This window comes from Rissa tridactyla, chromosome 3, assembly GCF_028500815.1.
Source record: "Rissa tridactyla isolate bRisTri1 chromosome 3, bRisTri1.patW.cur.20221130, whole genome shotgun sequence".
NCBI classification, from domain to species: domain Eukaryota; kingdom Metazoa; phylum Chordata; class Aves; order Charadriiformes; family Laridae; genus Rissa; species Rissa tridactyla.
Genome location: NC_071468.1, coordinates 89,695,068 through 89,767,156, shown reverse-complemented (window position 1 = coordinate 89,767,156; position 72,089 = coordinate 89,695,068). Strand labels below are relative to the sequence as shown.

Genomic DNA, 72,089 nt, shown 5'->3' with positions numbered 1-72,089 from the left:
TTCAAATCTTATGCAATATAGAAATAAGCTTAAGGCAAGATTGCTTTTGATGCCTTAGCCAGTCATTCCCATAGTGTGACTTGTCATAAATCTTCCTTGCAGAAAACTATGATAAAGAAGTAGAAGCAAAGGGAACATGCAAGTAATGGCTACATATGAGAGTGCTCACACCATGTGAAAATCAAACATAGGAAAATTTAATAACTCATATACTAAAATATACACCTGCTACATTAAGATTTTTCGTATTATCCTCAAGTTCTTGCCATTCAAACTTTTTTCTTTAATACAAAATATCTGCTTAAGGGCATTTTGGTTTAGTTTCCAAAATCAAAATAAAGTCTATCTTTAGGAAACATATTACTTAAGCACTCTGTTCCAGCATTCCCAGAAATCTACCCAGCTTCCTTCCTCAGTGCTCTGCATGCAGCTGCATATGTTAAGTTTCCTCACTTCTCAGTTAGCTCACGGGAGCTGTAGGCAAAAATGGCAGTACGTATTTTTTAAACTTGATATTCATTACCATTAAGATGCTTACACACCTCGCTGTGTAGCTACTTGATACTATTGTAACCCTTGTTTTTCCTCCCCCTTCTTTTATCAATCAACCTTTTTTTTACTTTGACCCTTACCCATTGCTTTGACCATTATCGTTATCTTCTAAATTAAAATGTGCCTTTATTTATACATGCAGGGGTGTAGCTCAGTTTTTGCATCTGAGGGAAAGTGATTAGCACAAGGACTGCAGTGAAAATCAGTTCAGCTTGTGGGAAACTACGTAAAGTTTTACTTGCTTCCTTTGCGAGTCGACATGTTGCCTAAGTATCTTGTTGGTTGGGTAACAGTTCTTCATGCATTTGGCTTCAGTTTCTAACCTTTAGGGCTTTGATGCTGTTGCCTGTACTTTTGCCAATGTTTTTAAAACAATAAAAAAACCTAGAACATCCAAAAACTAAATATAAAGCATGTTACTGATGTTTGCAAACTGCACTTGGCCTGTGCTTTGTGTCTTGTGAGTTTAGTAACTGTGCAAGTCTGAATTTATAATCTAAAGCATATAACTCTGACACTAAATAAGGAAAAAAAAGGTGCTCAAAGTTTTCAATGAAGTGTGGATGGACTTGCATATAGAAGTATTCCCTGAGCATAGTTACATAAATAGGCCAGTCTTGGTGTCGCTACAGAGGCACAGGCCTGGCTGATGTCAGATGGAAAAGTATTGGAATAATCATTGCAAACTGTACAGGAGATGATTTTATTGCCAGGAAGAATATTGCCAAGAAACTAAACTGTACGGTCAAAGAATAATTTTTATACTATTATGATATGTTTCATTGAGAAACATAGAGTTTTTTTCACTTGAATTCTATATACATCTCTGTCCTGCAGCAATCTTACAACCTATGGTAAACTATCACGTCACCTTTATTCAGGACAATAACATGGAAAGTTATTTATTGTGTGTTCAAAACCAGAATAAGAATGTCTACAAAAATTCAGAGAATAATGGGTATGAAACTGAATTCCACAAGCTGTAAGCTAAAAGGACACATCTTCAGCAGAAGAGAGATAACCCAAAAAAAGCCATGGAAAATGATGGTGTTACCATCAATACTTACCCACTTGCTAAAATTCTGTATGCCAGGTGAGCTACCAGTGGTCACTGACAGCACGCAAGAGAGCTGCTATGCTTGATAAAAATAGAATTTTAATCCCTCTTGAGGGTGTTATTGTTCTTCACCCCTGTTGTAAAACGTGGGAGTATCAGCTACTGAGCAGCTGCCATGTTCCAGCCTCCTAACAACTGGCTCTGTTTCCCTGATGAGTGAAGCGATCCCTAAATATGTACATACATATGTACATAGATATGGAGTTTGTATCTCTTTGGGAATTAGATCTTGAAATTTAATTGCAAGGTGTTATTTTACTGCTATAAACACCCACCAGTTTTCCCCAAACTACTCAGCCTTGGAACAATGGCACGTTGTTTTCAGGAAAAAAAATGCTTATTGAGCTTATTTTACATTTCCTAAAACCAGTTACACATGAACCTCAGCTGGATAGTGATGCGGAGGCAGCATGTGCTGGCTCGTTTATGAAAGAAGCTGGATTACTGATGATAGAATATTATATGCCTCTGTCCCACCAAATACGTGAAAGAATCCGTCAGGAGACTTTTATGAAAAACAACTTTTCTGTGATTAATTCTACAAATCAGTGTCATTACGTTTTTCTGACTGATGCTTTCTTGTTTTCTTGTTACTCCTACCGCTTGTGCCTTGAAGAGAAAAGGTGTCTCCTTCCATATACCAAATAAGTTAAGGGTCTTACCAACAGGTTAAGGTCTTTTCCACCTGACAAGGTGGTCTCACAGGATCTCTCCCATGTTAATGGCTGAGAAATCCCAGCACTTACAGGCACCACAGAACACCCAGCATTGACCTCACCATGCTCCTCAGGATGTAATGGCTGCAGCTGTAAATTAAAGGCATCCCCCTCTTATGGGGATCCCTTTATGTCAAGAATAGACTCACTATTTGTCATCATTTCCCAGTTCACAATGCCTAAAATAATGTGAGGGTTGTGCTGCATGCAGTCTGGCACAGCTGTGTTTTTCATAGCATGACACCAAGGATATGTGCTGCTCTACCACATGGGATAATGTGGGAGGAATGTCCTAGATGGAAGGAGTCAATCTTGGCGTGGGCTGCATCCAGGAACAGACCCTGGAACAAATTATCGTGTCAACTGTTTCTAGGTCTCCTTTTGGAAGGAAATAGCTAGCTCACTCCAGAGCGTATTCTGGGAGTAAACCAGAAAACAGCTAATGGCTAATGTGGATACATATGCACCCAACTTCACTTTCAGTCGGATCAGACTTTAGACCGCATTTGAATACTACTGAGAGAATAAAGACTCTTTTTCCTCACATTTTCCGGCTTTGAAATGGTTTTGTGACCTTTGTCTGTTTGATACTGCAAGAGGAGTAGCTCGGAGGAGCATAAACTGCACTTTGCTGTAAAAATAACGAGGCCTACAGTGGTTCTGTCTGTTTACAGATTAACACCCAGAAACACAGACCAACTGAGGAGGAATCCCTGCCTCTTATACCAACAGATATCACTGCTGAGGGTAACGTTCCCCTCTTCAGCTGGAATATTAGCCAATGTGGAAGAAAAGTTAAGGGCAAAAGTAACTTGGGCTTTGATGCAGGGTACTGAATATTTCGGTCTAGCTCTATATTTGACAGGGACCCGTCTCCAGAGAGCAGGGTGCATGGGTGCTGTCTTCTCAGCAGCCTGTCTTGTTCATCTGCTGAATTACGAACCAGCTGAGCATTTTTCAGCTTAGTCATCTCATTCCTGCAGATAATAATCAAGCCCAGAGGTCACCAATGCATGGGAGGGTCTCCCCTCCTGACACGCAAGACTGGCCAACGACTGCTGACAGAGCTGTAAGTGCTGTATCATTTGCTGTGGTGAAGCGAAGCAAAGCAAAGCAAATCCAAACGGGTCAGCAGCACAGGCAGGAAAGCCTGAACTTTACAGTAGAGTAAGCATTCTCTCCTTCGTACCTGCCTTCATGGCAATCCAGAGCTCTGGAAGGATTAAACAGATCTTTACCAATGGGCTGTCCTCAATGGCTACATTTACAGTCACATTTCTACTTTATCCCACGCTTCTCAGTTGAAGTTCTTCAGTCTTTGACCTTGAGGTGGGGACACACATTGGAGAAGACTCACTGGCACCCTCCCTCATGATAACGTCTCTGACACATGAGGAGCTCTCACAATTCAGGATCTCAGAAACAGGCTGTGACATTCCTTCTCTCCAGTGGGGAAAAATGCACATAGAAGATCAAAGAACTATGTTTTGAGAGGATGGGACTTGCACCATCGCACCAGCTCACCTCTGGGATGCTCACAGATTCCGCAGGTGGCTGCTCTAAGCACCTGAAACACCACCCTCCAAGCACCTCGTTCCTGGATCCAAACTTGACTCCCACACTCTTCCCCCTCATTAAACATACTTACCATCTCTGTGGGGCTTCACTCTGTTTATATCCTCTTCTAACACTCAGCTTCTGTGTCAGCCTTTGGCAAACCGCCCGCTGCTCCAGACCCAAACCCCCTTGATCACCAAGGCCTGGGCCAGCCTGATGCCCCAAGGTGTTTCATGCTCAGTAGTTGCCTGTTAGGATTTAATGACCACCTTGTCAGGCAGGTCTCGTCAAGCCAGCCTGGGCTGACAGAGAGGTATTCATGACACAGCAATTTTCATAGCAGTAACTCCATAATAACTTCATGGTCTGAGTTTACTGAGTTCATTAAACCAGCATGCTGGCCATGTTGGAAGCAAGATGTTAAGGATTATTTTGGCACACAGACCGGATTCTTAATCTCTATCATTTGTTTATGGTGACATCTATTCTTTTGCATTTCTTGCTTCTTAAAATCATCGACTGATAATGTAACTGTCTAAAAACACATAAGAGCTCAGGATACAAAAGTAAAGAATTTCATTTTAAGAGTTAATATATATAGCATGTAGTTTCAAGTCAGGCTGCCACCTCAGTTTTAGTAAGAATGATGTCCCATGACTGGAAACTCATTAAACACCCTTTTCATAGAAGCATGGAACTAAATCTATATCCCAGGGATACTTGTTCTCCATTTGATTTTATCTTAATGCTACAAGTGATTATCCAATATTAGAAGATATATGCTGTGCTATTTCTTTCAAATAAAGCTGTTTGTTCTAAAAATAAAAGGGACCCTGCTTTCCCTCAGATTATGCATTCTCCACATCAACTGCATGAAAATTTGTGGTTTGTTTATGAAGTTTAGGTGAAATACTGCATATGTTTTAAAAAATGGGATGAGAAGTTGACACTCTGGAAACTAATTTGTTTGTCGTGGAGAGAAATGCATCTTTGTCAAGCTTTCTAACCTGGGCAAAGCGGTGACTTAGTCTTTGACCTATTCTCTTTCAGGCAATAGATGTATATTATGGATTTCACATAACCTAGTTACGATGATCATGGATGGAGTGAAATAGGTTATGACTTCTAGGTAATGTACTTCGTACTACAGATCCTAGTTTTAATGGTGAAGATGGAAAATATTGACATAAAAAGATGCACTGTTAAAAGTTACTGTTTAGCATTTTTTTAATTATTTTTTTATTTTTTATTATTATTTTATTTTTAGTAACAGTTGAAAAGAAGCCAAACCACTGATTTGTCTGTTTAGCTGCAAGGGCTATGCAGTTTAGCTTTTACTCTGTTTCATCCTGAAAGATGTTTTATCAGCCTTGGTTAACAGCCCATTTTAGTTTGGGAGCTAAGTCTACGGCATCCCAAGTCAAACTCTGGACTCTGGATGTTGATGTTTCGTCTTGGCAAGCTATCTATTTATTTCATTTCCAGGCAAGCACACAAGGTTGAGGTAATAAGACCAATGAATCAATTTTCCTCATGAGATCTGAGCTATCATTTACACATGTGCTCTGGGCTTTTTTGATCTCAAACATTCAAAATCCACTCTTGCAAAAAACGAAAATTAAGAACATTTAATTTGCTTCTGGTGCTGTTGCTTCTTTCTTCCTTTCTTTTTGACGCATAGACCCAAGGAAAAAAACTAATGGCATGTTTTTGGATTTGGGATTAAAGCAACTATGAGGCACTGTGGACATGGTTTGTGCTTGTAATTTGTGGAATTTGTGGCTACATGGAAATTAAAATTTTTGCTTGGAAAGGCTGACAACAACTACAATATATTTAGTTAAAACACCAGATGTACCTACTTCTCAATTAAATGCTTAGACTGACATTCTTTAAAATGGAAAACACATGTTCTTTGTAATTCCAATATATCCACATCAGGGCCTCTTTCAGTGTGTTTTAAAAAGTCATGTCCTGATGGAACAGTGAATAAAAGGAAATTTCACCACCAGTAAAAGAGGTCAGATTAACAGGAGTTCAGTTGTAAGTGTTTTACATCACTGTCTTTCATACATAAGAAACCACCTGCAACTGTTCAGGATCCCAGGGAGTGTGCAGCGTACTCCACAGATTTGTCAGCTTCATGGTCCCTCTGAGTTCATCATGTGGCTGCTGTGCTGGAGAAGAGGAGAATTAATCCCAATCACAGTTTCCCAGTGCAGCACCCTGCGGAGATGCAGCTGACAACTCCTTTTCACCCACTCCTTGCATCTTGGGTCTCTATAAACCAAAGAATAGAATTGTTCGCAAATTTCTAAATCTTGAGTAAAAATACTAGAGAAGAAAAGTACAGCAAAATGTCCTTGTACAGGAACTACTTTCAGCTAAGGCAAGACAAGATAAAAGATGTTCAGTGCCCTGTCTGACCTCACCTCAGCCTGAAGTCTTGATCCATCTGGTATACGTGGCATCAGCAGTCTGTCTTCCAAATTTCACCTGATTCCTCTCAAAGTCGATGCTGAAACTCTCTCTGATCTGCGTGGTCGAGAACTGTGCCTTTCCTTACTCTGATTTAAGAAAGGGAGGATGCAGGCAGCCACGGACTTGGGTTAACTTGGGAATCCCAGCACCTAAAAATACATGAAATATTAAATTAGGTATGGCAGAAATAGAGGAATATGGTTTGGAATTTGGAACAGTATCTCGCTTACCTCTCGTATAGTGGACAAATTCACTCATTGTACAAAAGTACTCATTAACACACCCCTTTTTTCAAGAAAAAAAGTAAAAAGAGTGAGCTATAAATCAGAAAAAGCTCCAAATGATGATTTTAATCTTGAGCTTCTGCAATATCTCTAAGTTGGAAGTCATCAGTTTTGTCTTTATGTACGTGTAAAATCATACACTGCTTGAACATGTTTGTCCAACAGTGGATGAAAGCCGTATTTTAACACAATGTGGAGCACCGTAACTGAACTCATCTCCAGCACAGGTTTGATCTAAGCCATTTTTCATCAGTTTTGCCATTCTGAAAAGCAGCTGATGTTCCTTTTGACTGTCCTCATCAAGACATTTCTGAACTAACTGCAGCAATGTTTCTATGAGCAAAGGGTTGGCTGCAGTGGACGCACTGACCACTATCAAAAACCAAACACTGAACCTTCAATATGTCTTGGGGCTTCTCTTTGGGGCTGCAGCAAGTTAAAATTCTCACTAATGTTTGTGTATATTCCTGGGTGCAAGAAACTGAATCATTAGTTACACTACGGAAAACAAACTTAGAATTTCCTTGAGTAGCTTGGTTCATGTGACCTTGCTTGTATTTTCTTAGGAATTTTTCCTGGAAAGCTCGGGCATCCTAACCCTCTGCAATTTTAGTTTTTCTGATGGATTTGCTCCCAGAATAAGCTGTAGTTTTCAGATGGCTGGATGGAAAATTTTCTGTGAACCTGCACTCTTATTGCTGAAGCATCTGGCCCGTGAAGACTTTTCAACAGATCATCTGTTTGGGACTTCTCTGTTAGCTCGGAGCTGAAAGGAACGTTTATTTCTGTTTTTCATTTTAGCTACCTTGCCTCCCAGTTCAAGCCCTGTTTCAGACTCTCACTGCAGACTTCGCAGTGCCCTGTACTGAATACAAACCAAGATAATTCTCAGAGAAGGAATTCAATGCCTCAAGAGCCAATTTTATTAGACAGGAAACATTTGCCTATCAATATAATTATTGTTTCGTATTCCACAATGTCCTAGTACAAATATTTTGTTTGGAAATTTTTCAATTCATCTTGGAAACCATTCTAGTGATATCTCTTCAATTAGAAAGAAGTTACAGAACAATATTTCCTGGTTCATCCTGTTGCAAAGCAATTGCTACACACAATGCTAAGTCTGCTGAAATAGCAGCACTATGAAAGCACTGCCTGTGATCACTATAGATCCACAGATTTAAATTCAATCATGTACCTTCAAATGCTAACATAATTTTTACACATCAAACGAGACAGCGAAATTTTCATGGCATTTCCTCTAACCTTGTACACATAAAATAATTTTCTCTGAATTGGAAAAGGTTTTTGACTCATCTGCTCTCTGTCACCACACAGTGTTGTTGTTTTTTTTTTCTTTTTCAATACGTCACATTATTCAAAATTATGATTTTTATTATTTCATTGTGAACAGTCAGATCTGAGAACTTGTGAATGCCCTTTAAAATATGAGGCTCAAATACCCTTGAAAGCATGGATGTTAAAAATCATAGTGTGTGTTGCCATTTGAGAAGGATGTTCCTCAGGCAGAGAATGGCCCAGCTTCCACTTGATCTGCAGAATCATTTTGCAGTGCAAGCCCTGAAAATAATTCATGCTAGCAAGTTATTTCCTTCTAATCTGCCTTTGTCCTTGCTTCTAAGAATAATGAAAATGTAACATACTCATAAAAGTTAGTCAGATAAATGGAAATTAGACCTTTAGACTCCCACTGCAGTCAGTGTAATAAACTGGCAAGCAGAATTAATTTCACTGCATGATGCACAAATATCCTTTGATGGCAAAATGCAGATGCCAAACATTTACCATATCAAGCTATATGACACCTGAACGTGCTCAATCTGTCCCACCAATAGCCAGAAGACACATCACCATTTTTTTGGTAACACTGGGAAGCCATAAAACAGAGAATGTCTAAACCTGAACACCAATACAAATCATAATCTCATAATCATAAATGCTTTGCCTCCATATTTTATAATTCTCTACAATGTTTTGTATAGGAAACTTGTTTGGTAAGGGGACATTTCTTTTTCCTTTTTCTTTTTTTTTTGGGGGGGCAAGGCTTTGGTACTGCGAGATCATAAAGGAATAGCTGTAACTTGAAATAATATCTGCCATCTTATCCAACAGAGTTACACCAGTTTCTACAGCTGATAATCTGAATCATTGTTTGTCAACAAAAATTTACTTTTCATTACTGTCTAAAATGCTTCTAAATATACTTCAGTCATCTAATCAGAGGGTTGATTATTCCATGCCCTATGAATCAGGTAAGTGATCATGCATCAAGAATTAATAATTGAGAATAAGGAGGACTCAAAATCAACAATCCATGAGCAATTGATAGGAAGAAAATTGCTGAACCTACTCTGTGACATGTTGTGATTAATGCATTTGTATGTATAATAAGCTTTCAATTCTTTGTGAGTATAAACAAGCATAAATAACAGTAATTTATAATATAAACTCATTCCGGGGGCATGCTATCTGCTGAAGTGCTAAATGTATGCAAGAACATATATTGAAAGGGTAGACCTTTTATTTGAAACAAGGGTATGAACTATTTCTAGCAGTGGAAAACATTTCTTTTTATTATTTCTTTTAATTAGTGGTAACTATATATTCTTTTTCTACGAGGTGTTACTTCTTAACTTACAAAAACAGTTCAGGTGTTTCCTGCACTGGCATCAAGACAGTTTAAGAAAATCTCTGTGACTGGGTGTGCATCAGCAGGGCAGGCGGTCTGCTCCCCCACAGCCTGCCTTCGGTCATCACCTAAACCTTGTTTTTTCTGCATGTCTGCCAGTCCATGGCCTTCTCAGGACAAAATCACTGTGTCACTCTGCTTTTTGCCTTCCCTAGTGTCAGAAAGGCACATGAGGGCAAAACCATCTCAACTTCTGTCTCTGAAGTGTTGATTCTAAGCTTTTGCACTAGACGAGAAACATCATAAATTCCCCCCATTTGCTACTACTGATTTGCAGGGTAAATATAGCTGTGCAGCTGAGATGATCATATGTTAATTAACTATTTTTTTTTCCAGGCACATCAGATTTCGCCATGCCTTCCTGATCATTCAGTGTCCATTCTGTAGAATTAGCATGACGCTGAGGACACATAGAAAATTTTGTAAATCCTCTCAGTTCTGCAGAAAAATAAAACTACCTTTGCTGATCATGTCCTATGGCTAGCAGTATAATTTCACCATTTCAATGAAATCGTGGATGAAAGAGTCAACACAAGAGTCAATGCAAGAGTCACAAAAATAGGTAAGTCCCATCAGCTAACAACACTGAAGCAGTTAGAGGCAAATGATGACTCTGTATTTAATTCTTTTTTCTTTCTTCTTCATTTCTTTCTTTTGTAAATTTTGACCTCTTTTTTTTTCTTGTTTCTAATGGTCCTTCTGAGTTGCTTGTTTCCCTCTTGCAATCAGACACGGCTTATAAAATGCAAGGACTCAGAACCAACATTAGCGAAATCATCTAGGAGCAATTTAAATTACTGAAGACTTAAAATGATCACTTTCAACACTTACCTGGAGAGGAACAAGAGGTGTCAACAGAAAAGTGACATAAATCATACAGCGTTTTATTAGTCTGCATTTTTTACTGTGACTCAGGTTTAAATCAATTGGGGAGAATATTGAAATTATGGTCTAAAAGGAGAATCTTAAATTTTCCTTTTACCATCGTGCAGGGCACTGTGGAAAAGCAAGGTAACATAATATCTTAAACTATATCCCATATCTGGGGACACAGAAGAGGGATGAGTAAGAAGGAAGGGAAAGAAAAGTATATGAGGAATTTAGGAAACCCCATGCAAATTCTGCAGCTGACTGTAGCAGGCTGAACCTAATATTCCCGATACGGAAAACACGCCCACACACACCTGAACCACTACTTTAAACTGTAGGTGCTTCCACACTTGGAAATACTGCTGATTGCTTCTTTGCACAAGTATTTCTACCCAAGAACAGTGTGATCTTCTTAATCTGAACCCATGAAGAGTTAGTTGATCGGGACCAACTCCTTGCATATCTAAATAATTAAAATTTCAACTACTTAGCAGCAGAAACATTTAGTCAAACACACATACACACAAAAAAATGTGTAGGGTTATCTACCAAGGAAACTCAGTGGATACTTTGAACTATTTGACCAACTATTTAATTGAAAGCGATAGAGAGTTTAATGAGCACTGCACACTTGTAGACCTTCCCTTTCTCCTCAATGAGGTGGCAGAGAAGCACCAGTTGCATGTATTCTCCAAGTGCCCAAACCATTTGAAAGCCTGCTTCAGCACATCAAGACTCTGAAGCTGCAGAAAGCCTTCAAACCCAGCCAACGCAGATCTTGCGAGTGTTTTTCAGCACAAGATCTAACAACAACGTAGAATTACAACAGGGTCCAGGAATTTCTGGAAAACTGCTGGTTCTGCTTTTCTTCTTTAGTAGTTTAGGACTGGTGGGCACAGCAAATGACCACAACAGAAGCCACTAGCTGTGGGAAATCCTATACAAAATCCTGGGCAAGCAGAATATGATGAAGGGTGGAAAGATTCTTTTTTCCGGTATTTAGTTTGGTGGCAGTTTGGGGGATGAGCATATTTTGTCTGCATCAAAAAAGTATACGGAAGTACAAGAGCCTTGCCGAGATGTGATCTCATTTTAGCCTGCCCTACTTTAAGTAAAGAGATATAAGTGAAAAAATGTGTTCTTAATCACTTCCAAGTTAGAAAAAGAAGAGTGTAAATGTCAATAATTGTCTGAAAACACCTAATATGGGGAAATTGCAATAACCCAGATCGCAAAAAGGACACTACCTGCAACCACAATGTGAGTCTCTGACTGCTTTAGAGAGAAAACCGTGCAATGAAAATGCTGCCTTCAGTCTATGATGTGTTTAGCAAAATAAAATGCCTCTTCTGCAGTTTAGCAGGTAGAAAGGCAGTAGTCTAACTGCATTTCAGTACATCAAGTGATTTTTTAAAGTGAACTCTAATTGAAGTGCTAACTTCCTTTCATAACGCAGAAGACAAAAAGTAGATATACTTTCTACCCCAGACCATCTTTTTGCTTTCAATGTGTTGGGTCTTCCTGGACCAATTTTTCCACAGTCTTGCACCCACACCTTTTCTAATTTACTACAAATATATTTATATTTATTTCTAAATCAATTAAAAAATAAATATAACTATTTTGGGGAAAACCCCTAATATCAAGTAGCTTTCCTGTAGATTTTCCAAATAACCAATTAGAAAATTCACTCTTTGTCATTCTTTTGTCACATGCCTAAAAGGCAACCAGGACAACATTTTCAAAAATGTTCATGTGACTGAGGGATCTAAGGCTCTTTGATTTAGGGTCCTTTGAAAGTGTCTCTCCTATTTAGAATGAATGCACTTAAAGTTGATGAACTCTTTCAGTCCTCAGCGACTCCAGACTGCTATATGAATCCTGTGTCCACTGAGAAGCTTGAGACACTTGTATCAATACTTCAGAACATATTTAAGCACCTCACTTGGAAATTTTTAGCTTATTTAGTCAAAATGATTATGCTACAGCTGAAAAATAAAACTTGGTAAGACCCGTCCAAGGAACAACTAATCTCACGCACCAACTTGCTGATACCAAGCCAAGACTGTTGAAAAGCCTTATAGAAAAGAATTGCAAAATTTATAAGGATTAAGTAGGTCACACAGACCATCTGCCTGCAAATCAAGGACTATTCACTACTACCAGGTCATCATTGCTGTGAACTGTCTAGCTTTGCCTGCCTCAGAAAATTTTACTGTCACCCCTCCTAAAGAGGCCATTGCCCTTCTAAGCTAACATGATATTTTAAATTATAATGTGGTAGATAAGTATATTGTACTACTTTAGGCGAAAAAAAAAAGGATGCTATTTCCCTGTTATAGTGAGAATGAATATACTACACGTTATACTTTCTACAATGATTTAAATAAAATTTGCAGTTTTGAAATTAAATTTTTTGGCACTGGGAAGTACCTTCTTTTGGTATAAACCTGTTTGTTTTCTCCTCATCTGTAGCCTGACATTCATGTATAAACATGGTCAGCATAGCAATTATTACTCTTTTGTAAGGTACTACAATTTTTAGTTACCTGCGCCCCACTTGGACTGCTTTGTAAGAAAGCTAGAAAACATTGAAAGAAAAAGAGGGGTTTTTTTATTTAACTTTTTGGCAGCAGCCTGTTTAAACATTGTGACTCAGAGCACCAAGGGATCAATAAAAACACATTTATCTCTCCAGTTCCTTAAAATGAACTCTAATCCTACTTTCTGCATTTCCTGTTTGCAAGAGGGTGGGAAGAGATTCCTAGGCAGCAGTGGAAAAAAAAATACCAGTTTTTCAAAACTTATTCTTAGTTATAGATTGAGAAAAATCAAGCTTTCATGGCATTTTCAACAGTTGTACGAATACAATTCTTTTCAAGTTGCTAGACATGTAGTTCTAGAATTTGAATTAATTACTCATAAATTATTATATATAAAGAAAATGCTTTTGCAGAAGAGAAAAAAAATATGAAACCAACAAAAACATTGCTAAGAGAAAACAGAGTAGCTGCTGACTATTGTAATCTTCCTGAGTTTTTTGAGTGATAAAAATGAAGGTAGTTTCACTTTAACCTGGAGATTCCTTCAAAACCACTTATGTTGGACAGACAGCAGCAAGGATTAGAATTGCCAGGCATTCTGGTACTACAGTGAAGTAGGGCAGTAAAAGGCATTCCTGCCCATAGAAATCTGCTGTGAAACAGGAACTGTACGTTTTGATCTTTCCTGCAAAAATTCTGTTTCAAATAATTTGTGAAGATGTGATAACTCTACTATAAGGAAAAAATATTTTCCAAATGAAAGGGAAGAGCCAGAACCATGGCACGGAGGTATTGGGATATGCCCTCAGGATCTGATCACGACTGACAATAGAACACAATTTGGTGTGCGGGTTGAATCAATTTACACATAAGTTTAAATCTCATGAGCCAGCACCCTATGGGATAGCATGGAGGATATTCTTTTTGATATAAGACTAATTTCCAAGTGTGTAGAAGTAAGCGCGGCAATTAAAAGCAATGGATTTGCCTCTGGATGAATGCATGTACGCATCATGATTCTATTATTAATTTGTCCTTTCAGCAATGCTGCCCCAGATTGTCCCCCCAACTTCAAGAGATTAGCCTGAACTTGCCAACTGAAGACATAGTGGTCTTTGCCTTGCAAATGTCAGCTCCTTCCTACATCTTCTACATCCTCCACAAGTTGAATTTACTGATGATGTACCCGGGTACACGATTTCAGCAACTTAGCTTCTAACCTCCTACACTCAGCAATTCAACAGTCTCCACGATGTGAGTTTTTGTGGATTAACTGAGAGAGCCTGTAAAAGAAAGTCCAGAGCACTGAATTACCGAAATTCCTGAGTCTAAACAAAGCAGCAATAACTTTATCACTTTGGGGGAGAGGTGAACAAGTACATTGTAATGAACTATGTATTTGCCTCAGTGTTTCTGTCCATGGAATAGCCTTAAGAAGATTAGTCCATAAACTGATCTACTTCATTCTAGATTTTTAATATTATTATTTGATTTTTTTCATGTGCAGATGCTTAACTTTTAATTGGTAACAAGGAGTTCTTTAGATGTTCAATATTTGGCAGTCTAGTTCTTAAGATTAACTGAGATACTAATAAGTCATGTAGCATGTTTTCCTTCACCTGGCTGGATGAGACTACAGCCTTTTCCAAAACAAATATTCACATACGCAAATGGAAAAACAAATCAGATAATTAAAGTCCATTTACTTAACGTGTCAAATGCTCATGGAGGCTAAAGACAAAGTGACATTTGATGTAAATGACCATAAAATATTTATTTGAATATTTTTTCCTCCATTCATCCAACATCAATTACAATGGCAGAGAGGTAAAAAAAGCACTGCTGTTAAAATATGGTTGTGAATGTAAGAAATACTCGTTATACAAACACACCAAACTGAGATCTGTTAGGCTGGATGACCACTATATAAAATCAGCATGAAAACACTGGTCACTGCAAAATTTCCAAAGAAAAACACTAGACATGGTAAGAACAATGGCCATTTCATCAGGGATATAAAAAAAAAAAATTAAAAAAATGGATTACTTGTAAGTCATTCTATCCAAGGAATGATGAGACGTCAAATCTATAGGAAGGCAGAAGCAAGTCTGAGATCCAGACAATGCGGCTGAAGAAGCCGAGGACAGATCAGATCCCAAGTTTATGCTGCTGTAACTAGAAACAGAATCTGGCCCAGCACTTTGTGGAAGGATGCCAAGAAAATTCTTGGCATCTTGAGTTAAAGCCGTAGGTGGTTAACAGGAAGATTAAGGTCAAATAAGGAGACCCTCAGTTGGCCTTCATTCCATCAGATAAGACAGCCCACCAGGCAAATGGCAGTTGGATTTCAAGATTTAAAGGGCTACTCTTCACTAGAGTTCAAGACTCTGTCAAGCAGAATGTTACATTTCTAGAATAACACGAGTTTCTCCAAATACTGACATTTAATCATTCTTTATTAACGTGCCAAGCTATTGAATTAAAAGCAGCGTTCCCATCATAAATTGAGCTCTCTTTCATTCCCGCTGTGCCAGGCACATACAATACATATATCATACGGGTGAAACTCTAAAGAGGAATGTTTATTTAAGTTATACCTTCCCCATAGTTTGAGTTTGTTTGCAATCTGCAGTTGAGCAATGGGATTGAGGTGCTGAGAATACGTTGGTGGGCTGGTCAAGAGCCACCTCAGAGGAGATAAATCAGTAGCACAGATAAATGAGTTTTTGTGAATCTTTTCCCCAAGTCTTCTACAACATTTATTCTGGGTCCTTATTCTTTCATTACAAGGGCGGGGGAGAAGTGTCTAGTTCAAACAACTAACTGAAAATCTCACAAAAAAGCAAGAATCTGTATATTTCATATATATCTGCAAGTCAAATTAAAGCCTCGGTTTTCCCATGGTCCTGTCAACCTGTGTGAAAACTACAGACTTCATGGCTGAACAGTATGACACTGTTAAGTTTCATAGCTATTTCATGAGTTAATTCTGCCCAAAAACATATCTAGGGAAAAAATGACACGGTATTAAATTACTGTCCTACATAGTGTATTCTGGCTGCCAGTCATCAAGACTTCGGAGAAGGAAATATACTATTATTATTTTCCTTTCGCAGATGCCAGAGCCCAGATTACTGGCTTATATTCAGCTGCTTTTTTGTTACTCCCATTAAGCACCTTGCCCAAGAATGCTTTGGATTACTACCAGCCTTGGGATGATAAGAGCTTAGCCTCTGCTGCGTGATTTCCTTTCTTCGAGTCTTGAAATCACTGAAGACAGAGTCCTTACAGATATTCATCTCACGGGTGAGGATTCCTGTGGGCAAAGTAATACAGAGACAGTCACCTACATGCCATGTATATAAATGCAATATGCACTCTCTGCATAAGGACGCAGCTACCCCACTTGATGTTTGACACTCTCACATATGACCGTAACCTCATCCAGAAGAAGTCTGAGGTTAGAATACACCAAGTCCTGTCTGCAATACAAATCTAAAACATCCATCTTTTTGCTATGTCAGATTAAAAGGCAGTTACTGATGCAACTCATTGGCCTCAAGAAGGCGGCACTGAAATTATACTGCTCTCTGAGATGCTATAAAGCCAGCAAGGTCTTCGCCTGTTGCAATGAGTCATCTGTCTACTCATTCCACCCACTTCAACAATGCCTTTCCCAAGGATTTAAGAATCCCAACAATCAAACACGTCAAAAAGTCACACTCTCACTCCACCCATAATTTTAGGCAATTAAACAGGAGCCTGCTCATCTGTGCAATCCCTTCAGGATAATAATTTTTCTACTTGCTAACAAATCCTGCCTCCTAGATGAACCGGTGAGTAGAGGCACTGAAGTGGCTGTGCAGTTCTGAATTAAAAGCCAGCTTGCATCTTCCCAGCTTGGAGCATGGGTACAGATAGCACATGACAGTCAGCACTGACCAAGCAGCATTCTCGGAGAATAAAACATTCTTTGTATTGCCACATATACTTTTCCTGTAACATAATGAAGAGATCACTTCAAGAAGTTATAATACTGTCACATGTTAATACTCCCTCTTTACAGAAGACAAAGCACAGAGCCCAACTGCTGCACACTGCAATGCAGCCTGGATGTTTATTTGCCAAGCTAATAGCATTTTTATTATGGAATCTCTTTATCCTGGAAACTGTATTTTCTTATATCAGACTATGCAGATGATAGGCGTTGCCACTGTCCCTGACAGATGATTGTTTTGGGGAGGGGATTTGATGGATCTGCTGATTCTATGATTTTATTAATGCTCACTCTGGCTGTCATGCCAGAAGGACTCTTTATCTAATGTCACTTTAATTGAAAAGAAAGTTTATCTACAGACAGAACATTTTTGTTAAAAAGTTAAACACTTTGAAAGGGGAATTAAATATTCACTAGGTAAATAGAAGATCACTAGCACAAAAAGATCACATAGAAAGGGGAAATATGGGGGGAAAGAAAAAAATCAATACTGACACATACATATAATATATTAAAATATATATAAGGTAATTTACAAACAAATCTCTATGTTCAGGATAAATTTGAATAATACATAATATTTGGATAGAAAGGTGGCTTTATTTTCATCTGAAATGTAGAACTGCACACAAGCAGACCTTCCAGAGGCAAATATTTGATCAATTCTGTAAGCATCAATACGGTTTAAAACATTTCTAAATACAGAGGCAAAACATTAATTTATTCTAAGTAAAGAACATTTATAAGATTTGTCTTCTACAAATCCATCAAGAACCGTAATCAGTTAACAAATACCATCTTCAAAAGCCTAGTAGACAAAAACCCCAAAACTTAGGCTAAAAGAATTTTTGTTATCAGTCTGGTTCTTCAAAAAGGACACAGCGAGCAACACAGTTTCCACATGGTTTAGTCTTTGCTTCCCAATGGAAAGGAATCTCTTTTATGATAATTGAAAAATGTCCGTCTGTGATCATTAATTTTTGCTCTAATCTAGCTAGGCAGTCAAAGTCCTCCAGGAAAGACTGGATCCTGAGCCTGAATGAACTCTTAAACATTCTCTTTATAAAGACAAACATACACTCCATAAACTTTTCATTGTTCTAAACATCTGTTTAGACTCATGAACAGCTTTTCAGCCAAGTCCAGCAACAGGGAGGCTGACTTAGTACACGCATCAGTTCTTTACTTCTTGCAAGCCACAAAACATTATTTCTGTAGTCACTATGGTATACCATAAAGAATAATAACTAATTTTGCACAGAAAAACTCACAATCCAAGCAATAATAAAAATAATGGTTTGCATACTCTCACATTTTCCCACCCATATATATATATATGTCTGTGTGTATATATATATATATATATATACACACACACATTTTTTTATATATATATATATAAAAATTAGTCCAACCATGCAGGGTCTGAAAACAGGTGGATCCTCTCCTGTATTTCTTATGAATTAGTTCCTTAGCTAATGTATTATACACTTTGTTGGTTTTCTGTCTCAGTGGAAAAAAACCAAAACAAAACAAAACAGGCAAACCAGAACTACAACAAAAAGACCTAAGAAAAATATCATTCCAGAGTATCTTTTAGGTGAGAATGTAGGTACTTACATTGAAGACCACTCAGCTGTTTGAGGCCCTATGTCAGAAGACTGTTTTTGTCACTGACCCAACGGTGTTCATCTACTAGATTCTGGGCCCCTGGTCATCTACAGGCTACTTTTCAAGGCTCTGCAAATGGTGATCAAGGAGCACAAAAACGGCCATCACACAGTCTTTGATTCCCTCTTCAGGAAGCGTGCAGCTTGAAAACAACCACGTTGTATTACAGAGAGGGGCAGCTCCTCCTTTTTCTTTCTACTTTTTGTAAGACAGGTACATGAATAAGCCCTTTCTTCAAGTCTGACACAATGTCTGGATTGCTGATATATGTAATTCACAGCAGACCCCATGTTACTGGATCATCAATCATCTATTTCAAAGCAATTGGAACCTGGGCAATGCCCCAAAAATGTATGTGCCAAGAGTTTGATACATCCTGCTCAAACTTCCCCTTGGCATTTCTAGGAAACTAGTTTAAACAGCTCATCATAGTGTTTTCTGTGGATCCTGATTTGGAAGCTTCAATCTTTCTACAAAGTTCAAGAGCATTGTTCAGCTCTGGACTCGGAGCCACCAAGTTCTCTGCTCACTAGATTGTCCATGAGTTAGACCACGAGACCCCTGATGCTGAGACCTAAGGACCTGAGAAATCTAGTGATTGGTGACTTCCACAGCACAGTTGTCGCCCTCTTTAAAGAAGGCAAGGCAAAGCAGAACAGGTAATACATAGGTAAACATGACGAAGGAAAATGAAACATAAGGAAAACAAGCGGCACATGTTCAACATTAAACAAGATAATAGAAAGTGAAGACATTTTTTGTTTGGTTAATATGATTCATTGAATGATAGGGTTTACAAGGGCCTGAACAGATAACATGGCTTAACAATGTATTTTATAACCGTGGGATGGAAAACAATGGGACAGTGGGAAACGCATGTTTGATCTAACCTTCACAAAGATGTCGAGCAGGTCCGTTGGTTGCAATATTTCTCTTCTGAGCTTGGATGAATTCAGTATCTGTCAGGACTGGAAATTATCTTTTCTTCAAAATTCGTAATAAATGAGCCCAGGGAAATGCTGAGTCTGCCCGAGAGGCAAAGATATGAGAGCCATTGAGGACCAAATGTGAGGCTTGGCACCTTGCAGTCTCGTGCTCCCAAGGAATGAATCAAAGTGTAAATTTAACCCAGTTAAAGATGTTATCATTTCTGTGCTGGATATAGTATGGAGTAAAAAACAACCTCTGAGAGAACACGTACAATTTATTCAATGCTGTGCCCCACCCTTGGATTAACATTTTAGCTTGGCAATCTCTCAGCCAGAAATTTTGGTCCTGAGAAACGTAAAATTAAAGTTTAACTGCTGGAACAAAATACATTTTCTAGCCCCGAGACCACAAAGCAGACTAAAGGCCAAGATACAGAACACTGGGTGCCAAACTAGTGTGTAGCTAAGTGAAGTTCCTTCATGAATTTTTTTGTAAACTCTGCTTTGCATTTGGGAATGGCTGCTTCTGTCCCTCACACAAATGCCACCACCCAGGTGAAAGCACTGGCAGCTCAAGGGCTGATCTTCCTGGGATTTCCATATAGCTTCTGGGACTGGTGTAAAGTGTAGGATTTAATGGACTTTTCTGTGCACCTGAATATTATTTCCAATACTTTTAGCTGGTATGTGAACTCTCCTCACTCATGCTGTAGGGCAAATTTTATCAGTCTTAAGCTCAATCATTCCAGGCCATTTGTAAGGAGTAGCCTTCTTTAGCATTCTTTCACATTAAAAAAGAATTTTTAAAAAGCAAATAAGTGCATGACGGTTCTTCAGGGGTTTTTTTTAGGTTTTTTTCTTGTAATACAGGACCGTAGAGAACAAATAATAAAAACTGATTAGCTCAGGGGCTTTACTACATAATCAAAGGCCAGCTATTCTGAGTAGAGGAGGCAGTACTCTGACAAGAGTAAGACAAGTTTTATTTTCCTTGTGTATTTGAGGTGTTATACTTAACAACAAACAGAAATTGCCTCGCTGAATTTTTCTGTCACTGTTCCACTTCTGTTCAAATACAGGACTATCAATATTCACCTCTTCAAAAAAGTTAATACTCCTGGAATCTTTAAATTCCACAGGGAAATAAGTCATATGTCTGTGTGCTGACTGCAATAGGTAGGCATTTTTTTCTATTTTACAACCTTCTTTTCCAAGATCTCCAGGAGAATGATTTAAAGACCTCAGCTTCATGTGCTCCGATACCACAATAACAGAAAATGTTTCACCTTTTTATCTTACCAATTGTCTCAGAGAGCGGAGTTCACAATAGCATAACTGAAATACTTATTTCATGCTCAAAACAGAGTTCGGTGAACCATTTGTCACAAAATAGTTATTTTCCCTGAAAACAGTTGTTCGCTATAAATAGTTATTCTCCCTAAAAAATACTCAAAAATTCCATACTTGTATTCAAAAATTATTTTCAAAATAATTTTTCTCTTGCTTTTGAAAATATTTTCTATCTGAAATGTGACCTTTTTCTATAAAAAAAAGGAGGTCACATTGTACTGTATGAATCACATACCTGAAGGAATAAGCTTGGGCCCTTTTCAACATGAGCTCTCAAGCATTATAAATACAACTTTTGCTTTCTAAGCTTGCGATAGTTGCTTGACCTTTGCTAGATCTGTAAAAATTCTCGCCAGCAGATTTGTTTTTAGCAAATGCTCTAAAGGAAATAGAGAGTGGCACAAACACTGCCAAAGAGAATATGTTTCAAAACACAAAGAGATATTCATATAATGTGTTCTGCAAGCATTTCACTTTAATCACCGGATACAGAATCTTTTCCCCTGCCTTGCTTATCTGGCTGTAAATCATTCGTGCAGTATGATACGTGCTCTTGCTTGGTACCATGCCATTGCATACAGCAACCACTGCCAGGACACTGTTACACTTCAGAAAGAGTACTTTTTGTTCCCATGCGCATCCTACAGTTTGAGCAGCGCATGCTCTACTACCGAGAGGTCACCTCTCTCTACACCTGCGGGTTGCAGCTGCAGATGGCAGAAGGATTTCAGCAGTTAGTTCCCAGGGCAGACCTGACAAGGGCTGGAGAAAAGCATTTTTAGTGGTAAGCCTTCAACTGTGGCTGCCTTTCTTACTGTAAAAGAGCTTTCAATTAAAGAGTTGTCCTCTTCAGAGCACAGCACAGGACTCATCATTGCCTGGGCTGCCTAGGCTCACCAAATATGTCCTGGAGGACAGACCAGAAGGGTGTTCTGTGCATGAGTAGGTGCTGTGCACAAGTGCAGTGCCCACCCATCAAATTCCCCTTAGCCAGACCCAGATACCACCTCCCATTTTTAACTTTTTTTTCTTTTCTTTGTTTTCTTTTTTCACAGAATCACAGAATGTGTTGGGTTGGAAGGGACCCCCAAAGGTCATCTAGTCCAACCCCCCTGCAGTAAGCAGGGACATCCTCAACCAGACCAGGCCGCTCAGAGCCCCATCAAGCCCGGCCCTGAATGTCTCCAGGGATGGGGCCTCCACCACCTCTCTGGGCAACCTGTTCCAGTGCCTCACCACCCTCATTGTAAAGAACTTCTTCCTAATGTCTAATCTAAACCTACCCTGCTCTAGTTTAACACCACTGCCCCTCGTCCTGTCGCTGCATGCCCTTGCAAACATTCAAAAGTGGGTTTGTATTAAAGCTTCTTCAGTGAAGCTAGGAGCTCAGAAGTGCATCCGCTTCCCCAGCAGGTTAGCAGTTCTCTTCCCTGCTGTCTGTGGTCCGCAGCTTCTCAACAGAAAGGAGGGTTTAGAGCCAGGGGTGGAGGGACCACCCTGCCGGCTGCTGGTGGGGAACCAGTGCCTCGTGGAGAGGCAGGGGAAGGCGGCAGAAGGAGGACGCTTGAGCTTTGATAGTAGAATGAGTAGAGAAGAAATGAAATTCCCAAAACTGTGAAAATATGGGTTTTATATTTTTATTTTGGGGAAAAGGAGAAAAGAACCCAGAAACAGGCCTTTTACTGTCTCCAATATGAAACCTAGTGTTATTTTTCTGTATAACAGCACCTGAAAAATCTTAATTCATCATATTTTCTTATTTTCTCAAACTTTCAGAACTTCAGTGAGGGATTTCTAAACCCACAGGAATATCTGCTTTTTATTCGTGCTATATATGACAGACATGCTATGCAGCTGATATTAATGTAGAAATAATGGTAACATTCTGCAATTAAATTAATGTTATCATTACAAAGGTGAAAGATCACCTGGCACACTACAGTTAACTCAGGAGATACAGCCACGATAGGGTTATTACCAAATGGCCTTACATTTGTCAGTTGTAAAGTTCCCTCCAAGTCTCACATTAGCCATTTGCTTGAAAAAGAGCCAAGTGAAGATGTGTTTCATCCCTCTGCCTTCCAGAAAGCTACCAGCTGTTTCCTACAAATGGTTCTGTAGTGTCCCAGACTGAAGGTCCATATATTCAGCATCCTTTCTCTAAGAGCCGCTGGCAGCAGATGTTTACAGAACAGAATAAGAGCAAGGCACACATAAAAGGGTTCTTCCTATGTTGTAATCCCCTGTTTCTAGCTATCAGTGGGAGTGTCTGACACAAAGCTTGCGTCTGAAGGGCTGCACAGAATAGCCACAAACGGACTTAATCTTCATTAATCTATCCAGATCCTTTCCAGCTCCGTCTATGCTTTTGGCCTCCAAAACGTCCCACAAGGATTCCTACAATTTAATATGCATCATAAAGATTTCCTTTTGTTTGCTTCAAACCTGCTGCAGGATAGTTTCACTGAGGACGGCTGGTTCTTCCACAGTGAAAAATGATGACCGATCACTCCCTGCTCACATTTTTCACATCATTCATGATTTAACAGGCCTTCAACATACCCCTCCCCAGCTTTGCTTGCTGCAGTTTATGAAAGTCTAATTTCATTTGCTTTTATATGCTTATTTATATCCTTCTATACAACAAGTTTGTTCTTATATGCTAGTTGATTCCTACACTTTGTTTTTTATCAAGGGATGTTGCAGAAGAATTCAATCCGAACCAGGTGAAAAGAACAATTCCAGTGTCAGAATGACTCTTGCAAAATCTCTGATACTTTCCATTCCAAAACTACATCAAAATTTATTCCAGCACCTCACATCAACTCTCTAGGAACTGAAAACCACACCCTTTACAACAAGGGTTTTGGAGAGAAAGAACAGCTGTTGCATGGGATATCCGAGGTCTGCATTATGCTAGCAGATGGTGAGAAGACTTTCCATGCCCAGGCTCTCTTCCTTCGCTCCTGAGAAGTCCTAACTGTCCTGTAGCTAATTCTGTCTTCTGATTCAGCAGTAGCATTATGAGCCTGAGAGGAACAGGAGCGCCCTGTCGGGACCTAGAATTATTAATAATAATGATGATTCGTATGGCTTGTGGTATAAAAGATAAGCACAGGAAAACCAGAATAACCAGAAATACAGGCAGGGAATACGTTACAGATTTTCTTCTTAAAGTGCATTTTCCACTGTGTGTCTGAATGGATGAAGGCTTATACACCTGACTTGGCAATCGTTTCAGCATTTTACATGGCAGAACAAAGCAACACAAGTTTTCCTCCTAATGATTCAGCTAAATCACCACCTCTTAATCCCTGCCTGATGCTCCCAGGCATGTTAAGGGCAAGGATACACCAACCCTGTTGGCCTTTTCAGGATTCCAACATCTCATACTTTATTCCCTGTGGTCAAACTTGCCAATCTTCACATATTTTGCTGTCCTCAAGCTTTTTTAAAAGTAATCCTCACCACACCACCCTCCACGCCACTTAGGTTTCTTGCTACTCAGTGATGCAGTTCCTTATCTCCAGGACAGAAAAAGCTGAAGTTAGCACATCAGGCCCATTGCTTCCTGCTTGAGTAATGTGGAATTGGTAGGCCAGTCTGGGGTCATTAGGAACTGGACTACACTGCAAAGTCACACCTAGAGTGTTAGTCCCTACTTCTTCTTCATCTGTTTTGGGAGTGCTGTTTTCTACATTTCCCGCTCACGCTAAATCTGTATTTCAGTTAGTGTGCTAGAACTGTATTAAACAAAATTGAATGTCTTATATTATTTACCATTAGTACTTTCACTTTCAAGATTAAATCAAATTGAGTGTACGGTTTTCTTACTGCTTATATAAAATAGTTAAAGTATTACACTGATGGAAGTATCTGAAGTTCTATATTTTATTTAAAAGAGGCAGAAAAATCTTGATTACATTAAATAACCTAATCGGTGTTGCCCATACAGAGCCTCGCTGGGGCGTAGAATAACATCAATGAATTGTCATGGAGAAGTTAAAACCGTCTCAGGGTCAAATATGTCTAAAATCATGGTCTGTATCATATCCACTTTTCTAAAAATGTATTCCACCTGTTCCATTCCTTTCATTTTTATATCTGCTGCCCTCTAATTCCTGTCAGGGGAGAGAAGTGGGGGGAACATCAGCCTCTACAGTTAAACCTTAGTCACTAAAAGAATACACAACCGTATACAGAAAAGAACAATAAAGACATTCCCCACCACTACTAGACTGCCATCCAAGAGAGACATACAGCCAAGTTCATGTCCTAGAGCACAGTTCACCTGGCCTTTTTTTCCCCTGTGTCACTCCCCGGTGAAAGCACTGTGATATAAGTTGCTGTTTAGGTCAACTACAGAATACCAAGACTTCAAGAAAGATTTCTGTAGCAAGAGAGCAGTGACCTGTTGTGTCATGAAGGTGCTGGTTTTTTCATTACCACAAGAGAGAGACAAGTGCCAGACAGAGGTTTCTGATCCAAAGGACAGCAAGTACTGCGAAAAAGGTGAAATGGCTACTGTAAGAAATGACATTTCAGAGGGTCAGTGAAATCTGCACAAAGCCACGAAAATAGTAAGAAGCAGCAAAATCTTGCTAGAATAAACATAGGGTATGCAGGGGGAGGACCAAATCCAGGCAGTTTGGTCCAGACCAAACTGACAGCTCCAGTGTCCCTGCTTTGGACCACTGGAAGAAGAGTGGTGTCAGAGGTGGAGGCTCCAGGAAGCATGTGGGACGTGACCACAGCAGCAAGCATTTTAAAGAAAGGGAGAAGTTGTTGCTTTGGTTTGGGTCTGGGTTTATTTTCTCAAAGTGAAAGAAAGGGGAAAAAAAGTTTTATCAGAAGATGTAGGGTAAAAAAAAGAGATTGGTTTGGTTTATGGTGACTCAGTGTCTGTGTTTCTGAATAACCTGGTGTCTGCTCCTGATGGAGAAAACAAAATAAAATAGGTTACATAATTTCCCCTTTTAATGTGGATAGTTAATTCACATGGGCAGCCTGTTGATAATCTAACAGGACATGTGGTTGCTGTCAGCAAAAGATGCTATGTAAAGCTATGGAAGCACCACAAGAGGAGACTCCATGGAAACAGTGAGAGAAACAGGAAAGGATGTCCAAAAGAACATTAAAAAAAGTGAGTTTTGGGAGAGCATCATAAGATTTTGTATCAAAATTGTAGAATCACCAGTCTTGCAAAGACTTCCTAAGGTCAGGGAAACTTCACATCAATCTTAACATGACACTGGACTAGGAGTTACTTAGGTTCCTAAGACAGTATCTTCTGTCACAGATCTTCTAAGAAACACTCGTGTAAATAAGACAGTCTTTTTATTAGCTCACTTAGTTTTTCATCCTGCTTACAAAACAGAATAATAAAAAACCACTAGGGAGACCCAGGATGTTTTTCCCTCTTTATCCTTACATATTTACCACAAATAATGAAGTGATGGATCGTGACTACCCCATCTCAGTATCAATAAACCGGGGAACTGGCAATGTTAGCATTCAAGTAGCAGGATGCACTATATTTATATGCAAACATATGTGAGGAAGGACATTATCTCAGAGGGAAAAGTTTACAAATATAGTCTGCTTACCACAGCTGAAAGAGTTTGGACCAAGATGAGAGTGAAAATAGTGAAAAAACAACAGTCATAAGGAACTGTTATGCATCTCCAGGGCAGGATTAGAAGGCAGAACAGGAAGCATTTATGCATGAAAAAGGGAGACTTGTAAAAAAGCCCAGACATTGATCATGGGGATTTCAATTATGCTGACATTTACTGGAACACAAGTGACAAGTAAAAGCGTGTTCTCAAAACAGTCAAAGCTCCTGCCATATGGAGCATTCTGCAAAGTCAAACCAAATGGCAGTTTCTCAGCAAAGCTGAGCTCTAGGCTCTGTCTGCAAGGTGGGATGCAAAGGTGTCCAAGCCGGTTCCAGATGAATGAATTCAGTGACTGGAAGCACTACAGGCTGCAGCCACACAGCAGCCCATCTGAGTTCATTATCCAGTGTCTTTAGCAGCACTTAACATTTTCAGTAGTTTTCAGAGGTTTGCTTGCAATAGGTGCCCAAAGTTGGGCATACTCAAAATCCCTCGGGTTATTGAGAGAGGCTGATTAGTTGAAAAAGTGTCACTGAAATTACATCATTCACTTACCCTTGCCAAATTCATCAGTCACTGAATATCCTGTACTTAGAGAAGACATAAGATGACTTCTAAGAAAAAAAAAAATTAACATTCCTAGAGGGTAGCACTGGACGGGTTGTTCAAAAAAGAGTTGTCATTGGCTTTTCTCTTGTAAGAACTTTCTATGTAGCTTGGTCCTGACAACTTCAAGAGGTAATTCTACAACTCTTTCACCAGTGATCTCTACTGCTTTATTCAGGGAGTGATTCTCCCTTTAAGATCAGAGTATAGGTTGACAAACAAAGTGGGATCAAAGCAGACATACAGCTACGCTTACCTAACTCTATACATTTTATTGCAATGAGCTTCCTCACCCTTCTAAGCACTCTACTAAGGAGGGTCAGGCCAAAAACTTGGAACAGGGGCAATAAAAGAGAACACTGATTCTTTTCATTTTTCAGGTTTGTATCTACATAATTCCATTTGTCCTTCTGTGTATTTTCCTTCACTATGGCAAATATTTTCATAGGACTAATTTGTACCAACAATTATATTTAAATAATTAAAAATATTTATCAAGTGGAAAGTAAGCCCCACCTTAAAAAAACTTGATGGTAGCACCAAGGAAAAAAACAAAAAAAACCCAAAAAACAAACAAACAAAAAAGAAACCCAAAACCAAAAAAAACCCCAGAAGTGCTTTGGTTTTATGTAAGTCCCAAGGCCAGAATCAGTGTTAAGGGAAGAGGCTGACAAGTGCTGCAAAGCAAGAAGAGCAGCTGGGGCAGTGCGTTTCTCTCATGCAATCCAATTCCTAGGCAGAGGGAAGAAGGATGAGAGCGTAGGCGAGAGCGTCCCTGCTCCCAAACAACTCTGAAAAAGAGGTGGCCGGAAAAGACAAGAGGTTAATTTTATCACTCAGAAAAATTAACCAAAGTTTACAGTTTTTCTAGCAATGCAAAGAGGGTCACTGAGAGGTTCAAGTAGGAAACTCTAAGTATAGATGGTACTGAGATCCTGTGCTAATGGCTATAATATAAATAATGTAACTTAGGCTGTGTATTTCATCTCATCAGAGAAACACCACTTGATCTTTTCTAAATTTGAGAGACTACTCTTTGCCACTCTCTCTTTTTAGAGACTACTCTTTATCTCTGGCTAATTTATTTCAGGAGGAGGGAATTGACAAATACATATATATATATACACACACATATATGTACATGCACACCAAAACTCATACTAACCAGAACATAACTCAGATCTGAAGTGGATAAATACAGGTCAACATGCTAAGAAAAGGCTATTGCTACAAGAGTATTGATTAAAGTAGGCAAAAGGATAAATTACTCCTCAAGCTCAAGTTTGTAAGGGAAGAAAATTACTGTTGTTCAAGACAAATATGGGGAAAAAAAGTGATCAGAAGTGTTAAAAAGGATGGGAGAGAATGATCTGACCTAAAGATCCCACCTCAGTGTGAAAACAAGGCAGGTGTTTCAGATCTGTTTATAATCAATAAAAATAACCCACTTACTAGACTGGAGTGAGGGTCCACAAGCGTGATGTGTGTGTGCACATGCAAGCACTTCATATGGGGTTAGTTTCACAAAGATAAGGATGTATCAACTAAATGTTTTCAAGACCAGCTGGCCCAGATAACCTGAATCTAAGATTCATTAAAAGGTCGACAATTTTGGAGTTACTGATATTCATATGTAGCAAGTCCTGGAACCCAGAGGAAAATTCTAGAAGAATGGAAAACTATAATTCTGTTGTAAAAGGTCACCTGGCATCAATCCCAGGCATAGTGATGGAACAGATGACATAGGATCATATTAACAACAAACTAAAGCGAAACAACTAGCAGGTTTGAAAGATAATCAGTACCAGTCACTATGTCTGACTTCAATTTTTGAGGGAAAATTACTTGCTTGATTGTAAAGGTAATCGTGCTTTTTTACATTTAGACTTTTTTTAAAATATGAGTTATTTGCCTTAACAAAATTCCTAAACAGAAACACCTTATCAGTAATATAGATTAACAAATAACTGAATTATGTATTGAAAAAAAGTCTGCATTGTTTAGGGAAGCAAACATAATGGCATTTCTCCAGGAGGCCTAGCATTCAACATTGTCAACAACGACTTGATAGTACAGCTTTCATACTGCTGATAAAGTTTACTGAAGTGATAGAAAGACTGGTGAAATATTAAGTGATGTGAAGGTCTGAATGGTCATGTAAAATACTGGGGACTTTGATCCAGAGAAACACAACTATATATCACAGAATCGTTGAATTCTGATTGACAAACATGTCTGGAGGTCATCTACTCCAGCTTCCTGTCCAAAGCACAGCAATCTCTTACAGGAGGTCAGGTCAGCTGCCGTTTTGTCTGGCCAGTCTGTCCCCTCCAAGGACAGAACCTGTTCCAGTGCTGCACAGTCCTCCAAATAAAAGACTTTGTTCTAATGTCATGGCCAGTAAACCTCCCAAAATGCAGGTTTTGGCCTCTTTATACCATCTGCCATCAATGAAAAGAGCTTGACTCCATCATCTTTGTAACTGCCGGCAAGCATCTGTAGGCAGCTGTTAGACTCGCACCTTAGCTTCCTCCTGCCAGGTTCAGTAATCCCTCCTCCTTCAACCTCTCCAGGTAGGTCATGCGCCTTAGGCTCCTGATCATCTTGACAGCCTTCTGCTGATGCCAGACAGTCTCTTAATAGTCCTTTTGAATACAGAAGCCCAAAAGCGGATGCAGCCTTCCAGTTTCACTAGCACTGAGCAGAGGAGAAAACTTATCTCAATCTGCTAGCTGTACTTCTCCTTCCTTTCAGGGCCAAGAGGGCAGTTGCGAGCCCTCATTGTCCCTGCTCAGACTTAATGTTATGTGCTATTATTTTGCCCCTTGTGTGGAAATGCATGATCTTTTTATTGAAATCTATATTTCTGTCGACCCAGACCTTAAGATTGTCTTGACTGAAGTTCTCCCATTCACCAGTAAACCCTCCAAATTTAATGCTGTGTTTAAACTTTCTTTTAATGTTGTCTTTAAATTTTCTAAGGAATTTTATCTTCCAGACTCTTGATATAGTTGTTCAATAACAGGACCTTCAATATTTATACTTGATGCACAGTATTTATCCACTCATTACTAGACATCAAATCATTATCTAAACCTGGAAAGTCTGTGCATCCCGTCCATATGCCTCTCAGCTTCCAAATGAGGATGTTGAGGGAGGCAGTATCAAAAGCTTTACCGAAGTCAAGACAAGCTTCATCTACTGCTCCGTGCTCATCCACGTTGAAAGCTGTTTAACCATAGAAGGCAGCCCTGCTGGTCAAGCACATTTTCCCCTTGGTAAATTGGGTAGACCATTTCTGACTGCCTTTTAATGCTTCATATGCTTGGAAATTAATTGAAAGGAGACACACTCCATGGTGTTTCCATGGACTGAGATAAGGTTCACCCACATATAGTTCCTAAGTCCACCTTAACTTTCTGAAAGATGGGTGTAACATTCAATTTTTTGCAGTCATCACGGACCTCCTCTAGTTGCCATGACTTTTTAGGGGTAAACCACCTTGCAATCGCAGAACCAAGGTGTCAACACAAGGAAAAAACAAGTCTTAGATCACAAAGGATCACATATAGGATCTAGCTATAGTCAGAGCTTTGAAAAAAAAAAATCAAGGCGAGAAGGATGTAGAAAAGTACATAAGAAAGGAAGTATGATGCTATTTGTACGTATAATTTTTTTAAAACACATGTTGAAATATATTATATGCTTCTGCTACACATACTGTAAAGGGGATTTTTTTATAATACTGGAGAATGCAATAAAGATCCACAAAAGTGACTGGGAAGGGGAGAAAACGCCTTGAAGTCAGAGTTGTAATGTTCACTTTATTTCAAAGATGATGTAGAGAGTTCTGTAATTACCTTTGGAAAGGGGAGGCTGGGGGCACTAACTTCTCTAATTTTCCATGAAAGGTGTAACAAGAGCCACTGGATGAAAGCTTTTCTGGATAACATTATTTAATCAAGTTCATGACACTTGGCTCAATATATTAGTAACTGGGTTAAATATAAGGAATCCACAGATCAGAGAAGATGATAGAATGGCTCCGTTTGCCCTTTTGCTCTATGAATCTTAAATTTTATTGTCGTATCAAAATTATTCTGAGAATATTAAATATAATAGAGACAGTAAATCTATATCAGAATATCAAGTGTAAATCTTCTGATACTTCTTTCAGAATATCTCACCTGCAGAACAGAAAGCCAAATGAAGTGTAAAATAGAGGACCTTTCCCCTATAATAAATTAAAAGCAAGTCATTTTTCATGTGGCGAGGCACTAACACTGTGACCAAAGTGCTGAAGAATTTAATGTAATACAAAACTTATAAAAAAAAGACATGCCTTCAGGTCAATGTGCGGCTATAAACAAAAACAGAAACAATGCTTCATTGCATTAGGGAAGCAATAAAGAAAATAAAATCACTAAGTTGTTCATGTAATAAGGGTTAGGATTGAGTATCAATGTATCCCAGTGGTAAAGTAGATACCCACCCACATTAAAGTGCAGAAAACTCTTAAAATTTTAATTAACCCTTGTTTGAACAACAGATCACACACAGAGTTTTCCAAGGAAAAAACAAAAAAGAAGTCATTCTGTTAGCAATGAGATAATGAAGCAGGTTTCTGTAGCGCAATAACACTCTACTGCCTTAATTCTTTGATAAAGCTTGAGACATTTCACAAGGCAACAAGTATGAGTGATTGGTGAATCCATCTTGGCAAATATCTGTCCAAATCAGAATGACAAATATGCAGAGAAGTTTAATGTTTCAGGTTTTTCCTGCTCTTTTCAGGTGATGTCAGATTTTCAAGCTGCTAATCACGCTCAAAGGAGTGTGATACAAGCTCCCCAGAAATTTTTTGTTAAAGACACTGACAAAGGGGTAGAAGTCCCAAAACATTTTTTCCTTATACCAGACTGCGCTCAGCTGCACAACCAGTGCTTACGTAGTTTTTGGATAGCATGCCAAATAGGGGACAAAAGTAAGGGACACAGGAAAAGAAAGAGTCTTGCTGGAATGCAATTCCTGGGGAGAGGGGTGGAGGGAACATTAAAAAAGGACAAGAGAAGCAGGAGCTGAAGACACTGAGGTTAAATCACAATGCATAAAGGTGTAAGAAACATGGTTTCACTAACTTTGCTTTTCAAAGAACTCCTTGTTTTCCTGAAGACTAGCAGTGCCCACCGTCACCCCAAAGCCAGGTTTGCTTTTGAACCGCAAGTCTCAAATGGCCCTGTTCTTGCTTGGCATAGTTGCCAGGCAGGGATAAAGGGGGAAGACTTGAAGAGAAGGACAGGCATGTCTCTGTCCCCTCACATACACAAAGAAACAGAGCAAGACTGTAGCTGGATTAGAGAACAGTGGAAGGGGCCAGGTTCAGTCCCGTTAGCCAGCAAGACTGTGGGAATGATGCAGGGACAGTAGGACGCCCATCCATTTAGAACCTTTTAAAGCCCTCCTCACTTCTTTTAGGCCAAAGATCTGATTTACATAAGCAGCACAATCCCCATTCAGAGAGTGTGAGTGAAATTTGAGCCAAACTGCTTTGTTTTCCTGCTTGCCTTGTACCACTGAAATTTCCCTTGCAGTAAATTACCACAGATAAACAAGAAGTGTCTTAAAAATTAGCATCTGATTGCCCTCAAATTAAGCCTATGTGTTTGCCTCAGAGACCTCAGTCCAGAAACAAGAAAATACTATCACAGTTTTACTAGAATACTTACTAGAAAGATGACACAAAATTTAGAATCGATTCCCTAATGGCACAAGGATTGATAGATAATTGTATAATGAAATTCTGTGAAAATAATCAGTAAGTGCATTCTCAGTATTTTCCCTGAATGTCATTTACCTTGCTTTAGCTAATATTAAACCCCCAAATCCAGGTGATTAAAATTGGCAGTGTTCCACTGCAAAATATTTCTTTGCTTCCTGTGGCTTAAACACAAAATAAATTAAAGAGAAACACCATGTTCAATGTGGAAACAACGTTCAACACCACGAGTGTGGCACAGATGACACCACTGTGAATAGCAAGCCTTCCAGCAGTTTTAACATAGTCATGACTGTACTAGAGCAAAGTTTGAGTAAGTGAAATGTGCCACTGGACTCTAATCAACAAAGCATAGGTGTCCGGTGCCTAAATGATCCCATCTGGCCTCCAGCTGCCAATAAAGACATACCCAGGTAGGTCTCCTGTAGGTTTCTCTCTCTTACCTGCCATCCCTATGCAGATATCTCAGGTACCTTTGGCACCCAATGCACAATGAAATACCCAGCATGTAGGGAGCAGAAAGAAAACCGGTTGTAATAATTAGGGAACTCAAACAGCATTATTTCCCTAATCAGTGGTATAGAACCATCATTGAAAAAATAGAAAGATACTCATCCTGGAATCAAACAAGTTAGAATCATAGAATCATAGAATCATTAGGGTTGGAAGGGACCTTCAAGATCATCTAGTTCCAACGCCCCTGCCATGGGCAGGGACACCTCCCACTAGACCAGGTTGCTCAGAGCCCCATCCAGCCTGGCCTTGAACACTTCCAGGGATGGGGCTTCCACCACCTCTCTGGGCAACATGTTCCAGTGTCTCACCACCCTCATGGTGAAGAACTTCATCCTAACATCCAACCTGAATTGTCCCATCTCTAGTTTTAATCCATTCCCTCTAGTCCTACCGTTACTGGACATCCTAAAAAGTCCCTCACCAGCTTTCTTGTAGGCCCCTTTAAGATACCGGCAGGCCACTATAAGGTCTCCTGGGAGCCTTCTTTTCTCCAGACTGAACAACCCCATCTCTCTCAGTCTGTCCTCATAGGAGAGGTGCTCCAGCCTTCTGATCATCCTCGTGGCCCTTCTCTGGACACATTCCAGCATGTCCATATCTCTCCTGTAGTAGGGGCTCCAAAATTGGATGCAGTACTCCAGGTGGGGTCTCACGAGAGTGGAGTAGAGGGGGAGAATCACCTCCCTTGACCTGCTGGCCACGCTTCTCCTGATGTACAAGTTAATAGTCTTGTGAAAAGAGGCGGGGGGGGGGGGGGGGAAGAAAAAAAGGAATTAGAGGATGACCTGGACAAGGATGAGAAAAACACAAGCTTATACACACAAGCATCCACACAGTTCACAAAGCCATTGCAGGACAATAGTATGTGTTGTTTGATCCTCTCTAATAGCCAAAGCAGTAAAGGAAGTTCTGGATTGCATGTGAAAGTCATCCTATGACACAAAACAGAGAAATCACATACTTTTCTTCATTTAATAGGGACTCCTAAGCTTCTAAGTATATTATCAGTGAAATACTTCACATTAATTTTAATATATTATTTGAATGTATTATCAAATATATTGCCAAATTGGATGGAAAATCAACAGTAAATATTTTGGCAACAAAAAAAACTGTTATAAAACTACATTCTAACATCTTCAGACCAAAGAATTGTGAATATAATAATAATATAAAAAAATAAGGTTGGGAAGAAAAACTGTATATGTATAAATCTTTAGTAACTCAGAGAACTAGTGTCTGTAAATATCTTGAAAGTATGATAAAAAAATTAATCACTGTATCAGATAAAGGTGGCTATGACATGAAGAGTACAACACCAAGAACCAAAAAGGAAAATTAACATCTTGCAGAAGACAGAAGAACATTCTCCCTTCATCAACACTGAGGCAACTGTAGAAATAACCTAAACTTTTCCATTAAGTGTAAAATAAAGATCTGAATTTCCTATTCTGGTCTTCTACAAAATGTCACTCTCCGTTGTCCAAGAGTCTCTACATTCTATCTGAGCAAGACTTTCCTATATTAAGATGTACCTACATTTTTAAATGTCATTTTTTGCCATGCAATATCTGGTTTCAGAATACCCCCTAATTTATACTTTCCTTGGCAGAACAGTAGTAGGCTGGAATTCCCCTTCTCTACAGGAAACCATCGCTATGTTCCCTTGTGTAACTGTTTTGCAGCTCACAGCTTAGCTTACATTTAGAAGTTGCACCTAGAAGAAACCTGCGATCAGCTACGAGCTCTTCTTTCTCCCCTCTGGAAGTTCCTGCTCCCAGATAAGAAGGAGCCCCAGAGCTTGCTTAAACTGGTATATTTTAACTCAAAACCCAGTCATTGCACCCAGGGACTGGGCAGTAACCAGATCCTATATAGGAAATCTCCTTTCATGTCCTTATCTTGCTTTCCCCAACCTGCCTTTGATCCTTCACTCATAAAATTGGCTTGTGGTATCTGTTCTGGTTATACTTTCCAAGAAATTGTAAGATTATTCCAAACGTGTTTCTAAAAAGACCTCTCCATAGGTAGACATTCATGATCTCAAATTTCAGGTAGCATTACACATAACACCATGGGCAAGGTGTTTCTACCCTCCAGGTCTGAGATCGGAGCTCAGTAAGGAATTTGTTCCCATACATTCTTCTAGGACATTGTCATCATCTCTTTCCTCACAAATCATCATAACACCTTCATCATTCATCAGTCATTTAAAATATACTGCTATGGAACTAACAAGCGTGTGTTTTGTTTTGTTTCTTTTTGCCTCTCAAATATTTTTATCTTGCTAATTTATTCCCCTTTGCACATAGATCCTCTGTCATTTCCCTCTTAAAGGCTTGAGTGACTCAGATCTTTGATAACACTGCAGTATATCCCACGCACACTGTGTTGAGCTCACACTTTGATTATTTTCATAAAGTCTATTTATAGACTGATGTTTGATGAAGTTTGTAGTAAGACAGATAGAGTACTCCATTACAAGCCTGGGTAATATTTAAAACTTTCTAATGTCGGATAGTTGCAGGTAACCTGAGTAAGTATTACAGTAGATTTGCATAGATAATTGACAAATGCTGGCTGTGAAAATACACAGAAAAAAATAGCTAATTCACGCAAAATACATGTACCGTTTGTGAACCTCTACCTTGGTTTTCAGTTGGGTGTAAACAGAGATTTTTACCTTGGTATACAACAGCGTCTTCCGCAAATTTTTTTTGCAAGCTGATTTTGCCCTTTCTTTCTTCAGCTCTTTCTTTCTACTTTTACAGTTACCTGTGAATTCTTTCTGTAATTTATCTTTTCTGTCATCTCTTCTTGTTTGTTGGAAGCATGGATTCAAATCAAACACGGTAGCAAGGGGAAGTGGCTCTCTTTCGATAAAAAGGGATGAAAGTGAAGGGACTGTTTTCTGAACTCTATTGGCTACAGACTAATTCAGAGTTTACAACATTTCGAAGGAAACTTCATTATTTTCTGCACTAAGTAGAGTCTCTTTGACATAAACACAAAAACAACAAGAAAATACCCCAAAAGTTTGGATATGCAGCTTGAACAGGTAGACTGGATGAGGACACAACATTTGCTCTTTCAGGCAAACTATCCCATATGTACATATTTGTGAAGTGAGGGCAAACAAAAATAAAAAATGAAAGTTAACTAGAACATGCAGAATATTCTCAAGCAAGAGAAAGCACCGGTGTCTATTTAATTTCTAATTAAACATCTTTAGCCTCAGTTAAAATGGTGGGCTTGGGGTTTGTTTTGCAGAGTTTCAAACAGCTAAGGAACTGCGTGCTGGGAAAATGCAATATAAACACTCCTGCTAACAGTGAATTATCTTGTATGAAATACCCAACGACTTCACATGGATAGGCTTTGTTGCATGTCTTTACATGAAGCATCAGAACCTTCCCATTCTTCCAGAAGAGTCTGACCTCATTAACCTACACAACATAGTTAAAGATATGAGAAAATATACAACATTTCTAAAGAGTGGAATGAAAAAATGTAGGTCTCTGACGAAATGTAATGTTAAGAGTTGGCTGATTAAATGGACAAAATGTACTTTAAGAAAGTGCATTGGGATTAAGAAAAATAACCCATCAATTAATTTTGTTCAGTCTTCATACTTAAGCCATCCTGCACATGCTTTAAAAATAGTCTGGTTAAACAGGATGCAGAGCTATTTAAATACAAATACTGTTAGTACTGGGATCCAAGACAAGAGGATCAGGCTTAAAACTTGTCTGGTTATGGCACGTGCTGTGACCAAAAAACTACTTCTATTTGCATGTCTCAATGCAAACCTCTGGTACCCAGAATAACAGGATTCTCAGTGTTTGACCATCACAATCTCTGGATTTCAATTTCATAGAAATGCACAAAGGGGTTTTTTTCTTTTTGATTGAGGGAGATTTTGTTGTTTTGGTTTTATACAGTTTCAGGACTTTATTTTTAATTAGTTTTACTATGTCTTTATTAGCCTGGCATTCCTTATCACCCTATTTCAACTGTTTTAGTATAGGAATAGGAATAAGCTTTTCCAGTTTTTTAAGATGTTGTTTTCTGTCTTTGATCTATTCATAAATTTAAAATACTCCATAGAGGAGGGTTTCTTAAAATCTTTCAAGAAGTTGTTCTTATAAAATGATTTTCCACGATTAAAGAATTTTATCACAACATTAACAAAACTGTAAAAGAATTCATCCATTATCCATTTGTGGGCAACTGGCCCACAGGAAAAGCATTAGTAAAGATTGTGGCGTGATTCCCAAGAAGGAATCAAGATGCCTCATGTCTGTATCCAATTTGGACAACCACCACAGAGGCAGCAGTGTCAGCCAAAGAGGAGAATACACAATCTGTAAATGATAGATTGCATCATCACCTGAAGCAATAATTTGTGTCCAGGTATCACAATAAACTCAATAGATTCCATTTCTCAAAGTTCCTTCTTATCTTACAGCTCACACACAAGAACATGATGTGCAGCTGAAGACTTGGCATTCACCAAAGAATAAAAGAGGATTTCCAGCTGGATCCACGAAGTGCTTCCTTTTATCAAGGAGCACAGTGTGGTTAATGTCAAAAGAAGTGTTCAAACAGACCAGCAGAGATCTGACTTCCCCTTGTAACAAATACGGGAAGAGCATCCAGTGTACAGCAATACCCAGCTACGCAGCAACACCTCTGGTTAACAAATTTGTGGCATAACATATGAAGGTGAGGGGAAAGGGTACATGTCAAACCAACACGGGTTTTTTGTAGGAAAAAAACCCAACAAAACGAAACAAAAACCAAAAAACAACCCCAAACCAAAACAAAATTGCACTCCCAAGTCTCTACAGATGTTACCACTAAAGAACCAGTTAAACCTTTTTCTTTCCCCTGCAAATTAAGTTTTATTATGGGATCAAACATATCCCAGCAAAATGCCGTTATAATGGCCAATCTTCTGCTGCACAAAATCTAATAAAGCTTTTCGAAGACTAACCATAATCTACATGGGAAGCTTTTGGAGAAGACAGACAGAGACTTTGTAAGTAAAAACAACTGGTCAAGTGTCAAAGCCCCACTCAAACCCAATCATTTCAATGGTAAGATAGCTTCAGAGGAGGGACAGCCAGCCAAAGCCTGCAAGCGGAATGAGGATCAATGCCTGTGCCAGTGTACGTGCTTCAGCTGAGTATCCATTGCAGTTTGCGGGCAGTACACACGCACAGAGGAAATGAAAGAGGTGGAGAGGAAACATATGCAAAACTGGTCACCCACCACATATTTGAAAGCCCTCTTAGGACTGACTTATCACATTGTATTGAGAAGACCTTGCTTGATGGGGACATCAGTAGAGAGACTGTGCTGTAGAGACGGCTATAAAATCTTTTTTTCTCATAGCAGTGGAAAAAGTTGAGATCGGGTGGGGGACAGTGAGATAAATGGTACAAATAACTAAGAGAGTTGGCTCACATCCTCCTGAACCCTTGCCATAAACAATGTCTGGGAATGGCCAGAGGCTGCTCCAGGATAGGAGCTGTGCTTGTTCCGATGGCAGAAAACTGGAATTTCCAGCACGAGCTCCGTGTGAATTACAACAAGGTCAAGCCGTCCAAACCTGCACTTTTCTGAAGATCTAGAGAGAACAGAACTTAAATGCCCACATCTAATTTCATCATTATTATTGTCCCAAACCTTCAGTGAACTTCAGAGAAAACTGACTCAGCAGGTCTGACAGCTGGTCTCAGAATCAGCCAGGAAAGGGCACTGGGTGGTCAAGAGATAACATCGTTTTTAAGATTTTTACCACACCAAGGCAACACATTTTTTTCTCCTTTGTTCAGTGTAGCTCACTGCCTGTCCTGTCACCTTGCAGAATCAGTAGTAACACCAAAGAGACACATGAATTTACTTTAAAATATAGGATTTGAAAATAGCAGGAATACAAGAAGCTCTTAAAGACTGTGTTTCCAAAATCTTCAGTGAATGTCCCCAGTAATTATCATTCGGATGTTGGGAGAATCGTTTTTATAAAAACATTCTGCATTCTCTTTGTTAAAATTACATCAAAGTGATATAAATAATGTCTTCTCATTTTATGAAAATAAACGATATGCTTAAAACTCCAGATACACACCAGGAACACTGAGAACACTAATAGCATTTGGATTTTATAATGATGAATTAACAAGTAAACAGGAAACCATCGTTTTGAAAGTCTCATGAGGCAGATAAGGAATGAGAGAGTTCTGTCCAACATATATCACTTCACATATTTCTATGCATACCTAATAAATACACTTTACCTAAACGCATATATGTTTGAGCACACACATATGTGAAAAGACTCAGGGAAACAATTTCCAGATTAGCTTAAATAAAAAATACAAACAATTTTAATTGAATACAGTACCAGAGTAGCACAGTTAAGCTTTCAAAATTTAAAAACCGTCCAAATAATTTTGCACAGGAAACCTTACATTTTTCTTCTCTCTCCTACATGCCAAGACAATGTTTCGTTCAAGTATCATACACTTATTTCCCCCCAGAGATCCTCTGTCTATTTAATGCACAGGATGGACTGTTCTCAATGAAAAAACACTTAATGAAAATAGATCAAAATACTTAAATGTTTAAATATGTAGTCTTATGGCTTATTTATATGGTATTATAGAAAATCTGTTCTGAAGACAACATAAGTTTCATAAGGGTTTATTTCCATGGAGTTCATCCACATAATATGCATTTCACAATAAACAGTTATTAGTCAAACAACTAAAAAAAACCCATGTAACAAATGAATAATTAGCAAAATAGAAGTGTGGATTACAGCTCATGACCAAGCCACAAAATCCATCTTCTCTCCTTCAGCATTCCTCTGTCCCTCAATTTTATGTGCCACAAAGGAGGAAGGGATTCCGCAGGGAGCAGCTGCCTTTATGACACAGCCCCGATTCACCCTCTGAGCACTGGACACCCTTGGAAAAAATGATTAGTGCTCCTGCAGTTCAGAACTGCATAACTGTGAGCGCACATGCACACACGTAACTCCTCCAGAAGCTGTGTAACAGCAGCATTCAGTGCTGGCTTTCAGCTGTCTTATTCCCAAGTTTTTTGGTTTCTTCCTGCCCTGCTGCCTCCTTGCTCCCTCGCAACACTGACACCTATCTTGCCACATGCACAAGGCTGCTTTCCCGCCAAGAGCCTAGCTCTCCTTCTTGACTTTTCTATTTGTCCTCGAACCAAGAGTTTCAGGTCCCATGCCCAATGTCGCAGCAGCTCCCAGCCATGGTGAGGACCGATGGGTCCCATGCCACCCCCTGAGGGAACGTGTTCAGCCTGGCTCTGCTGATGGGACATGGGTGCTGGCAAGGGGTAGCGCACATCATCATCATCATTAATTAACTGTCAGCTGTCACAAGTCTGACCATCTTCAAACAGGTTTTCAAAGGTTCAACCCTGGGTACATTTATAAAGGATCAACCACAGGAACTACTTTCCATGCCCCAAACACCCTCTACTATCCTTGCTCCCATATGGGGCAGGTTAAAAATACACATATTTTTATAAAGAGATATATTTTATAAAAAGATACATATATTTTTATAAGAGAAAAATGGATAAAATCTTACTGAAGTTTCAGCTTTTTTTTTAGTCTATTATTTTTATTACCCGCTTCATCTTTCCCACCTTCCTTTCACCCCCCCCCAAAAAAGGAAGTCAAACTTTTAGTGTAGGAAACTACAAACAAATTAAACTTTGGAGAAGTTATAAGCTGTTGAAAACAGTGCTTTATAATGGAAATTACCAGGCAGCCTTAACTATAGCCATTTCTACTTAGGCTGCCTGTAATAACTAACTGCGATGAGCTCAAATAACGAGAAGGTGGCATTCAGACCCTGCGGTGGCCGGAGCAGTTAGCATTGGCTGCACAGCGTTTGGGAAATGCGTTAGTTGAGAAGGTCCAGCCCTGTGGTCTTTGGAGCACTTGCCTGTGGTCCACAAAGAACTGTTTGGTTACGTGATGCTGGATCTCCTCATTTCCAACTGCTAAATCACGTTAAAAGACAGATTGGGTTTCCTAATATTTGTCTCAATGTACACAGGCCACCGCAGAAAGACAAGTTAGTGTAGTTGTTTGGAGGAAGGGAAAGTTGGTGCCCTCACAGATGAAAGAAAAGCACATCTGCAAGATGAGTCCTCTCAGAGGATCCAGTCTGTACTGTGAAACGGTGGGAAGCCTTGCGTTAGACCATTAAATTCACTGGTATTTGTAGAACACTTATAGATGAGGAATCTTTTCCCTTACCCTCCTGCCTCCCCCCAGCCTGCAACCAGTTTTTTAGTGCATCAGTGGGGAGATAGCAGAGTCATCCCTGTGAACCCAAGGCCTTACTGATTTATGTGGGAGTCCTCCAAGTGCATTGTGAAAGCTGCTTCTGTCTTTCTCAACTGCAATAGAAATAAAAGCTCCATAAGAGTCTTGCTCAACTTCATCTGAAAAACCTCTCCAAGCAAAAACAATTGCACCAAAGGAAGCGAGTCCCTCCTCCACATCATTTAGAAGACTCAGCATATTCATTGCAATTGCGATACAGGCGCCTTACTGTAAACATAGACAAGAGAGAAAGGGAAACAAAAAAGCAGAACTAGCTGTTATCTCATCCACGTCCATGCGCAGAAGAGAATCACACAGGGCAGAGCTGAGGCAGGGAGGCAGACAAACAAAGAAGCAGTAGCTCCTTGGGCAGCTTCATACAGACAACTACGTACAAACACGCCACAAAGTGAAGACTTCTCAAACGCGGATGAAATAGGATTAAATGACTAGCTGTTATTTACAACACTGTCTGCCTTTGCTGTGCACCTTGCTATTTATATATGAATAATTAGGGGACTAGAACATCTCTCTTATGAAGAAAGACTGAGGGACTTGGGTCTTTTCAGTCTGGAAAAAAGATGGCTGAGGGGGGACCTTATCAATGCTTATAAATACTTAAAGGGTGGGTGTCAGAAGGGTGGGGCCAGGCTCTTTTCAGTGGTGCCCAGTGACAGGACAAGAGGCAACGGGCACAAACTTGAGCATAGGAAGTTCCACCTAAACATGAGGAGGAACTTCTTTACTTTGAGGGTGGCAGAGCACTGGAACAGGCTGCCCAGAGAGGTGGTGGAGTCTCCGTCTCTGGAGACATTCCAAACCCACCTGGACGCATTCCTGTGCAACCTGCTCTAGGTGACCCTGCTCTGGCAGGGGGGTTGGACTAGATGATCTCCAGAGGTCCCTTCCAACCCCTACCATTCTGGGATTCTCTAATGCTCATCTAGATCACTGTTGGTCCAAGATACAGCGTGCCTCTCTGTGTTCAGAGCACCATTTTGTTTGCGAACATGGAGAATGAGAAGGGGGATCTGTGACCTTACCCTTTGAAACATATCTGACAGGGATGGCCAGAAAAAGAAAACATGAAAAGAGCCATCAGTGCAATGCGACTGTATGAGCCTGACTGAGGAAACTCTAGTACTTGACATTCTCCAAGTGGAAAAAAAACCCCAAACATATAGAAATTTAATATAAAATATCTATATTAACACTCTAATATTTTTAAAATGCATACAGATGAATATATTCGTGTGCAGTGAAAATTTCAGTGACTACTGTAATTTTGGATACATTGTTACTTTCGCGCATTACATATGGTATGATACTTTACCTTAAAATTAAACTTAGAATCAAATTCCTGTACCTGAATTAATTCCAACATCACAGTATTTATCAAATACTACTTTTAGAAATAGTTATTGAAGAGATCATAGTGTGAATATACATTTTTATCATTAAAGAAAGAAAGAACTTCATACTAAGAGGATTAAAACTTTTTTATACAAGGAAGACTTCTGGTTAAAAATTGTGAGCAAACAGAAGAAGATCACACAGGAAGAGTCAAACATCCAAAATCTGTCAACCCAGACAAAAGAGGAGGACAGTCAGTTGGCTAATCACAAATCAAACGGCCAGTATTGATGTTTCACACAGGGATGTGCTACCCATTGAATTCAGGGTAAGGGTTCTTCAGCGGTAAAATGTTTCTCATTTTCAGCTAAGAACCATCTTAAGTGGCATATGGGAATCAAAACCAAAGAAGACATTCTTTTTTGTTTCAATAAAATCATCATCTGCTTGCCAACTACAAACCAGAAATCCTACAACATTTACATGAGTTGCATAGGAGCTGGCTGGTTTTTCTTCTCTACACGGCAGCGAGGAAGTACAACCTGGAAGCCAGAGGCTTCTGTGGGTTTGGCTCTGTTTCCAAGTCCATCTTCAAATTGAAGATAACTAAAGGCCAAATTGCAGTCTTGGTTGGATCGCCACAGGTTCAAAGATTTATATATCACTTTTTTATTGTTTGTTATTATTTTTAAACAGTTCTTTTTTTCTGGTAGAAAACAGCATTTGAAAGGTTCCCTCTGAAACATCTTTTGACTTCTCAAGGTCTGGATTCATCTTATCTAATTTCAGAAACTTGCCTAAATCACTAAGTACTGTACTTTTAGTCAGTGGAGACTATCTGCCTTTTCAGTCATTATGAAAAATCTTCTGTCAACTGCAGAGAAAACCTTGCATGACTAGATTTATTATTTGCTTGTCCCAGTTTGGGTGGGATGAAACCAAAGTCAAGACTGCATGGTAAGGTTTCCAGCTTTTTATATTCCAAATACACTTGAGTTCTAACTGAAGGATGAAGAGAACAATCTTATCTGTTGGATTTTGGGGTGTATTTGTTTAGGGTTTGTTTTAATTTGTCAACATAAACCAATGACAGACTTTTTAAGGAGAGTTTACCTCAAGCATGTATTTCCCTCAATTTCTCAAAAGATTTAGGAATGGTCTCACATCTTTTCCTTCTAACCTCATCCAGTGGTGGTTGCTGCACAATGTAGCCTGATGATATCTAACTAAATGTTATGCTTCGACAAGACCATCTTCAGTGCAAATAACTAATTTCAACTTTCCAATAGCCTGTCTTGACCCAGCAGCTTAGAGCAGAATATGGTACTATTAATCATATTTTATTTCAGGCCATCTTACATATCTTTCTGTGGTTATAGAATTATAGAATTATAGAATCATCAAATCTAGAATCTGCTTAGAGCAGAATACGGTACTATTAATCATATTTTATTTCAGGCCATCTTAAATATCTTTCTGTGATTATAGAATTATAGAATTATAGAATCGTTTAGGTTGGAAAAGACCCTTGGGATCATCGAGTCCAACCATCAACTCCACTCTACAAAGTTCTCCCTTACATCATATCCCTTAACACCACATCTAAATGAGTCTTAAACACATTCGGGGATGGTGACTCCACCACCTCCCTGGGAAGCCTATTCCAGTGTCTAACCACTCTTTCTGTGAAGAATTTTTTCCTAATGTCCAGCCTAAACCTACCCTGCTGCAGCTTGAACCCATTCCCTCTTCTTCTATCGCTAATTACCTGTGAGAAGAGACCAGCACCAACCTCTCTACAATGTCCTTTCAAGTAGTTGTAGAGAGTGATGAGGTCTCCCCTCAGCCTCCTCTTCCTCAAACTAAACAGTCCCAGCTCCTTCAATCGCTCCTCATAAGATTTATTCTCCAGGCCCTTCACCAGCTTCGTTGCCCTCCTCTGCACTCGCTCCAGCACCTCGATATCTCTCTCGTATTGAGGTGCCCAGAACTGGACACAATACTCAAGGTGTGGCCTCACCAGTGCTGAGTACAGGGGGACAATCACCTCCCTCCTTCTGCTGGTCACACTGTTTCTAATACAAGCCAGGATGACATTGGCTTTCTTGGCCACCTGGGCACACTGCTGGCTCATGTTCTGGATCCTCTAGAATCGTTTGATTAAATTGTAAATCATAATACATGCCCCTCAGAGTAGGTAAGGCTCGTGGGACCCAGTGGATTGGCACCCAAACCAAAGATTTCAGATTGGCTCCCGTGGTGTGAATGACTGTTTCAGAGAAGGACAACAGCCACAATGCTCATTTACTGGAGCTGAGAAAAAAAGGCTGTCTGTCAACAACAGCAAAATAACAAAAGAAACTGGAAGGAAATGAAAGTAGTTTGCTGGATCTAGCAGAAACATTTCACAAAGAAATTGTGGTTCATGCTAATTTTTGCTTAAAGATGTTTCGAGTTTGACAGCAACCACTTTCTTGATCACTGAATGAACAACTTGGCATTCGCTCATCACATAACACTCCTAGTCTCAAAGGTAAATCCAGAAGAAACACACTGTGTTTTCCTCTATATGCAGCCATTCTCTATGAGCTTGATCTGATGGTCTCAGAGGCAATAGCTCATCAGTGGTCCCTTTGCGCCTCTCCAGGCCTGGACCAGGTGGTGATGGGGACACTTGTCACTGTGCTCGCTATCTCACATCCCCATGGCTCTCAGGGAAAAGTAGAAATACAATTACAAGGGGAAACTCAGTGGGGAGAGGTGGGGAAGGGCTGCCACAAAGAGATGTGGATGCAGAAGCAGGGTGAGGGTGGAGATGGGCAGCTCAGCCAGGGCTCCCCAATGCACCAGCATGCTCTAGGGAGAGGGGAGGCACTGGGATGGCCTCTCACACCACAGAGTGAGCATTTTGAACTTCTGATGGCCTTAATGTCATGACTTCCTTGCACGTTTCCCTCCAGAGACCCTGCGATCCTACAATGTTTTTACAGTCATTCATTTTTTTTTGTCTCCTTGTAGCACCTCTTCCTACCTCGCCTGCCCCACCTCCCCCATTAGGTCTACCACTCTAGTTACATCCTCAGTGTTTGTTTTTCCTCTTCTTGTGAGCCTGTTAATTAATTCTTTTCAGATTTCCATTTTCTTCCGAACTAGACAAGACTATATGTAAAACAAGCCAAGAAAAGAGTAAGTTTCAGCACTGTCACCAGACCAGCTGTTTCCATCTTCCCTTCCTATGCTATAAACTTGTGGCAAAGGGAGTGTCCCATATGAGATACAGGTATTCCCTATGAATCTCTAATGGAAAAGGGGACCGTTCTCGGACAAGCCTTCTTTTTAGATGATCCGATAAGTTAACAGTGACAATTAAAGAGCCAACCAACTTAAAAATACATCCACTCAGAAGTTTACTTTCATAAACTAATTAAAAGAAATGCTGTGTGTTTGCTGTGTGCATATACACCCTCGCAGCATTTTTCCTGTCACTGCAGCAGATATTTGGTACATAACCTTCGCTCTCTGCTTTGGATTTGCAACAGCATGTACTAAGAGATGACTTACCCAATGGCATTCTTTAAAGCCCATTAGAGCAATGAGCTCTAGCCATGAGTTATACATGTCTCCTTAATTACCGGGAATAGGATTGTCTAGGGACATTGCAGAGTCTACGTCACAGGTTGGACACATGTCTGCCTACCAAGACTTGTTATACCTATCCTTAGGCATAACAAGGTACTGGCCTTGTTATTGGAAAGTGTCCTGGATCAAACCTTCTCAACATTTTTTGCCTATTCCTTCAACAAACAGAATTCTTCATGCTTCTCTGTACAGGGATATTCAAGAGGCATACAAAGTTAGTCCCTGCCTACTTGAGCTTTCAAAGGACCCCATCAGTAGGTGTAGCAAGCAAATGCAAGGCAAGATGGATGCTTGAGATCCTTAGATTTATAGCTATAATATTTTTTCATAAAAAGCAATGGCTAAAGTGGAAGAAGAAATTATTCAATCCTTGGTTCTAGTACAGATCTCTTATAGCAAGCGTAATCAATTTACGCTCATTGAAAACTTTAATCTATCCTCATGTCCTACTTCACTTCAACTAGCCAAACTTCAGCTAAAATAAAAAAAAAAAAAAAGTGTGGTGGGAGGGAACAAATTCCATTAAAAAGAAATCTTTTAAATTTAAATTAAAAAAAAAAATTAAAAGAAAATACTGATACAAACAATGATGGCTTAAACTACGCATTTCCAGATCTCTTTCAGTGGTTCTGTGGAAAGAAGTAGAAACCACGGAAGTGGTTAGTCATCATGATCGTAAAGGGGTTTTTTAAAGCAGTTCCAGTTGTTTATTATCATTGATTTAATGAAAAGAAGCTCAAAAATGTTCACTGATGCCTGTGATTGGAATGAAACTTTAAAACACAAAGTGATTTTTTAAGAACTGGGTTTGCCACCCCCTGAGAGAGGCAGACAGACAGAGACTCTGAGAAGTGGCAACTGGAGAAAGAAACCAAAACACAAAAACATACTACTTTCTATGTGAGAAGACATAAGGGAGCTTCCTTATTTTGAACACTTCCCCTTCCCTCTTTCTCACCAACACACACACACATATGCAGAGAATACACACCCCCACAGACGGCTCCTGAGCCTGTAATCCCCCACTGAAAATCTTTCTTGCTGCTTTAATAAACTGAATTCTCTTTGGAATGAAAGAGATTAAATAAAAATTCCAGCACAACAGAGCAGGCAAGCCTAAGGCAGGAATGAATGGCCAGGGCAAGATCATAATAAATAAATAAATAAATAAATAGAAATGCAGAAACAGTGTCAGATGAAAACTTTCATCAAAATATAGTCCTTGCATGTCCCTGTTTTCAGATGCCCATTAAATTGAATTCTGCTTGGGTTCAGCTATATCTTAGAGACTGACCTGTGAGGTCAGAGTTTAAAGGTTGACAAAAAAAGAAATCTCATGAGTAAAAGCCCTATCAGAGAAGTCTTCACTTTATTTGCTCGCAAAAGAGGAAGACAGAAAAGAAAAAAAACACCAAAGTATTTCAGGAACAGATCCAAAAAGAAGAGAGTACTAAAATTAGAGTAACGCTACAGTTTATTTAAATTTTGAGTGTTTGGAATACACTTTATTGCCTAGCACCATATAACACAGAGGAATTTAGGAACAGTTGATTCTGCTTAATCAGGATTATATGACCTTTCAGTCCTATGTTTTGTAATTCTTTAGTTCGTGACTGGGACTGTTTGCTGCTTTTGCAGTGCCAGCAGGGAAGGTGCTGCAGCACTACAAATCACAATAACAACATCGTGACTCCTACTAATCTGATCTGGGCTATCAAATCTAGTCCTCCAGCACAGAAGGTAACCATATAGCAGAATTTTAGACCATCCCACAGCTTCACTTCACCAAAAACACACACCATCCACCCTATAATAAGCTTAAAGCCTTTCATATACAAAATAAGAAACCTTAGGAAAAGCAACTATGTCACTGGAAAGGGGAAAGATTCCTGCATTAGCAGACAATTACCCTCATGAAAATGCCTAGAGATCAAAAGAATCAATCGATTGCAGCTGCAGCACTCAGACTGAAGTTTTGATAATCTGCTCCTACAAGAAGATGACAATGGGCTGGCTGGAAGCTTCCCACCAGCTGGACCAGAGGCCCAGGTAACTCCAAGCACTGGAAAGTGCTCAAAAAACCAAAAACTCCCAAGCAATAATTCTTGTCAATTTGAGAGAAAATCTTTTCTATCCATAAGCTTAACACCAAGTAGATGAGAAAGTGAAGCAAAGAAAGAAAATATCCAGAAGACAACATAAGCAACTAGCAAAACAGGGCAGGAAGGATGGCCCCTGTGGTCAGCTACTGGAAACTATAAGAAGTGTCAGTGTTTGCATGCAGATACAATCAGATAACACCAGGTCTTCTTCCATGCCTCTGTTGAGAGCAGGAGTAAATCCAAACATCCAAAGTCTTAAACGGGTTACAAATTTGACAGCAGAAAGTTGCATTATCTGTTCATACACTCCCCTCCATGTGATGAGCAATCATCTAGTGTTACTTGTGCTATATGATTATTATTGATATTTTAAAGGCCATATAAATGGACATACGTCGGGGGAAAAATTCAAACAATCTTTCCCCTCTCCAGATTCAGTGATCCTGCCTCTGAATCCAAGTAATTCCCACGTGGTGAGAAACACTGCTTTACTCTGGAATTTAGTCCTCAACAGAAAATATTAAAGAAATCCCCCTTACAATTTGCAGGAGTTTCCTTTTAATTAAAAAAAAACCCAAACTTGAGGCACATATCAACATATTCAAGAGTCAAGTCCTCACAAAGGCCTTGGTCTCACCTAAAAATAAAATGCAGGACATAAAACTATTTTATTTATGACAAACTTACAGGAGATGAATTGAAGAACGTGATTTCAAACTTCTAGTTATCTGCGTGCAATCTCCATCTGGATCCTTTGGATGCATCTGAAACCAAGTTTAAAATTACTGGAATGTATAACCAAGAGCGCTGCCCATGGAAATATCATTTGGCTTTATCAGTACTGATAAAGACTCAGACTAACAAGTGGTACAGTTTGGGAAGCCACAGTTCAAGAAAACACATAGTTTAACTGGAAATTTTCTGGAGGCAATGAAAGAGAAAAATATTCAGAGGGGTAAAAAGACTCCAAAACACAGGCTGCTAAACCTATGGAGGAAAGACCAAAGCGTGTAAACAAAGCGGGAAAGAAAGCACATTACTCTAAGAAAGTAAAAAAACCCTTACAACAAAGGTGCTTGTGGTGGACAGGATAAAAGTAGCATAAATGATAAATAAAAGTAGCATGGATTTATAGATGTTGCGGTTAGAAATTTGGGAAAAGTTTTCTATTTAAAAGGACAGTGAAGTGCTGGAATAGATTGCACTCTAGACCTTAAATGGTTGCATCTATAAGTGTAAACATCTGTTAACTTGTTTAAAAGCCAACTTAATTAAATTAGCACAAATCCCTGTGTGGCATTTCATTGAGTTAGTTAAACTAAAATCACAGACTCCTTGGACTAAAAGAGGTCTCAAGAGGTCACCTCGTACGTTCCCTGTTCACAAGCAGAATCAGCTTGTCTCACGTCATCCCTGACAGATGTTTATCTATCCTGTTTTTAAAAGACCACCAAGAATGGAGAGTTTATAACCTGTTTAGACAATCGCTTTACTGTGAGAGTTTTGGTAACCTACACAGCACAGTATTACACAGCCATAGCAAACTAGGAGCGTTCACGGTCAGATGCCAAAGTGATAAAAAGCAATATATTAAGCAACGGTGATTGCTTTCAATCATGTGAACATATTTATTACCATCTCTTAACAAATTAACATACATCAGTTGACAGATGGTAATGAACCAAGTATGCACACAACCTATCACAAATGTGAAATAAAATAAATTTGCTTAAACTGAAATTAAGCCTTTTACCTCCATTTGCCAGGGGCTAAAATCATGCATGTGATTAATTACTTTTCCTCAATTGGCAGTCAAGTAAGTCAGGATAACTCTATTTTTCCTCTAAGCTCATAGTAATTTCCATGATAGGTTGATTTATATATTCTTATTTGAGAACAACATTGAATCATAGAATTGCCTAGGTTGGAAGGGACCTTTCACATCATCTAGTCCAACCATCAACCTAACTCTGACAAAAACCATCACTAAACCATATCTCTATATGTCTACCCATCTTTTAAATACCTCCAGGGATGGTGCCTCAACGACTTCCCTGGGCAGCCTGTTCTAATGCTTAATAAACCTTTCAGTGTAAAAATTTTTCCTGATATCCAGTCTAAACCTCCCCTGGTGCAACTTGAGGCCATTTCCTCTTGTCCTGTCACCTGTTACCTGGGAGAAGAGACCAACACCCACCTCACTACAACCTCCTTTCAGGCAGTTGTAGAGAGCGATAAGGTATCCCCCCAGCCTCCTTTTCTCCAGGTTGAACAACCCCAGCTCCCTCAGCTGCCCCTCATAAGACTTGTTCTCCAGACCCCTCACCAGCTTCATTGCCCTTCTCTGGACCCACTCCAGCACCTCAATGTCTTTTTTGTGATGAGGGGCCCAAAACTGGACACGATACTCAACTTGGGGCCTCACCAGTGCCGAGTACAGGGGGACAATCACTCCCCTACTCCTGCTGTCCACGCTATTCATGACACAGGCCAGGATGCTGTTGGCCGCCTTGGCTGCCTGGGCACACTGCTGGCTCATATTCAGCCGGCTGTCGACCAACAGCCCCAGGTCCTTTTCTGCCGGGCAGCTCTCCAGCCGCTCTTCCCCAAGCCTGTAGCGCTGCATGGGGTTGTTGTGACCCAAGTGCAGGAGCTGGCACTTGGCCTTGTTGAACCTCATACCATTGGCCTCAGACCATTGATCCAGCCAGTCAAGACCCCTCTGCAAAGCCTTCCTACCCTCAAGCAGGTTGACACTCCTGCCCAACTTGGTGTCGTCTGCAAATTTCTTGAGGTTGCACTCAATGCCCTCGTCCAGATCATTGATAAAGGTATTAAAGAGAACTAGCCCCAGTACCGAGCCCTGGGGAATTTAGCGTGCTAGTATACTTTCCTTTTGCTGCATCCTCATATGACTAAATCTGTGGGTTCTAATCAGGCTTTGGTAGAGATACAGAAGAAATACACCCTACCAACTATACAAAATAACACTCCTAGACACAGGTTTTTTTCCAAAAATACTTCTCACACTTTTGACATGAAAGAAGAATGCAGTCACTAGTACCACCAAATAACATCTGTTCTTACCTCTGCATTTAGCAGAGAAATAACGTGCTGGGGAATCATAGAACTGTAGAACAGCCTGGGTTGGAAGGGACCTTGAAAGTTCACCGGGTCCAACCTTTCATGAGAAAGGGAGCCTAGATGAGATTATCAAGGACCCTGCCCAATTGCATCTTGAAAACCTCCAGTGATGGTGACTCTACCACATCCCTGGGGAGGTTGTTCCAGTGATTGGTTCTTCTCCCTGTAAAGAATTCCTTTCTTATATCAAGATGAAAACACTCTTCTCCTCAAGTATTCTTTCTTTTGAGTTTAAATCTAGCTCACTTTGCAGCTGCATTAGTGCAGCAGAACACATATGTTACTACATTGCGTTGCCTTGGCTATAGAATAATGTAAAATGCACTTTTAACGTTTGTTGTGTTGAGCAGAGACTCTTGCCTCCCCACTCAACTGACAGCTGTGCACACTCCTGATGCCAACACTTCCCTCTGACATTGCGGTACTTTCTTTTCAGGTGAGAAGACAAGCACAAAAGACGTTTTATATCATGTTCCAGTGTACTGACAAAGACAACTTCAGAGACAGCCCTGGAAACTTGCATTGTCCTACAAAGTCAGTATCCCTTTGAATGATGTTAAGGTATCTCACAAAGTCTTTCTTTTTCCTCCCTTAAAATTGGACTTGTGATCTTTTTTGCTTCCTTACACTATACAAAAAAAAAATATGAAAGGTTTTTTACTGCTTAAAAAATAATGATCAGTATTGGCAAGTCCTTTTATCCTTTCTTTGTCAGAAAGATACCTGGCACATATTACTTTTGTTCATGGTGAACTTTTACAACTCCAAGGAACGAATAAAGAACTAGGCTTACTTTCCTCCAAAAGACTAAGAGTTATAAAATTGACATTTTACAAATCCTTTCATTCTTTCAGGTCTTTTAACATTCCACTTTCAACAATGTATCAATTCTGAGAATTAAGATAGTAAATCTATCACACAAAAGAACAGGGTGAAAAAGTTACTAGAATATTCCACGCTTTTTAATACCCAATAAACAATACTAAAGATGTTACCTGAATATTAAAATGCGGTGCTCAAAATACAAAATATCATCTTCTAATTTTAAAATTTATAAAGTTACATTAAAACAGAGAAACATTGGTCTACATTGTAGACATCTTAGCATTCCAATTAGATCACACATTTTGGGAGGTGGGATGGGGAGGGTCTGGTTTCTTACAGAAACACCTTAGACAGTTGCACTCTGTGTTCATCAGTGCTAACAATAACTTCCAAATTCATCAAATTTAAAAAAAAAAAAAAACTGGAAAAAAAAAAAAGAGGTTCAACCTGGATAGAGGAAAGACATACAAATTACTGTCTGGACTATGCATAAGGCAATAATTTTTTTGTGAAATAAGAAAGATGCTACTGTGTGCCTATGGGTTGCCACCAACAGGCACTTAATTTCAGGGGAGCAGCAGGATGCACTGCCCTTTGCAAACCAAACAGGAGGCTGTGTAAACTCGGCAGTCTGAAAAGCAGGACACAAACCCATAGGAAACCAGGCTTTGGTACCTCCAATGCTCTTTGAAAAGTTAGAGGTTGCATTTTTGCCTCATTTAAAGTGAGTGAGAACTTTCCTTACTATGATTTCTGACAAAGCATTTTCTTTTGTGAGATTTACTTACTTTTTAGTATGTTTGTACTACATCACCACTTAAGTACATTCCAAGTTTCCAAAAAACTGGACAGGCTTGTCCTAACTTTCATAAAGAAATAACATACAGTACAAAAACCAGTTCTTGAATGCAACCATATTGCATGTTGACTGGAGTGCATTCAAAGAGCATCCAAGTGTTAGAAGTTTATGAAAAACACAACAAAGTTAATTGACCATGTAAGGATAATACGGAAATTTCTGCTTCATTGTTCCACTTACAAGGTTTTTTGGGAAAAAAAAATAAATTAAATGCTTTAAATGCATAGCCTAGATCTGGAAGATCTTCCCCCAGAAAATCCCAATGTCTTTCTAATAAATCTATAATTGGGGGCGGGGCGGGGTGGGGGGGAGGAGGGGGCGGAAGGAGGGGAGAAAAAGTGTAAAAGTCAATGATATTATTGCATCCTACAATGACAAGTTATCCAGAGCAAGCTAACCACTGGCTATTTCAAATTGTGCTGGTACTTTAAGACGGTTTGCTCTCATTTGTTCTTTTTGGAGAAAGGAAAACTTATTAAATCACGCCATTTTTTAAAAACTCTTTAACATTGATGTTATGACACTGGATGATTCCCCAAACTCAGTTAACATATATTGTAGATATATGTCCAAAGAATAAGTGAGGTTAGCACTGGCATACATTAGCCACAAGAAAGATTATTTTGACAATTTAGAGTCACTGGGATTTTCCTCTGCACACTGAAGTTGAAGCTGCCAGTCCCGGTGAGGATAAATCTTAGAACTACTGGATAACCATCATTGTAGATTACCTGACACTGGCTAAATGCCTAAGGACAATCTTTTTCCTTGCTTTAAAAAACAGAACACACATCAAAAAATAAAAATTAAAAAAAGAGTCCTTTTTCTAGCTGGTTTGCATTCAGGTTTTTCCCTTGATTCCAGTCTTTAGCTGATAATAGCCTGACAACACTCTTTAAGGATGTCATCTTCATAACACACTTTAAGGAAAGCAATGTAAAAGAAAGTGCTTTCTTACAAAAAAGGACACTTTAAAAGCATATTGATTTAAAAAAGAAAACAACAAAAACAATTTATTTGAATCATTCGTGGTAACAAAGGTGTTCCTTACCCAGAATCAGAAGTCTTTGGAAAATATTTTGTCATTTTTATCATTCTTTGGATTATAACAAGGACTTTACCAGAGTTTGGGAGGGGGGATATTTTCTTCATCTGTTAAATAATTTGAATCTGACAGCAACCGGCTAACGAACGCTTGACAGTGAACTTCTACCAGGTTCATGAATTGGATGTAAAATACAAAGTTTGGCTTGGTTGTTCAGAACTGCAGTGGATTTTAAATTATTGAGCTCTAGAGCAAAACACATCAGCGCTAATGAGCTGTGCACGTGTAGCGTGCATGAAGTAACACATGGGTAAGACTAATGTGGTGAAAATTTTAAGCTGTAGATAAGTGCTCCCAAGACACTCATCATCTGAGCATCTGGATACGCATCTGATACTCAACTGAAAAATCTGTTTTAACAAATCTCTGTCACTGAGATGCACGTTTATGATTTGCTATGATGACTGAAAATTATCAGAATGCATCTAATCAATAAGACCTGGAAATCCAGAAGCCAGATGTCTCAGCAGGGGGAAGCATCTACAAGAGCAAGGGAATGCACAGAACAAAGAAGACTAAGAAATGGGACCAGCTTAGGCTGATGTAGATGGGAGACATACTTTTGGACTTGTGACCCGATGAGCAGGCAGCATACGCCTTTTAATTGTCACCTTTTAATTGTCACCATCTAGTTTTAACACAGAAACATACTTCTGGATTCTTAATCCAGACAAACTCTAAGCCATATATCCTTTGTATTCATATAAGGCATCTTATGAATATATCCCCTGCATTTTAGTTAAGTGCACTTTATGTTAAAGGAGATGTTTTCTGAAGATTACTTTTTTCCCCTTGTGTCACGTGGGAATGTGATAGCTTATTAGTAATTCATTTGAACAGACTCAAGCGATTTAAACATCTTGCTTTATGGTTGTACAAGACCAGAAAAAGAACTGCAATACTTTACAATAGGAGCTATGCATTACATTGAGATGTTTTTGCAGGTCAATGTTCACCACAGGCCTGGCCATCCTTTTGTAAGCATCTGGATACAGTCGCCGCTCCCCAGCCCAAAGACGACAAAGCAAGCAGATCCCTTGCCCAACATTGCACGTGTCACATAGAGTTGTCCCTGGGACTCTCACAATCTTGTTTCCCCATCGCGTGCTAAGCTCATTTGTAAGACACTAACAGGAAAGATCACTTTTAACTTCCTCTGCCTGCCATGTTGAAAGGAACATAATGTAAGACATTAATTTGATGGCTGCAAACTCAACACCAAAAAACTACATTGAGATTGCACAGGCTCCGGAGAAGAATGTTAATGGTTTATTGGCTGGACTACACTTGGGTGGGAGTTAACATCAACTCACTCCAAGTCTGAACTTGATTCTCTATGTACTTACTGTGGGATCACACAGAGTGGTTATTACACTGGCCGTTCACTGCTTGCTGATGTTGACCAGAGATCCTGGCCCTCTGCCTTTTATATTTTCTCTCATTGCAAGGACATTCCAGAAAATTAAATCAGGCTGTGGATCTTGAAGAGTCATTAATTTGACAGATCCTGATTTGAACGTGAGCTTCTGTTGCTATCTATTTAGTAGCTCTCATTTTTATGGAATCTGTATCAACAAGGAGCCATCATTTCCTATATAACTACTAATTTTGCACTAATTAAAACACTAAAAATTTCATTTTTAGACATATCTGACTGCAAAAAAGCGCCCAAAAGAAATTCTAGAAAAAAATAGAACATTTTCACCCTTGTTTTATTCAAATATTTGTAACAGATATGAATCACGGAATCACGGAATCACGGAATCTTCAGAGTTGGAAGGGACCTCTAGAGATCATCTAGTCCAACTCCCCTGCTAGAGCAGGGTTGCCTAAAGCACATCCCTCAGGGCTGCATCCAGGCGGGTCTTGAAAATCTCCAGAGAAGGGGACTCCACAACCTCCCTGGGCAGCCTGTTCCAGTGCTCTGTCACCCTCACTGTAAAGAAGTTTTTCCGTGTATTTGAACGGAACTTCCTATGTTCTAGCTTGTGCCCATTGCCCCTCGTCCTGTCGCTGGGAACCATTGAAAAGAGCCTGGCTCCGTCCTCCTTAAACCCACCCTTTAGATACTTGTAAACATTAATCAGGTCTCCCCTCAGCCTTCTCTTCTCCAGGCTAAAGAGTCCCAGCTCTTTCAGCCTTTCCTCATAAGGGAGGTGCTCCAGTCCCACAATCATCTTGGTTGCCCTTCGCTGGACTCGCTCCAGTAGTTCCCTGTCCCTCTTGAACTGGGGAGCCCAAAACTGGACACAGTACTCCAGTTGTGGCCTCACCAGTGCAGAGTAGAGGGGAAGAATGACCTCCCTCGACCTACTGGCCACAGTCTTCCCTATGCAGCCCAGGATGCCATTGACCTTCTTGGCGACAAGGGCACACTGCTGGCTCATGGATAATTTGCTGTCTACCAGGACCCCCAGGTCCTTCTCCTCAGAGCTGCTTCCCAGCATGTCCGCCCCTAACCTATACTGGTGTTTGGCATTCTTCCTTCCCAGGTGCAGGACCCTACACTTGCTTTTGTTGAACCTCATTAGGTTCTTCTCTGCCCAGCTCTCCAGCCTGTCCAGGTCACGCTGGATGGCAGCACGGCCCTCTGGAGTGTCGGCCACCCCTCCCAGCTTGGTATCATCAGCAAACTTGCTGAGGATACACTCGGTCCCCTCATCTAGGTCATTAATGAATATATTGAACAAAATTGGTCCAAGTATTGACCCCTGAGGGACACCACTCGTTACAGGCCTCCAACTGGACTCTGTGCCGCTGATCACAACCCTCTGGGTTCTGTCACTCAGCCAGCTCTCGATCCACCTCACTGTCACCTCGTCTAGCCCATACTTCCTCAGCTTCCTAATGAGGATGTTATGGGAGACAGTGTCAAAAGCTTTGCTAAGGTCAAGGTAGATGACATCTACGGCTCTCCCCTCATCCAGCCAACCTGTTATAACATCATAGAAAGCTATCAGATTGGTCAGGCATGATTTGCCCTTGGTAAATGGAATGGTAAATGGTAATTTGCCCATGGTAATTTGCCCATGGTAAATGGAAGACTTCCTGGTTTTCCTCAGTGGAACAAAAAGAAAAACACATGCCATCTGAAGAGCTATTCATTCCTATGAGTTATTATTAGGGTAGGCTATTCATTTACTGCTCATTTGTGTGTGGATAATCAGTGCTATATACCCAAGTTACATGTATTCCCAGTTTTCCCAGTTCACATAGAGTTCCAAGCCACCACTTCATTCACAGTCATCTGTTATTCCTCTTCCGTGTGACAGTATATAAGGTGAGGGGGGGCCAGGGGGAGTAAAATTAGCCTAAAATCAACTGTTTTGATGAGCATTACATGGGATGCTTGCACTTTCAAACAAGCTAGCTATTGCTTCAGTCAATAGGTCACAGTTCTAATGCTTACAGTTCTAATTCATGTGAGCTGTCTCCAGAAGAACGAAGAGGTTCTTCTTTATAAAGTTTTTGGTTGCTTCACAAAGCATTTCCTTCTATTCCATGATCTCCTTGAGTTCCTTTTGCTATAAACAGTATTTCGGATTTGTGAAACAGAAAAGAAATTTAAGAGCCGGGACATCAGGTTCATAACATTAACTTCTCACTCTTCTCTCCCCATTTCCCCAAATCCTTAAAAATAAATCAAAATTCATTTCTCGGACCTGAAAGCTATGAATGGTCATCAGAATATTTTAAAAGAACATTCTGGGAAGCATCTATAAAATACATGGGAAAACAATCGCCTTACTCCAACTCTTTTTAAAAAAGAAAATCAGTATTTTATGAAGATAAAAAGACCATTTTTAAAAAGCATTCTCTTCCCCCCCTCAGCTGCTTCACTTTTCCTCTCTGAGACATCTGGATCTGGTGAAGTACATTCTGGTTGACAGACAAAAAAGAAATACATAGGTTTTTTGTTGTAAGAGTAAGGCATATTGGCAAAGATTTTGTTGTCCTGCTATATCACAAAATACTATGAAAGCTACAAAAATGCTAATCTTTAAGCAAAGAAATAATCATTGTTCTTCATCTTTACTTACACATATACCAGGTCAGGCTCAAGGGCCCTATAATTAACAAGGACAAACTGCAGATGTCCAAGAAAGACAGTGAGGGGACAGAAAGCACATCACACTCCACCAGAACTGTTTTCCAGCCTCAAGTGGCACAAAAGCTTCCTGAAACAGTAGAGGTGTCCTTGAATTTAACTGCCAAGATGGATTTTCTGCCGTGAATTTCCTTGATCAACTTTGTGACAGAAAATGATATCTACAATATGTCCCATGGTAAGGAGTTCTGCAGAGTTATTGCACTCAGTGAAGTATTTCCTCACCTGTTGAGTTCACTCAGTGCTCCCTAGCTTTTCTAGTAAGTGAGACCCTGAACGGTTGCTCCCGGTCCATCTTCCACATAGTGCTTACAACTATGTGGCTTTCTGTCATCTCTCTCCAGGCTGAAGACTTCCAGTCCTGGGCCACTCTTGTTTCCCTCTTTCTTTTCCAGCCATAACAGATTTTTTTGAACTAGACGACACAAAAGGCAAAAAAAGTATTTCATAACTAGAAGAAACACTGATCTATATATTTTGTACTCCGATTCTTAATTCTTCTAGCATTGTTTGCTTTTTCCCCTGACAAGCAGTGAAGTAATTCTTTTATAGACTATTCCTGCCCCAAGATCCTATTCCCAGAGACCAATACAGATTGGCCCAGAAGCCAGCACAGAGCACGCAGGATTTAAATTGTTTCTCCCTCCACCTTCTTTTAAATTTAACCAGATCAAACTTCATCTGTTCTTTTATTCTTTGGTATCAACAAGTGCTTCTGTGACTCTCTTCACTCAGCCTTTACTATTCTGAATCACTTGGTGTCATCAGCAAATTTTGACACTGCACTCCTATTCAAACCTTTTACTAAGGTGTTGAGCCCTCCGGATGCCAGCAGATTCTTGTAAGGTCCCACTTAACGCTCTGACTTTTCATAGTTTTCTACCTTTTAACAAGTTTTTTATCTTTGTAAGGGCATTATCTCTTATATCGCAGAAACTTAGATTCTTTGATTTTCAGGCATGTAGCTTGTCAACTGCATTAGGAAACCAGCCATAATACATTAGCCAAGTCTCCTGTGTCCATAACTTCTATAAATTCTTTTAAAGAGTCGAAGGAGTCCAAGCATTTGAATATTCTGTTTACAAATGCCACATTCGCCTTTTACTAGCAGCCCGCTCGCAGAAAGCAAAGACTTCCAGCCACATAAATCATATCCAGACCTTTATTTGCCCCAAATTCAATGGTCTTTGAATTCAGCATTTTGCAGAGCGCTGTAAGAAAACAGCAGTTTCATGGCCATGAATTTAGTTGAAGTGACAGGATGTTGGCAGCTGGTCCATACAGGCTATTTTGACTGGATGAGCAGCGCTCGTGCTGCAGTCTTCATTTTGTCTTTCCACTCCCATATCAACACGAAGATACAAAAATTCATTCACAGCCTTGATTGCTGATGATGGGTTATTGTAAACAAATAGACTCAATACAATGTAATAGGAGGGTGTGACTGATGCAGTGACAAACAAAAGACAAGGCACCACTGGCAGAATTTTTCAAGTATGAAGAATAAATGGAAACCAGTTTTACTTGGATTCCTTGATGACAAAGACATTTAAATGCAGTCATCAGGATGCTAAAAAAAACAGAGTTTGGAAGCAAAAACTCAACCAAAATAAAAGCTGAATACAAGCAAAGACTGAAAAATCATCATGCAAGGTGTAGAAATGCCCCTCACTGTACGACTAAAGGCCTGAACAGTCCTGAATAAGTTATTTGTCCCATATGCAATACATATTATTTGTTGCTGTGTTTTATTTAAGAGGTCTGAACTGGAACTTCTTCTGTAAAAAGTGTCAGGAAAAGATTATTTACATATAAATAAAAAGAATGCACTTCTAGAAAAGTAGTCACGGTTCTAGGTAAGTCCCCAAAAAGAAGCTTGAAGTGGCTTTAGGTCCCAGAATGATGTGTTTGCATCTCTACTAAGAGAGCATCACGCTTGTTTTCTGCACTGGCCAAAGCATGAAATGTAAACTTGGCTGACCTACTTTTGAGAAGTTACTCATACTGGGGTGTGTTCCTTAGTAGCCTTTTTTTTTTCCTAGTAAAACACAGTTAAATATATTAAATAGAAATGACCAGCATGATAATTAGTCTCTGTTTCCTCAGCAGACTTCTGCTCCCTCCATGCTTCAGTGGAGAGGTGGGGCAATAAAATGTGCCATCTTGATCTGCGCAGAAGCTCCCAAATTAACAATCTATTGCATTAATTTCTCCAGTTAAAAAAAAAGCCATTTGAATAACATAACTGCCGTGATATGTTGTTCTTCCCAGAAAAATGCATGCACTCTTTTCCATTTATTTTGTTATTGACTGCTAGTTGTTCTGGTCTTTATGTTGTTTTCCACTTTATTCTAGCATTGCAAAGACTGGGTTGGACCTTATTCTGACTTTTCAGAGGTGTCACTGAAAAGGAGGAGTTAGTTCAGATCCAGCAGAGAAATTTCTGAGTAGGTTTCCAAATGAGCCATTTTCTGTCCTGCCTCTGAAAGCTCAATTAATCCCAGAAGACGACAGAGACATCACCAAGAACAGGATGTAAGTGCAGAGAGCATCCTAGAAGTGACACTGCCTTCTCTCAAAGGTGCCCTTTCAGAATAATGGTATTTGAGAGATCAAGGCTGTTTCATTTCCCCATAGATACTTGAACCCTTTCCCTGTATGCAATATTATGCTATGAGCAAGATACAGGCTATAATAATTAGCATATTCGTTATAAAATTGATTATATGATTTCCTAGGTTTCCCATATTTTGAGCAAGTGCTCTAAAATATTACAAACTATGACCCCTCCGAGGTCAGTAATGTAAAGTCTAACTCTTTGGGTACCCTCAAAATACAACGTGGAGCCCCAGGTGAGGTATCAGAGGACCTCAGACATCACCTGCTGTGGTCTGCCACACTAATGTGTCCATGAGTAAGTGATCCGTGACTTTCAGTTTACACTCTGAAACTGAAAAGAGTTACCACCTCTCTTCTCTGCTCTTGCCAACTTTATGTTTTGCACCAACCCAAAGCAATGATTGTACCTCTACTGTCTGGAGCCCTTTTGCTTTGGCACATCACTCATTATGACACAATTGCTCTCTGTGGCACTGAGCTTCCTCACCCCAAATCACTAATTGCTTCTATTTTCTTCAGCTCCACAAGCACTGCAACTTACTTCTTTGGTTGTATCTCACAGACAGAAGAAAACCTAAAAGGATTCTTGGAACAGCTCCTCCAATTCCCCTCAGCCTTTTTTTTTTTTTTTAACAGAAGGAAATTCCAAAAATTTAAATTTCAAATTTGAAAATTCAGATAACTTTATGATTCACAGTGGTTGACTTCTACTCAAAATGGAAAATATTCCCCAGTGTTGAGCTAGATGCTGGACATTCTCAGCTCTCCGAGATGGCAGCACCAAGGGAAGGGGTGTTATTCAGTTCTCTCAGCCATAATAAATCAAGTTATTTTTTCTAAATGCAACACCTTTGTTATTAATGGACATCGAGGGAGACTGTTGTCAACTAAAGGTAAGAGCATTTCTCAGAGACCAGATTAGGTCTGACTGCCATACTTCACTGTTAGATCTGGTGAGTGCGTGATGTTAATAAGGGGACTCTCTTCTGTCCCACCACAGTCCCATCTTCCTGAAGTTTCTTCTTCCAGCCGCCATACATCCTGGCCTCTCTATCATCTCTTTATGGCTTGCCAGATCCCCTTTTCCACACTGCCACCTTCGACTTCCACTTTCTCTGCCAAGGAGTTTGGCTTTACTGACCATGGTTACAGAGTTTGGGTGTTGGTAATTTCAAGCCTCCAAAGGTTCTCCCCACCCCCATCCTCTTTATTTCTGCTTCCCTGCACATACAGGTCCTGCATACGTTATAAGAGCTCTACCAAGGTCAAAACTCAATATAGTATCATTGAAAGGAGTGGTAACAGGTTTTCTGTCCTTTCCACCGTCTTCCTTTACTTTCAGTCCAACTTAGGTATCATTAGTTATACACGAACTGCTTGCTACATGAAGCAGAAATGAAACATCTGGCAGCAGAGTTACTGCAGTATTATTAAACCCTATCTTAAACTGAGAAATGTAACATAATCAGTCTGCCCACTGAATTGAAAAGATAACATACATATTTATCAAGAAGTGTACATATATATCAGATGTTTTTATAGATTTCTGAACAGATATGGTCTAGTTCCAACCACACATTACTGTTACGGTGGAAATGCCAGGCTCTATAGTGTGTGTTTAGAGACTGAACACAACCATGAAAAGTGGTCTTCTATAGATATGAAGGAAACAAAGAAATGTACCTGCAGGAGTCAGTGTAGAATACCGTTTTATCAGTGTTAAGTTTTAGTAAAATTGGATAATGTAAAAATCATAAACTGTTCCCTGAAGGCACCAAAGTCAGAAGATGTCATATACCCATCAATAGCCCAATTCATTACGTTGTTATATTGGAAATCAACTTCAAGTGAAAAGCAATTATAGACAGGAAATTGCTTTGAAATTGAAGGAAGAAACACAAAACCAAACAAATTATCCAAATCCACACTCTGTTAGCATTTTTCTTGCATCTGTCAGATTCCAGGTAAACACCTTTCTAACACCTTTAACTCGTCAAGCATTGAACACATTTTATCAAGAGTTTCAATAATTATTTCTAGCAAAAGCAACATCAAACCAATTATGCTATCATGTACCAACACTTTACTCATATACGAGATTAATCTACAGGCATATTTTCCATCTTCAGATACACCAATGAAAAACTAGACAGAACCCAACTAAATACTTCAGATTGCATGAAAGTAACAGGATATAAAGAATATCATGTACTAGTCACATGGAACCAAATTTACAGAATGGCGCTACGGACAAATTATATCATCATTACATTATCTGTAGTGTACATGAATACAAAAGCACATATTTGAAAAATAATGTCTAGTAGCAAAAGGCAGTTTATGAAGCTACCACTATAAATGCCTGGATATATTTCATTAATGGGCATTAATATTCCATCTTCCACTAGAGTCAGAACACCACACATGATTCATACTGCAATACTTGCATATGCAGATTGCTTTCTAAGGCAGTTTAAACTATCTGGTCAAGAATACATGACAATGTAGTCTGAGATTCTTCAAAATAAAGATTTAGAGGGATTATATTCTTTTTCAATTAGTTACAAGGAAAAAGAATGGGATGTTATAGGGAAGAGGGTGCTGAGGAGAAAAATAGTTTTATTTCCCACGTAACAGATCCATCATATTTTGAGAGCAAAACCAGAACAGATATAGTAGAACAGCAGCATATAATACTCTAGACATTGTTTTCATGTCCATTGGAATATACTATTTTGTTACCATGCCTTGGAAGTCAACAGTCAGTGGAAAGCTAGAGCTAGGTAAGGAAAGAGAAACTGGGAAAAAAAAGATCTCCAAGGAAAGACAGAGCAAAGTTGTTGTGTTGACTGATATCAACATTGCTCAACCAAGAATACCATCACAGGTACCGCATGTTGAAATGCAAAAAGCTCCATATAGAGACTATCTGGGTTTTTGAACAGTTACCATATCAATGTCATAAAACTTCACATTGTTAGCTTTCATATGATCTCTAAAATTATTCAGTCTCAGGGCAAGGAATTAGTTGTCCAGCTGGAAGAATGCACAAGTGACAAAGGTTCACTATCTAGCACTGCTGTGCAGTGTTCTGTGCATATTTTAAAAATCTCATATTAATTCAATCACTTATCTTTGCACAGCATATCCCAAGCTGCTGGATGAACATATCGTAGTTTTGACAAATGTTGCAAAAATTTCAGTTTTGTCACAGCACACAACCAGATCAAAAAGTACATAAAATGACATTAGAAAAGATTTAAAGCCTGTTGCACAAATGCTTCTTTGGCTGCTACAACATCAGCAAGAAACTGAAGAAACATCATACTGATGCCAGCACATTCAGTACTATCCCTACACCCCGTATCACCCTGTAGACAAAGGAGAGGGATAAGCGAGTCAGAACAGACAGGTCTATCGCACGCTGCCATTTCTCCACTTCCCAGCAGGGAACAACCCAGCAAAAATCTTGCCAGTGCAACCAGAAGCCTGTAACACTTTGTTGCCTACACAAAGAGCCCAGCTTTAAATACTGATGCTAATATGTTTTGACAGGCACTACTGGCTTGTGCAGTGTATAAATTCAGGTAAATGGAAGCAGAGCTTGTTTTACAATATTGTTCTGGGCCCCATCAAAAAAGGTCCCGGAACAGAACAGAGCAGACCTGGGGCTGTGACCTGCAAGCAGGAGGTGCACACGTGACATGACAGCAAACTGCTTTAACAACAGGACTTGAACGCATGATCACTTGGTCTGGTACCCGGATCCAGTGCAGCAGAAGCTAACCAAGGTCAAATGAGCAGTTTCTGCTCAGCGTGGTAATTCTATAATGCATACAAGACAAATTCTACAATAATTCTGGGAAATGGTAATTTATACTCTTCTAGAAATCACTTATAGATCATATGTCTTGCGTACATTTTAAAGTTCCCACAATGGCTAGCAACGTTCAATTTTCAATCGACGCTGCTGGGACATCAAAGTTGAATTGGGTGTGCCAGCAGTTACTGCATGATTATTTTCAAAAGTGATGATGTCCTAGATTATTATTACTTTTTGTATGATTGATGCTCTGCACACCTCAAAGAAAGTACTTTCTTATTAGAATTTCACAAAAGCAAAATATAGTTCATACTCTAAATATGCTAGGAAACATTGCCTATTGCAATTTAACTGTTCATTGAGTTCCTGGAGTTTTATGTTCCCAAGCCATAAAACAAATGTGTACATACACAAACACATAAAATAGCCCTACATGCATAGTAAAATTTTCAATACCAATAAAAACAGAACTTGAATATTTGAAATCCTGACCAAAACCCATTCGACAAGTTAGGTTTCCTAACTTGCAGCAAAGACACTCAGCAAAAAAGCTATTTAAGGCAGGAAACAAAATTTTATCCATCTAAACATTTAAATAAAACAAAGTGGGAAATTTCATTAAGGGAAAGATGTGACTGCGGGTGGCAAACTCTGACAAGTCTCTGACATCATGGGTATTTGTAGAGAAGACATATTTGTCACCAGGCAATGCAGAATATAATGTCCTTGCTATTGCTGCTGTTGCATTGCTGCCTGCCTTGCCTTCATTTCCATTCAGTCTCCTCTGCATTTCATTCCTTCAAGCCGATTGTCAGACTATTTAACAATCCTGATTTCTGTAGCTTCTAATTGCTAGATGTGAAACAGAAGGCGCTATTCAAAGAGAAAGGACAATTTTTCCCACTCAACTTTTCGTCAGGAGCACACGGCGTGAAACAATATTGGTGTTATCAAAGCAAAGGAAAATAAACAGTGGGAGAGTAGCAAAAGAGCCCGTTGCCATTACTATGGAATCCATGCGAATGGAAAATACACAGTGTAAGAGACAAGTGCTTTCTCTTGATGGTTCAGATAAGCTTGTATCATATTTCATGATCTGTTAGTAGCAGCCAAATGTTAGATCACTCTTTGTATATCCCCCAAGGCTGTGTCAGTTAACTAAACCGTTAAGAGGGGACTGTGCAGCAAAGAAGAGGAGGAAAAGAAAACCTCTTATTTGTTTAAATTCATTAATTGGACTAAACTCATTCCTTGTTACACTAAATTTTGCCAATCTGATATCTCTTCAGGGTGTCTGCTAGACTACAGTTGCAGGCGGCCAATAACTTGCCCTGCAGACTTAGCACAGCCAAAAAAAAAACATGGGGTTAAACAGCCTGAGAGGTAAAAGAGCTAGGGACTGCCGGACGCACAAATTCAGCACATCTCTGCAAAAGCGTCTGCCAGCAAGAACCCTTCCTCGCGCACACCAGGCAAGAAGCAAACTCCTTCAGATACACTGGCAGCACTCCCTCGCAACTGAACCCAGGCTGGCACAGCTCACTGCAGAGCAATTTCACCGTCTTGTGACAAAGTATGTCAAGGCCTTTTATTTTGCTAATGAGCTCTGTATGTCTGTTTTAGTAACTCTGTCTGCTGTGCTGAAATGGAAACTCTCTTGCTCAATTACTGTTAATTTTTACTTGGAACATCTCTCCAAGCACTTTCGATCCAGGTGGAAAGAGGCAACCACTCTAAAGGGTGACCTCAATCTATCAGGAAACCAGTTTATTTTTAGGCTGTGATTGTTAGTTGCGCAAATGATACGGCAAGTTGAGCTTGCAGTTTCCCAATGAATCAATCAAAGAATCACGCGCTGGCAAAGCAGCATAATGTTAAGACATCCCCTTGGCAACAAGACGACTACCAAACTAAAAGGCAAAGAAACACATGCACAGAAAGAAATCTTGTGCATGCTGTCATACAGATTTCAAACACAGTAATAATTCATAAAGCCCAGACATTAAGGAGAATAGTCACGTGTAGCAAGCAATAGCCCTATGAGGTAAAATGCTTAGGTAATAGCACAGCAGCAGTGCAGCAGCAGGCAGCAAGAAGTCACACTAACAAAATCACTATGTTAGATGTTCAGGGGCAAAACAGAACCTCCGGTACATTTCTCAACTCTATTAAACAGCATGACCACTATGACTAGGGCAGCAGTTCTATGGCTACTACACCTAGTTTTCTCAGAGGTCACACACAACCACAGTCCCCACTTCCTCCTGCTGCTGCCTTCAGTTCTCAGTTCCTTGAGCACGTTGCAAAGCAAACCACAATAAAAGGTGTTGCTTCTCATGCCCCTATAGGAGAAAGCTGGCACGTAAGGCTCAACTCCATTAACTCTTCCAAAGTAATATGATTCCTTTTTTCAGACCCTAATCTCACCTGAGAAAACCCATTAGTGCCTTGTATGATGGTAGCGTTTGAGAGAACTATTGGTAACAGCGCTCAAGGCTCTGGCTGGTGGACATCCTCTGGTACTCTCTCCTTCATGAGCATGTGACCTGAGCTAGCAAGGTATTACCCCTTCTCTTATCAGCCAGCTGAAGCTTTTCCTTCAGGTCACTGACTCAGAAAGTGCCAGAGGAGAGAGAGAGCAGCAAAGCACTATAAAGCACAATTCTTCATCAGTCTCTGATAAAGCTATATTGTCACTACAACACTTTTGAGACAACAGCTCTTCCTGCGGCTCCAAGATTTTTATTCTGTAGAGAACAGAAATCCCCTACAGAGGAGGAATAAATAGAAAGAAACACATATCACCAAGTCCCCTAGATCTTTATATTTGCACACATTTCCTTGCTCACTGATGGGCAATAATCCCCTCAGGAGACCTGTTTCCTACCACAGGGGTGGAGCATCTCTCAAGCCAACCAAGTATTGTTCTTCTTTCAAGGAAAGTAGCTGCGGTATTGTTCCCAAATGACAGTCTACTGCCAGAGGAGCAGAGCAAAAATTTGCATCAGTGTTGCTTGTTTTACTTTCTGCACTGTGAACTGGATGGAGCAATTGGCTTCCCATGACAGCAGCAAGCTATTCATTAAGACAATTTAAATACAGGTTGGTGCAACAGACAGACTGTGCAGGAGCTCTACAGCAAGTACTAGTGTTTATAGCGCCTGAGTCACCGGCTAAAATAAGCTTCAAGGAAGGAAGCTACAAGTGCTTTATGGTAAATACCCTACACACGCATTAAAAAAAAAAAAATAAAAAAAGAAATCCTGTTCAGCTAAGCTGAACAGCAAGTTGGCACCAACATGATCCTGAAGTAGTGACATTTGCTCCACAACAGGATAATGTCTCAAGGGCAAACCTTTCCTGATGTCTGTGGAAAGGGGGAATTCTGCAGAGAAGTTTTCCACCTCTGCTTTCTCTTGCTTATTCTTAAGCATTCAAGAGCTGCTGGAAAACAACTCGCTGATTTTCATATTTGCACTACCTGAATTACATATTTTTTCCCCACACCTGCTTTATGGCATGAACTCAGAAACACATGGGGCCACAGAACAGCCTAGACTCATACAGCTGCCTAAAATCTCTTGCTAAGGAAAGTGGATGCTAGATTCTCAAAGGGCAAAAAGAAACCACATCGGAAAGCTACAACACCCTGCAAAGTCTGTGGAAGGTGACCCTACTGACAGCGTGAATTCAGCTGCATAGGCCCTTACAGCCCACAGTTTTGTGGTTCGTAGGTCACAGTTCTCCCCTCTGAGCTCCACATTACTAGTGCTGAGGTCTATCATGAAAAAAAAAAGAAAAAAAGAAAAAAGTGTATGTCTCACAACTGTTGCTGTCACCTTTGCCTTCATAAATCACTGCATGGAACCACATGGAAGTCCTAAAGCCTATGACACCGTTTGCAGAATGCAAAAACCTCTGTATCCTCCAACGCTAAGAAAATAAACAAAACACACAAAAAAAGATGCAAAGGCACAGTCAAACAGTGAATGGCAGAGCCCTTGTCTGCCATACTTGACTTATAGATCCAGTTAAGGCAGAGAAACATCTGCTTATTTGTTACAGTTTATCCACTGAGGCCATCTTCCCGTCGTTGAAGTCACTCTGTTCATGCTCCAGAAGAGTCTGAGTACAAACTAATACTTCTATCGCACAGACTACCAGAAGAGCATGCCCTCAAGGGCACATGAAGGCAGACAGGCTAATCTGGCAGTCCGTACACACCAGAATTCTTCTTTTGAAAGGAGGATGCCCCATTTTTCAGTTATCTCGGTAGAAGAGCCCCCTCTTCCCATCCTCCAATTTCATGCTATGAAGACAGACCACTCCATTTATTGTGAGATACAGAGAAAGGAGGGCGCAAAATAATATCAAATAAGAAAGCTGGGATTCAAGTACATATTAAAGAAAAAAATATCAACCAACCAACCAATAATAAAATTAGACCATAAAGAGTTCTATGCCTGGTTCCTCTGTTTCTCTGTGCAAGATAATCCTTCGTTAACACAACACGTATGACTTGCAAGCAATTTTTAAGTTTCCCAAACTGGCATATCGTTCTGACATTGACAGATGTCAGGTCACATTGTTAGGCTCTCATAGAAATGGCTAAAAAGTAGTTACATTTGTCAAGCTGCATACAAAACAACTCCATTGCATGAAGTCATTCAGGCATGAATCGGAAAAGGCACAGAATTAACCTGTGCTTGAAAGCTTTTCTCAAGGAAGTTCACAAAGACGTCACAGCTTTGCTGCATTTCCAATAAGTTACAGAGCTATGCTCCTGCCACAACAACAGTTATTTCTGCTTGGCAAGTGATTTATTTATAGTAAAGGAATATTATTCAGTTACATTTTTTTTTTTATTTCAATTACTGCTTCTAAAAATCTGTTCCTTTTCCTCAATAAATCTGCGTAGGCACGGGAATGTTGCATTTCATTTTTAGAAGTACAGTATATATTGGTTGAAGCTCCTGGAAACACTGAAAGGAGAAAGCAGCAAGTCAGAGCAACTGAAGAAATGTAAGAGGCTTTAAGAATGTGTATTTTTCTAATCACAACAAGACGACCCTTTTAAATAACAAAAAAACCTCTTGCCGTAAATTCCCAGATGCTATTTTTAACCTGTCTGTATGTTTTCCCTGACTGTGCTAGCGTTTATGTGGGTGGCACGAACACCATAAAAGCACATTGTATCCTGGACTGCAGAACCATGCATGCAGTACACTCAGCAATTAATTTAATTTTTCTTACCCATCCATTCACTGCTTGAATCACATCCCTGGGTTTCTGCTTTCATACTCCATATCTAAATGCTGCTACAGCTCAGTCAGAAACCAAGTGACCCGTGCACATTGCTGACAAACCGGTGCAGATTCCAGGGAATACACAAGTCAGCTTGTATGTCCTGCCTCATGGATTTTGTCTGCGCAGATTTGCTGGCCTAGAGCTCTTGTGCAGACTTTTTATTGTCGCAGCAAACAAAAACAAACAAAGAGAAAACTGCAGGCCTCCTAAGGAATAAACAAGAGTTTCACCAGCAGCACGTTCCAGCTCAGAGAACGCCAGAAGATCCTGCAAATTCCTTGAAGAAAATATTTGCCTCGGAGAATGTGGACGATTGCCCTGCTTTTCAGAGGAAAAAACTTTTTCTCGAAACAAAACAAAACACACCACCCCCACCAAACACCAAAACTCCTGGTGTAAAAAAAAAAAAAAATACAAAAAAATTATATATATTCAAAACTTAACAAGGCAAACTTTCACCACTAACAAATACAGAGAGAATTACATATGCCTTAGATAGCACCTGCATTTTACTGGGAGCAATGACTACCAGAGGGATCACGCCAAAGTTGTCATCGTATACCAAAGGTGTCTTCTCTGGTCACTTTTGTGAAAGTTAAACATATCCCAAGGGACAAGATTAAGACCCACTAAAACAAGTGCTTATTGCAGTACTTAAAACATGGGCTCCAGTCTGTACAAAAGCATACAGAATCCCTGTGCTGTCAGAAGGATATTCACAAATCCCTTGACATGGAGAGTGCTACCTAAGGACATCCAGGAGGAAAATGGCACATATTCTGACAGCATCTGAACTCTTTGTAACCCAAATCAGGTCCATATGAATAGTCAGCCACCTGGGATTTGGGTCATCCCCACGCATCACAACTGATACAGAACCATGACCAAGGAGGCAGAGATGGCAATTGCTGCCTTTTTCGCATCGTGGTGGTTAGGGCATTTGTTCAGGCATGGAATGGTAACACCAGCTTCAAATTCTGCCAGCCTGAGGACATTCAGACCCATATCACCTATCTCCCAACAGACCTTCCTAGCGACTATGCTCTTCTTGGTTGATGAGTTTTCTGTTCCTTTTTTTAAATGATCAGCCAGAGCTCAGCCACGAAGCTGAGGTTCACTCCACCGGAAGAATAAAATGCAATACAAACTGTAGCCTCTGCTGCATAGAGGACAAACCTGAATTCTGCTTCCTTAAATTTTGAAGGTGTTCGGGTTCTTTTGTTGTTTTTTGTACCCTAACACTTGTTTTATGGAAAATGCATGCATGATCCTGGAAACCGAACCTTTCACATACTGTCCCTTCTGGCTGAGCTGCCTAATCAAGAGTTTTCTAGGGACTTCTAGAGAAGCAAAACGCCCGAGACACCTCTGTGATTGTAGGGCTGTGAAGTACTGTCAAGGGAGTTAGTGAGCATGAAGCAGCATTGCAGCAGTCCTTAGAGGTCCTCCAGACCCGAGTGCTACATTCCCCATCCACCTGCCTCCAGCACCTCAAATAGGCAGCCTGAACCTTCTCCACAGACCTCTGCTGAGCACAG

At 39.7% G+C, this 72,089-nt stretch overlaps 1 long non-coding RNA gene across 1 annotated transcript; it reads right to left on the bottom strand.

The window, feature by feature from the left end:
* Nucleotides 1–16,033: 16,033 nt before the first annotated feature.
* LOC128907375 (uncharacterized) lies at nucleotides 16,034–70,584 on the bottom strand. The gene is made up of 4 exons (XR_008465569.1): nucleotides 70,498–70,584; nucleotides 49,449–49,525; nucleotides 41,686–41,741; nucleotides 16,034–16,146 (listed from the first exon to the last, which is right to left on the bottom strand). It is a non-coding gene; the product is annotated as an uncharacterized LOC128907375 (long non-coding RNA).
* Nucleotides 70,585–72,089: the final 1,505 nt, after the last annotated feature.